We start from the raw sequence: 72,089 nt of genomic DNA on the forward strand, positions 1-72,089 counted from the left end.
CAGTTTTACCTTCGGGTTCACAGTCTCAGACTAAACTCATGTTTGAGCTGTTTTAACTGAAAGCAACTCGCACTCAGTGCCGTCGCTAGTGGGGTGACCCCGCTGCCCAGGGGACCCACAAAATCCAGCAGTTACTATATAGGCCCCTGTTGTATGAATAATTCAAATATTTATATTAGTTGTATGCCTGAGATTTAAATCAAAACAACAAAAACATGCAATTTGGTTAAAAATTATTCAGTCAGTGACAAACATCAGATGGACCCAATAAAATTGTGAGTCCCACCCCAGCTCGTGAACAGGACCGATCAGAGTTGAGGCGGCAGTGCCTGAAGTTAACGATGAACATGCACAGCCTGCCGGGGACTGTCACTTTTCATTATCGGTGCGCACCACAATCGACCGAATTATTACGTGCTCAAAATTCCTGTGTTTTTACACTTTTGTAAAGAGTTAAAAAATGTACACGAGTCACGACGCATTGCAATATGCACCGGACCTACCGGCTGATGATGTATTCTATTACATCAAGAAAACACAAATACAACACACTGCACTTGGATGTATACATTTATTAGCTTTATTTAATAATATATTACCAGTTCCAGATTGGTTTTATTTTTTAAATTTGACTGCATTCTTGTCAATGTCTAAATGTTTTACTTTTTGATTTATGAATTATAACAGACTGATGGGGAGGGGGGGGGGGCATTATTTTTTGCTGTTACTTTTTTAAATTGGTTTTATTATTATTTAACAATTTCTTGCTTTTTGTTAGTTTTTATTAGTTGTAATTTCTATATAAATATCTAACTTTTAAAATAAAGGTTTTACAACAACATCACCATCTTCTGTTATATGTGGGCCTCCATGCTCATCTACTGTACAGTATATGATATTGGTGGGGGGAGGGGGGGCACATCAATATTTTTTCAGGACGCCCCGAATCCTCTAACTACGGCCCTTCTTGCACTGATATATCTTAAAATATGTCATTGTTTTGTCTCACGATGCACAGCAGTAATGTTTGTTTTTTCTAAGGCACGTTTGTAAAAGCTCCTTAAATTGTACTAATCTAAACCCTGTCTGTGAAACCTGGCCATAGTGTGTTAGCAATCAAGAAAAACTGTAATACCACAAACTTAAAACCAGCAAAATATCAACATCTACATCTTATTTAGTTTTTCTCAATGGATTTGACACTGTCACATAACGTGAGTGCAAGGAGCGTGCGACGAATGAGTGTTAAACGAAACAGACTTTAATTAGAAATCCACAGGGAAACGTATGAGATAATCAGAGAATACTTAAACAGCTTACACACACGTTAACCATAGATGAGATCGGACAAGTAAACTGAAAGAAACTGAGTAAACTTGAAGAACTGAGGGAACTGGGTTATGAGATAACTAATCAAACACATTGGGAAGCTGGGTCAAACAAGAAACACAAAGAAACATGTCCAGAACAGAACATAATTCAGACAGACACAGGCACTGCTCTCAAAACAATAAACAGTGATCTGAACACTTTTGTTCTAAACAGATTATCCATTTTCATTCATTTCATACGAAATAGGCTACAAATCATATGCAAAATTCTCATGTGTTCACATCAGTTCATACATCCAACCAAAATTGTAATATATTACAGAAATGACAAACATTTATGTACCATTTTTCCAAAAACAACCAACAAAACTGTAATTTATCATATTCTCAATTGCACATGGAATGATTTAGTTTGGCCCCAAACTGGAATCTGCTGGGTTAATAATACAAACATCACCAGAAAGGCAATTTTCCTAATTATTTACACTATCACAATTGCATTAACTATAAAATAAAACAAAATAAAAAAACGTCTCGGTTACATATGTAACCCTCGTTCCCTGAAGGAGGGAACGGAGACTGACTGAAAGGGAACTATTTTCAAAAGTAACAAACATATACAAATGAAAAAAACAAAGAATGAGAATAAGCACGAGAGGGTGGAAAGAAAGAGGTGTAAGAGTGGAAGGTGGTGGAGAGAGTTGAGGAACGAGTGAAATGAGAGGAGGAGAGGAGGATAGATTAAGAAAAGGAGAGGGCATATGAAGAGTAGAATGGGGAAAAGGAGAGGGAGAAGAGGGTAAAATGGAGGCATTGGTGTAGTGGAAACAACAAGAGGAGAAATTGTAAGAAGACATGAACAGAAAGGATAAAAGAGGAGTGAAGAGATGTAGAAGGTACAGACTTTCAAATGTAATGGGAATCATCCTAATTGGTCATGTAATAAATCATGGCTTCTTCCTGGGAGAAGCTGAAACAGTGTTATATGGCATGACTTCACGTCTATATTTCGAGTATGGTTCTATGATTGTGGTAGTGTAAATGTCCAAACATTTTTTCAGAATTGAAGTTCAAGTACACTGAGGTGGATGATCAAGTTTGATTTCAATGGAATAAGAGTCACTGTTAAACAATACCATCAACCTGAGATGTTGAGGCACAACCAGATTTAAAGCTCCAATATGTAGGAATTTTGTAATAAAATTTCCGAAAATAACTTGCACAGTGTGATATATTTCCTCCAGTTGTGTACTTACAATATCTCAAAAGTCTCCAAAGATTTTTTATTTCAGAGAAATTCCTATTTTAAATAACTGGCCGTCCCGGAAAAGAAATGTCGCGCCTCAGTGACGCAATGTCCGCTCTATCCCTTTTTCCGGTGTGAACCATGTGATCGGATATTCCACCACACCGGATTTTTTTTATTTATTTATTTTTTTTTTTTTTTACAACAACTTTATTGAGGTTTTTTTTCTTATCACAATAAACAATAAAGACGTCTGACAAAGAATAAAAAAAGAATAAAATAAAAAATATGACCCACCACACCGGAATATCGCATGGTCAAATGCGGAAGTGGTGGTTATAGCGTTATATAGCCATAGACTGTATGGTTATAGCTGTTATGGATCACGAACTCTTTGGCGAGTATTGAAGTGCCAACAAAACGAAAGCGTCCATATTCGGATACACGCGGAGTCGCGGACTGTGTGACAAACGGAGGAATAAAACCCGGATAAATATCGGCCAGGCGTTTTCGAGATGGAGAGAGCTGCGCGACTATCTTGGACTTGACAGAGACTCTCTCGCGAGTGTATTGAGACAGACATGCAACTGTCAATAATAGCACGTATAAACAAAGTTATATTGCTCTTTGTACTTTGGTAAGGCTTTTTATCACGTGTGGTGACCGAGATTATGGCAGTACAATTAAATACAATCGGATATGATGTTAAAAAAATATATTTATAGTCATTACTTGCAAATGTTCGTTGAAATTTACTTTTAGATATTGGTTTGAACACGTTAAACAACACGGCATTAACCATAAAAACGTAAAACTGCACAACATTAAACAAAACAAATCATTTGACAAATAGCTGTAAGTTGTAACGGGATAATATAGCATAACATTTCACGTTCCTTGCAGTTCATTAATTATGATGACATAAAATAATACGATCAGACATACAGGTAATACAAAAACGAATAAATTACCTCATCCGTGATCATGATTCATTAATTCCATGTAGATATATCGCGATTCGCTAGATGGTGAAAACGCATTAAAAACGACATCTCCCATCGTCACCTCCTTCATAGCGTCATCAAGCTTCGCCTTTGTTATTGTTGGAAACTGCGCCCTCTTGTGGTCAAATACCAAAGTCGCATACTGGAGCTTTAACATTCACAACGATTTTTTATTTTACCACCATAATGCATGATAAGAATATATTTTGTTATGTAGGCCTAGATGAAATTCTCTGGCCATATGTAAATTCGAGGCGTGATCAGTAAAGTTCAGTGATTTCAGTACTAAAACAGTGAACATTTGCTGCATGTTTGAGGTAGTAGACACGGGAAGTTGAGTAAGCGTTACTGGTAGAAATGGGAAAAGACTCAGTGGTAAGTAAATATTTATGATGCGCTTTTATTCTTGCTAATGCTTTTAAACCATTCAAGCCATATCTTAGGCTACTTATTTTATACTTTAAAAGCGGAAAGCGCATCACTCATTCCTGGCAATACATTTGACATCGCAGCCTGACCTTGACGGAAATAAATATCCTACGCCAAAAGTACCAGAGAAAAAGTCTCAGCTGTGCTCAGATTTGTAAACCGTAACCGTACAATAGCTTTGGTTTTTCAATCCATACCCGTTTCGCCCCGTGGCTCAAAAGGGACACAACAAAAATAGGGACACACGAGAAAGCCAAAATAGAATGCAAAATTTATTAACAAAATAGAACTAGAACAAAAACTACGTAGCCTACAGCGGTAACAGTGAACAAATTCATAATCTGTGCATGCTTTCGCTAGCCTGGGAAAACCCAGACAACTTCCGGCAAATTCAGATTTGCTCGAGAAGTAGTCTGGCAAAGAGCTCATTCAAGCCCATTTCCATGGCCTAGAAATCACCGCACCAATCAGAAACGTTGAGGCGGGCTTTACACAATGACAATGATCATTGATGATCGTTCTGATTGGTTTTAGGTCTATCCAATTGCGCCCAGAGGCATTTGAGCGACGTCCGTTCAACTTTTAAATGCATTATTATATTCAAATTGCAAACACATGAGGACAGTCTCCATGAAAGACCCACTGGCAGATGAACGTGCTACTACATTTCTCTCCGAAACGGTAGGAAATTAAATTAGATTTAATAGAGGATTTTAACTGTGACAAGATGATTGACAGGGCAGTTTAAGTGACAGGATGCACGTGACAGATCCGTCCGATAAAGATGACGAAGTAGTATGTCCCAAAGCTTGCCTACTTTTTTGCTACACATTCAATAGTAAATACCTTTTCTTCACAAAAAGAGTACATACTTTTATGGCGTAGTGTAACTTAGGCGAATTGGGACACAGCATATGGCTTTACATGATGCCGATCGCTCTGATTGGTTTTAGGTCTATCCAATTGCGCCCAGAGGCATTTGAGCGACGTCCGTTGGTGACGCCCCTTTGGAAATGAGTTATTAATGGAGCTTTGCCAGACCATAACTCAGTTACTACTGAGAATGGTCTGGTTTTAACCAGGCTACGCTTTCGCAAACGTTGTTTTGTAAATAGTTCTTTCGCAATATAGTTGTTTGTAATATTCAGTTCCTGTGAAAAATTGTGAAATAGACTTTTCCAATAGGTGAAGTTACACAACAATATGCTGATTTATTACATAACAATATTTGGATGTAATATTCAGTTCCAGTGAAAATCTGTTCCAGACATGGAGTAGGCTATAGGCTATACACAGGAGATGCGTAATATTCAGTACCAGTAAACTCCACCCGCTGGAACAGTTTCTTACAGTAACTGAATATTCACAACATCACCTGTTCAGTTTTGAAAACTGTAGCCTACTCACAGATTTGTGGATTATACCTTATTTTAGAAATCTGTTTTTCTGTATATTGATTTGTTGTGTATTGTTAGATTATACAACTGTCTTAACTGAATTTTTCTATGATTTGGCGATGGGGTGTGTAATGTACAGATGACATGAAACCGCATGTGGTTGAACTGAAACCCCCCCAGGTCTCCCGTATTTTGGTACCCAAATGTTGACAGGTATGCAATAACTCTGCTAAATACCTTTAAGTATTGTGGTATTCCGCCATGTTGTTCACTGACACATTGTCCACAACTCGTAAAGATCGGGGCTTAAAGAAAATCCAGAGCTTCCCACTCATATTTACAACATTGTGGTGGCGTGAATGTGTGTTCAACTCCTAAATACGATCTTTCCGACCTGACTTGAACGCATAGGCCTTCTGTAGCCCCGCCCTTCTGTAGCCACGCCCCCTCTGTGCCCCGCCCCTTTTCAGCACTGCGCTCCTTGTGTTGTGTCTTCCGGTTTGTCTTTCCACATCATGAAGGTAAGTTCTCACGGATTTATGAATGAACCGCTTATTTTAAAATCTTGCCATTTTCTGACATTTGTTATGACATCCGCTTCAAACATTACAATGCTCATGATAACTTTCGTTAACTTTACAATACGTAAATCTTCACCAGCTAATTACTCTTCGACAGTGATGACAGAATTGTAAAGATGGCTGCGCTTGTTTCTCTGACGCATAAGGTCAATACAACTGCAATGCCTGATGACCTTAATGGCCTACAATACACTATACAATACACATAACAGACGCTAGGTTTATAATTATGGAACGCCGTTGGGGACAATACCTATTATATGCAACGCGTGAAATTTGGACGCATTAACACGCACAGTTTGTACGCGTCTTTTTGGTCCGTCTAAACGCGAAGTTTTTTGTCATGTTATTTAAAGACACGATCGTTTGTATCGCCTTAACGCAACATTTATGGCCGTGTATTTTTTTGTTACGTGTTTCTAGACGAACGTTTTCGTCGTGTAAACATGACATTTTTGAACGTGTAATATTTCTGAGTCTTATTTGATGTGCGACATGGGTGGGAGATGCCTGAAAAAAGTTTTTATTTTTTACTTCAAATATTAGGCATAAAAAATATTGAGTTGTGTTGTACTGACTCTTGCATTTCCCACAATATATGTGGTCTTTTAGATTTTGTATTTGAAATTGGATTTATTCACCAATTTGTTGCATTCGTGCCTAAAATTGTCATATGGTGTGACATAAACGTTATTCTATATAAAATGAAAATGGGATATACTCTCCCTAAGTAACTAACTTCAACATACATTTTTTTCATTACTATCTTAAGATTTAACATTTCTTTTGTGCAGATTAATTAGATTTTGTATTGTTTTTCTAAATCATCATGCAAAGTAAGTAATCTCTCCTCAGCCTTTCCAGATATTTTAGATTAATTATGTTAAACCCGGTTATAAATCTATGAAAATGCTTGTGAATCTTGCTGATACTATTTCTCTTGTGTTCCGTTGACTTTTTTATGATTTATGATTAAGAAAGTATTTTTACTGGCACAATTCTGAATGTCACACCAAATTATATAGTGTCACACTATATGATGAACTGCAACACTCCACGATTTGTCAATGTAAAAAACCTGTTTTTTATGTGCATTCATCATTCAATTAATTCAATTCAGTTAACATTAATCAAAAAAACATACTAACATTGTTTTAAAACTTTTAAAATTATAATAAACTCATAAAAATGAGTAAATCAAACACCATCTCACTTCAAGAACATTAAATTAAGTATAAAATTTAAAAGAAATACATTAATTGTATAGGTAATTTAATGTTCACTATTAAACATTCACTATTATTATTGAATATGTTTTGAATAGTTATTTATTTATCATTAAAAAAGGTGTATGTAATATTGTGTGACAAATATATCATATGGTGTGACTTAGAAAAACACTCACCGTATGATACAGTGTCACACCATCTGACGTTTTGTTCAGTTAAGCTAATCTCTTGGTTAACTAAAAACAGCTAGCTTATACTTAGCATGTAATTTGCCACATGGCAGGAATGATTTTTAAGAATTAATAAGTTAAATTTGTATAAAAGTGTTTAATTTTTATGTAAATAATGTCACACCATAAGACACAAAACATTGACCACTAGTGAGCATATCAGATACAGAGCTTTTTAATTAAAAATTAAAAAGCCAGAACTCAACTCTTGACCTTGCAAACCACCCCAGAGATGGCACTGCAACTTCCTGGTTGAGTGTGGACCTCTTCATCATAATGATGTCCAAATTATTGCCCGTTAAAAATATAGATTGCAGTGTCACACCATTTGACGCCTATTTTACGGACAAAATGTATTTGTCCAGAACTTGCTTTAAAATCATACACAGACATCAACACTTTCTGTGTCTGTTGAAATGGCCTAATTCTGTTACTTAAACTGTAAATCTATCAATTATTTATACTTTGCTGATATATATTGTCATATTAGTAAGGTCACACATATCTCGGACAGTCACACCACATGACAATTTTGATGTTTAGATAAAATTTTGAAGTAGAGGTCTTTATACACCTACTACAGCTATGGTATGCTGTAATAATATCTTGTCAGAGGAACAACATGAAGATATATATTTTTAACAAATACCCATTTTTAATAGGTTATGACATCATGGACGGGTAGAATTGCATGTCATGTCTCCCACCCACATACAATTTTTTCTGTTTTAGTTAAACTGGTGATAATTTAGAGTCAATGATTAAATACATTCAATGACTGCATGAATTAACATTATATTATTTTGTAACGTTAAAGGAATTTGTCCTGTAGGTAAAGTAAACGACCATATTTCCCCTCTGGTTAATACATTCGAGGTGTCTATTTGGACCACTGCAAATAGCCTACTTGTTGGCAGAACTAATTACACTAGGCCAGTCTACCCTATATGTGGAAAAAGTCACCTCTTTAGTCAGCGGTTGTGGCGTAACGTGTAAAGGGAGACCGGGGTTCTATTCCCACTGACAGTGCTTTTTTTATATATAACTTTACAGTTATTAAACGCATTTGTTTTCAATAAAAATGATTTGAATTAAAATTCATTTTAATTCATAAAAGTTACATTTAGGGTAAGGTTCGGGGTAGCTCTAGGTCTTTAATATCTCAATAAGTTGCCATGATTTTAATATTGTTTTATAAATCTAATGATCTACTGTCAGTTATATTGCAGGATGTTTAATGCACAACAATACTGATGAGCAAATAGTAACGTTATCTGTCACTATTTATAAGTAAATAGCATCTTAAATGTCTACTGAATCCACAACTGTTGCTATTTACACTTGGACTTGGACTGGCTGCCCCACAGTTTACGTGGTCCGCCTGCTGTAGTGATTCTGTAATGTTTATGTGTCATATGATTGTGTCTGTGTTTAAATGTTGAATAAAGATTTGTAAATTGTCATAGGCTACTGGTGCTTTGTTTTCTGCTTTTGTATTTGCCTTATTGTTATAATATAATTGTTAAATTTGTGATTGTTACAATATATTGTTGTTATTAGATTTTTATCTGACATATACAGTATACATACAGTATATGTGTATTAATTATTTCCAGTCAAACTGACATCCCGACTTCAAGGAGCATTCCAGAGTCTCTCATACCAGATTGATGCTGGCCCACTCGGAGATTACTCCAGTCATTTTGAAAAAACAATAGCCACAGTATTTAGTATTAGCCTTTGCTAACTTTATTATTCATTGTATTTATTAAAGTTGAATGATTTATGGCATTTATTGGCTCTATTATGTATAATTATTGACACCCCACCGTGGACCTCACTAATTATTAAACCCTGGCTATGGCCGTATCCAGTGTTGTATGTTGTATATGTTAACATATGTTATATAGCCTGTTATAAGAGGATGCCAACTGAACGCAGTCTGTAAAAGTTCTTTGACAGTTTAATAAAAAAATTCTAAGAGCCATCAAGTCAAGTCAAGTATTTTTATATAGCGCTTTTCACAATACAGATTGCATCAAAGCAGCTTCACAGCATAAACCAAAATAACACAACAAGGTTTGTTTCTAGTGTAAATTTATTGATTGATAAAATTAAATTAAATATTCCCAAAATATCCCCAACTGAGCAAGCCAAAGGCAACAGTGGCAAGGAACCGAAAACTCCATCAGCAATCCACTTTTCCACGTTACCGGAGACAAAAAACCTGCATGAGTACAAACGGGATGAGATGCCACAGCATGACACAGCACTGACATCACAACCAACGTATAAATGCATCATTGACTCTAAAGTTTTACGCTTGCCTATGTACATGCCAACGTAAAATTACGATCTCATTCACGAACAAATGTTACGTGTGACGTTTGCATAGGTATTTGCTTACCTAACAGCACATCATCCCTCACGGAAAGAAATGTCGTCTGATGTTTATATATGTACACAGCAACGTGCCATCGCATCACAAATGCAAATGAAATCCTAAATAGAGCAACGCTATTGGCTGTTGTGCGGTCTGACGCGACACCCGAACATATACTTCGTATTTACGCGTACAAACTGTGCGTGTTCATGCGTCCAAATTTCACGCGTTGCATATAATAAGTATTGTCCCCAACGGCGTTCCATATATAGTCGACGCGTCCGCACGAGCGCGAAGGTGCGCGCAGCAAAAATGACGTCATTGCGGTGTGGGCGGTCGTGCGCGTTGGGTGCGCAAGACCCCATTTCGCTTGGCAGTGTGCACGGCTCTTTTTGTAACAGCGCGCGCGGCTCCGCATCCGAAGATGCACGACTTCGAGCCGAATCTGGCCGAGCTCGAACTTCTCACCACACCGGCACCCAGTTTGCACGTCTAAATAGTTGCTTACATTTAAAAATTGGCCATACAATAGCATAAAAAGTATTTTTAATGAACATAAAGGTCCATGTTTAATAAAAATGTTCACGAAACTTTATGCAATGTTTAGTGAAATTAGAAAATATGTAAGAGATCGTTAATTTAGTTATATTGTATCACATTCTCATATCCATATATTTTGTTTTATCGTCACTAGTAATAATCTCAGGGTTTACTGGGTTTTACACGATTCTTTTTGTTGATGGTGGTGTACTAAAATAAACATTGTCACGTGTGTATAGCTTTCTTCTTCTCACCGCTGATTCCTCATGGTTTAGACAGAGGACAATTACTCGAGTCGCCCCCTATCGTTTCAAAGAATAGTAGGACAACGGCGAGCGCGTCAAGTATAGGGACATCCCGCGTGACGTCACGCCATTTGGATCAGCCATTTTGACGGAATAGAAAAAGCTAAACCGCCGGTGATACTCATAGACAGTATAAACAGAGACGGGCTCTGGTATAAACTACATTGATACTGCAGCTCGTCGCGATATTCTATCATGCCCGAGCGATGCTGTGCAGTTGGATGCGATCAGATACGTGATCATACAAAAGGAATAGGCCTATCTTTATACCGTATCCCGAAAGAAACAAAACGGAGAAATAAGTGGTTGGGGGCAATATACAGGCAAAACGCTGATGGTGGTGCTTGGCTTCCAACTGTTTGTGATATAAGGTACAAGAAGAAAAATGTAAACAAATAATAAAAGTGCATGTAAAATATACAATAAAGTTGAGATGAAATTATACAAGGTTACTTGACTTTTTACGTCTATTCAGTTTTTGTAACATGTCCATGACAACCGATAGCCTGCTTTTGTATGCTTTTAATGAAGCTCTGGAGTAGCGTGATGGGAAGTGAATAAGGTAACGTCAGCTGTAAATGTCACCGAACTCAATGTCAGGAAGTTTTTCTACACATTAAATGCCTGTAAAAAGAACTTGCGGTGCTTCATATGGATCTATGATTCCTATCTTCCTCTTGTATACTTGATATATATTTTTGTGATGCTAATAAGTGCGATGACATGACGTGAAGAGTTAGCTGAAGCTAATAATAGTGGTGGGGGAAAACTCGATTCTGTTCAGTATCGAGATATTTTGCGCACGCAATTATATCAATACTGTAGCGCAAAGTATTGCAATATTTAGGCTAATTATAAAACAATTATACTAATAATTATATTATTAGTATAATAATATACTCCCTAATATATTACCCACCCCTAATAATAGATCTATTGCCATTAGACAGTCCATAGACAGTATAGCCAATGTGAGTAGCTGACGGATGTATACCGTCAAAATGGCTGACACACGGCTAGGGGTCACGTGACTGGGAGATCCCTATAAACGCCTCGTCCGTTTGGGGAGGTGCGCGCGCAGGCTGCGGAGCCAGGCGAAAGCAGAGCCCGTCTACAGAGAGCCTGCCCACTCCCTATTAAGTCCTATTGTACCGAATTTTGGTTGTAGTTCCACCAGAGTTCCACTGGGGGCGATCGCCCATGAGTGCAGAATGAATGGAAGTCTATGGATTTAGACGGCTAAATTTGTCTTTTTCACCCGATTGCCGTTGAGAAATCTCAGATTTGATTGTAGCTTTCGATTTCTTACAGGTTGAGTTGTTGTTGCCCATAACACGCTAGCATTCTGCTAATGAACGCTGATTGGTCAGTGAAGGACTGATTACGACCAGAGATACCGCTTGAAGGCATCGTGGCATCCGTAGCGGGACCAGAAACAAACAAAACAAAACCTCTTCTAGCACGTGTATTTCCCTGTGTCGGCTGTGTTGTCGATGCCTCGAGAGAAAAGAAAGTGCAGAGCGCGAAAGCACCAAAGTGACTGAAGGATTGCCGTAAAGCAGTATCTCTGGTCGTACGATGTGTATGACGTCATTGACATTTTAAAAGACTTTTTAAAGCAAATAAGTGACTCTAAAAAATCTAACACCCAGCAGTGTGTAATTTCTTTGCATCTCCTTTCGAATACAACATTCAAATTACTAGACAAAAAATTATATCCTGAGAAAAGTGGATTTTGAGGGGTATAGCGCCATAGACCTCCATTCATTCTGCACTCGTCCTGTGAGCGCCCTCATGTGGAGCCAGAGTGGAACTGCAACCAGTTCAGAAGCCGGAAGTTTACTGAGAGTGAAACTTCTCCCCTTATTAGAAATTCTCTGGCGAAAGTATAAACAAGGCTTAACCCCATCCATGACTTTCAGGGGAAAGTCTCCCCGTTCAGGACTCTACCCTATTTTCTAGAGAAGTTTCTACTCAATTGCTTTTTAATAAAAGATAAGGGGCTTATAATTTCTACACTTTGTCCTGCTTTAATGTCTCATATTTTGGGGTTAAAAAGAGCGGTCTGTCAAACACATCAGTGCATTGGTGTGTAGGGAAGTGAAACAGCCTCTAGATGGCGCCTGAGATCTTTCATGCCAAACTCAAACATCCTTATATTGAAGTATGTGAGATCAAGAGAGCTTGTTATCTTGTTATCTAACTCCAACAATCACCTTCATATAAACGAAGAACAGCTGATACTTCCATGCTTTTGTTTTAAAGCATACTGAACTTGGCTGGACGTTACAGAATGGTTTCACGTCCCAGTTCAGCAATGAAGTGATGTAAGCATTGGGCCTGGAGGTGTTGTCCTTCTGAGGGGTCCCGACATGTGATCAGAGGTGCAAGAACTCGCAACACCACAATACTGCAGTTTTACCTCTTAAAACTAGTAAATAGATCCATAGTGAAGTCTTGTGCATTTTCTGCAGCAGTAAATAACCTTGTGGGAGTTTCCGTCGACAGACAAAGTGAGTTCTGATTAGATTAAAGATTAGGAAAAATAGCTGGGACAGGAAGAGATCACCGCAAACTTCTGTGTGTCGTATCAAGGCTTTGAGGCAATCTGTGCTGATTGTGTGGTCAAGTGGATCGGGAAAACCTGAACATAGTTTTACAACATTCAAAATGATTCATGGCATATTGATGAGAATTACAGAGTCATGCATGAATACAGCAAATATTCTGAGTTTTCGTGTCAGAATTAATGACAAATAATGTCTGAGATGATGAAGATATATTAAAAATAAAGATTAAAAGTTGATTTTTTTTTTATATATCTAGAAAACAAATATCTAAGATTTAATGTAAGGAGGTGGAATCATAAAGTCAAAAATTATATCTTGAATACATGATAACATCCTAATCAATATTTTCAAAAGCGTTTTTGTTTCTTTTTATGATTTTTGAATGGATACTTGTTTTCCTGACAATGTTATAGGAATGCATGTAGGAAAACATGATATTTGTTCAGATAATTGAACAATGAACAACTGTATTTTTATTAACTAACATTAACAAAGATTAATAAATACAGCAATAAATGTATTGATCATTGTTAGTTGTTAGTTAATACACTAACTAATGTTAACTAATGACCCTTATTGTAAAGTGTTACCCTTAATTTAGACACTTTAAGCGCCACGATAAATACTGTAAGTGAATTTCAATTCAGAAAATGAAAAATTGTTCATAGAAAAGGATTTGTACATGTTTGGACACAGCAATAGATCTGGGTGAAGCTGAATGAAGGTGCTCTTCTTCTCTTGCTCTCTTCCTACTGGGAAACTTCTCAGTGACGTGATGATGATGGCATTTCAACGAGGGAAAGCTCGAAGGGCACAGATGGAAAATTATGAATTTCAAAAAGAAAATCCCGCGACATTTACATAATTAAAAACGGGTATGAAACCCTACCTCTGTGTAAGGTGAAGTCAGACTAACATTATATCATAAAATCATAAAGGTCCCCTTTAACACATTCTGTTGACTATAAGTAATGTTTCACCTACATCGACTAACTCTCATTAGAAAATGATTGTGATTTTAACAGTAAAAGACCGTAAAAATGCTTCAGTGAAAAACCGTTAATTGGTCAACAGAAAGTTTCCTTACTATATACGGTAAATAACTGTGATTACAGTTATTAACTGTAATCTATCAAATTCTAACTCTCATTAGAAAATGATCGTGATTTTAACAGTAAAAGACCGTAAAAATGCTTCAGTGAAAATTGTTAATTGGTCAACAGAAAGTTTCCTTACTATATACGGTAAATAACTGTGATAGATCTAATGGTACATTTAATGCAATTTTACTGTAAAATACCGTTAAATTTACAGTTTTTGGAAGTGAAAACGAACAAGTCATTGTATAATTTACAGTGAAAAACCGTAAATTGACATTCCCACAATTCCCTGCGTGACACTTCACATTTGATGTATTTTTGTTGAAATAACTATGTTTCGTCATAGTTTTCTTAGTTTTTCCTAATCAGTTATGTAAATTAGGGTTTTATGTTACATTTAATGTTGTTAAATTAATGTTTATTGTATTTTTAAAATTTCATGTGTCACCATGATGGTGTTTAATGTTTGTGTGAATCACACTGTGCAGCTTCTCTATATTCTGTCATGAATTATTTGTGATGAGCTTTGATTGGTCATGTGACTCTCATTACTGCTGTGATTGGTGGTGATCAGAGTATTACGATGGTTCATACAGATATTAATACAGTAGGTTGGTGAATTAACATTATATCAGATAATGAAATACGGTTTATTACTGTAATCTTCAAGTCTGTAAAACCTAAAATGTTGCTACTGTATTTTTTACGGGAAATTTCTGGTAACCACAGCTGCCAGTTTTTTCCCGTAATTTAATGTGTATTAGACTGTTAGGGTTAGTACAATAAGTTGTCATGTAGTTGCAAAGTTACTTATAGTCAGTATAATGTCTGTTAGTGAGCATCAAAATAAAGTGTTAGCAAAAATGTAATAGATATTAATAAATCAAAATATAGATTAGAAGATTTCAACATCAAAAATCTGACCGTTATTTAGTCATTCATGTTTAAAAGGCCCCAGTTGTAATCAGTGTTGGTCAAGTTACTTGGAAAAAGTAATTAGTTACTGATTACTGATTACTTCTCCAAGAAAGTAATCCAGTTACTTTACTGATTACTTATTTTCAAAAGTAATTAGTTACTTTACTAGTTACTTTACTAGTTACTTTTCAAAAACATGATGCACGAAATGAATACGCTATAAAGCAATAGACCTTTCTGCTTCTATTCTTTCTGCATATTCCATCATCTAAAATTGAATCAAATGAAACATTCTTTTTTAAAATTTGTTTTATTAGTTTCGGTATTTTAACTTTATGCACATTGCATCAATGATTCACTCATTAAGATGGTCGCCTGCCGCCTCCTACTGGCGGTTTATAAATATTTCTATGCATAAATAATATTTCTTATTTGTATATTCAAAAAATATTTTAAATAATCTCATTACATTATTAAATGCTTTGATTGGTAACAGCCCTTTAGCATCTTATTATTCTATTGTAATTTATTGATCAAATTTAAGAATTTTAAATGAAAGATGAGGCAAACGATTAGGGAAAAATGCCCTTTATAAAGGTTAAAATATCATAAATATATACATTTATATATGTTAAAGCTGACTGAACTGATGAGAATACTGATTCAGAATAAATTATATTTACAACACACATAAAAAAAAATCACATTTTTTTCCTGTTCTAACAAATGTTTTTACTCGGACAAGTGAATGACCGACCGAAGGACAAATGAAAAGGCTTAAATGTTGAGCCCTGGTATATATTTTTTATTATTATTCATTTATTTACCCATAAACCTGTCTTTAGGAAGCCATAAGTTACAGTGGCAAGAATAACTTTGTGAAACCTTTGGGGGTGGTGGACAGAGAGGAGTATGCCTTAATCTAGTTGATCATGCATTTCTTTTCTTTTATTCCACAGCTGATGTGTGCAGTTTTTTATTGCTTGCATTAAAATAATTTTCTCTTGTTTTGTTTTTTTAATTGCAGTCTTTTTCTTCTGCCATTCATGCTTATCAGCTCCATGCAATCTTAAACTTTTCTTGGTTCAGCTGCACACAGTCTGAAAAGGTTTTTTGGCAGTTTGCTAAAATAAAAGACCCATTCTAAGAGCTGTTGACTTTTCTACCTTGGGAAAGAACGTTAAACGAATAACTTTAAAAGGCATGACAAATCATGACATAAGACTGACATCACTCACAACGTACCAATGCATTATTATCCCTCATGAACAAATATAACGTCTGATGTTTGCACGTGCATACAGTTTACCATTACGACATCGTTCATGAATAAACATGACGTCTGAACACGGACAAACGGTGCGTGTTGACGCCTCAAAATTAACGCGTTTCGTTTAAAGACTTTTGAACGCGATCGCTTGCCATAGTGTTTACCACTGACTTCGCGGCGCTCATGTCATTGTCACTCACGAGTCACACGGCTCACGTCGCGAGACAGTCTCGCAGTATAACGCAGTAACGCAGCCTGCTTACGGGGAAGTAACAGTAATCTAATTACTGTTTTTGCAATTGTAATCCCTTACTTTACTCGTTACTTGAAAAAAGTAATATTATTACAGTAACGCGTTACTTTGTAACGCGTTACACCCAACACTGGTTGTAATGGTATTTTCTACAGTAATTTCTCGAAAGTAACGTCATATATGGTGTGTCCATGCAAATGAATGGAAGTAAACTAATGCAATAACTGTTATTCTTCAGTTTCCTGTGGAGGGATTTCTGTATATTTCTCATTGGGTCACAGCATGTGCACTTTACACATTTAGTTCCCTTTAAAGTCGGCATGAACCAGAATCCATGACCGACTTGTCTTCCCTATTGTGTGTGAAACAGCTTCTCGGATGAGGAAAACCATCAGGAATTGATCGGATCGCTGTCGTTTGCTGCAATTGTTTCATGTGAGTGAGAGGTTGTTTAAAAATAATCATTTACACGGATTAATCATTTATAATAAATACTGCAATATTCTATGAAATAATAAGACTTCATGAATCAGATTTCATAACTTTACTAAAGCCGGGGTTTGAGGCACTGCAGGGTGTCAGGTCTTTAAAAATGTATGTATTTAATATGAATTATTATGTTCTTTTATTTATGGCTGAAATCTCTTATATCATAGTTGATTTAAGAAATATAAATCTACAGTATCTCTGTCAAACAGTGGCACAATGAATTCAGGGCATGTCAAAGGACTAGTTTAGCATAATGTAAAGATGTTTGTTCGCGTTATTAATCAAAGGTGTTACCAAGAAATGTTGAATGTATTGAATATGCAGAATGAATGACCCTGGCAAGAAATGAAATGTCAGTCACTCTTTATTGCCCTATTTATGATGGGAACTTCTGATCAAGTTCTCTTGAATAACATGCTCTCTAAACTTTACACCCACATCATTATCATCATGCACTATATGAATCTTTATGATTCGCCTATAGCATTCTATTTACATTTTTACCGTGGTACAGGTAATCTACTAATAAACAAACTCTTCAAGAGCAAGTTCAAGTTTGTTAGGGGACTCAATATTAACCCTCATACCAAGATTTTAGAGTAAACTATTGAAATGTGAATATTTGTATAATAGCAGCATTAAATTCTCTTTCTAGGAGCATCTTCAGTTTCACAGCCGTGCGCTTTGTAATATTGAATTAAACTGTCAATCTTCCCAGCTGACAAAAATATGCTCTAAAAACGTTTCACTTACGTTTCCATTAAGTTATGAAAACATTACTGCTGAATGTTCTATGAATTTGCAAAACGAGCAATTTTTTCTTGGTTATGCAAACGTTAAGGAAAATTCTATTTTATCATTCTTCAAACATCATTGGAATGTTTCTTTAGAATGTTCTCTGAAACAAGTAGCAACATTTAAAAAGGGAACGTTCTAAAACATTGAAGAAAAAAATGGTAACACTTTACAATAAGGTTCATTAGTTAACATTAGTCAATTATATGAATTAACATGAACTAACAATGACCAATACATTAACAAATTAATCTTTGTTAATGTTAGTTAATAAAAATCCAGCTGTTCATTGTGTGTTCATGTTAGTTCACAGTGCATTAACTAATGTTAACAAATACAACCTTTGATTTTAATAACGTATTAGTAAATGTTGAAATTAATGTTAACTAAAATGAATAAATGCTGAAGTATTGTTCATTCTTAGTTCATGTTAACTAATTAACCTTATTGTAAAGTGTTACCAAAAAAATAACGTTTTGAGAATATTATTAAAGATCAGAACTTTGAACAAACATTCTAGTAACGTTACTTGACCATAACTTTGAGAGAACATTATTTCTGAAAACGTTCCCTGTTATCTTGTTACTGTCAACCCTGTTCCCTTTCTGAAGTCATGACATAATGTGGATGGCACAATGTCATGACTGAACACAACCATTATAACTGTCTGTTCTTTATAATTGTTATAATCTTTATTTTGCGGTGTCCTTGCTACATATGTTACATAATAACAGTAAATTATGCATAATTACATGCAACTAACCCTCAACCAAATTCTAATTCTAATAATAAAAAGTACATGTAGTTGCTTAATATTACTCAGTACTTAAATATATAATTACACTGTAACAATGACACCTTAAAATAAAGTGTAACCCTTGTATGATTTAATAAGCCTACTTTAAGTCGCATTCAAATGAAAAATTAACGCAGAATGACAAATAATGTGTTACCCCATAAAGAGTCATGACTAAAAGTTCCTTTCTTGTAATGCACATTCTTTACATAAAATGGAACTAGAACATGCACGCGTATAAAATGTACAGGCTGTGACTTCCAGTGTTGTTATGTTTCCATATCTCACATAATAACCACTATGGGTGTGGCGAATCAAACGTCGAGCTTTGCGTCATCGACTCGAACGTAACGTAAGCGTTCAGCAGCGTCACTCACTCGCGCACTGACTCCCCCTGGCGGAGAAGACGAGGAGAAAACGCTTATAATGGCTTGTGAAAGTGGAAAGTACCTTATGGAAATCCCCTACTGGCTTTTATGTACTGGTATCATTCGGGCTGTCTAACTAGAAGCGTAGACTTTGCCGTGTTTTGGACGCGTCTCAAGCGAGCAGTGAAATCCAGTGGATCTCTTAAAGCGCCATGGACGATTAAAGTGGACTGAGTGAAGTAGCAGCAGAGCCAGAGCATCTTATGGGCTTTGTTGGTGGATACCGACATATTGAACAGGTAAGAGTTGTCCGATTCATCGCTGCCCGTTCCCTCGCCTCTCTAATGTCGCGTTTAGACTCTTTCCTAAAGCAAGCGAGCTTGATTTCTCCCATATTGTCTCAAGCTCAAACGCCAGGCTGTTCTTGTACGGACGGATACAGTCTTGTGAACGCCACGGATTTTGACAGCCATTGTTTGCGAAGACGTCACTTATCAGCGATTAAGAACGTTTAACGGAGAAAACGTTCTATTGTTGCCATGGGGACATACAGCTTCCGTTCGAGTGTTACAGTGTTCCATTGTCTAACGGCTTCTTCTGTCAAGGCAATTACGTAATTCGAGCGTCAGCAACTGATGTTAAAGCCTAATATTTTCGCGTCGGTCTCTATTGTCCCCGTTGTGCTTTGTGTTTAATAAAACTGTGGAGGATGTCGCGTTCCTCGCGAATATTTAAGGGAACACTGTCTGAATAAGTTGTCCCTAAAGAACCCCGGCAGCCGAGACAAATAAATGGTGTCCTTGCAGTCAATGGCATTTTTGTCTGAACCCATCTATTAGCGCCTGTTCTGGGAGTTTTGGAAAATTGATTGTGGGGGTGGACTTATAAATATCTTCGCCTTTCACTCATCTGACCTCAAGAGCCCTTTACCATGAGACTGGAATACACCATTAGCTTTCAGGGGCCACCATCAGTCTTTCAGTTCTTCACCTTTAGGGTGGAGGGAAATGAGGGGAAATTCTTGTCTGCTGCACATGGTCGTGGGTTGAGCGCTCCTGACAATGGTGTTGTTGTTTCATGTCTTCTTTCGCAGTGATAGCTTGGTTCTCCACTCCAGATATCACCATGTCTCAGGGCCAGAACTTCCTGCCCAAGTTCCTGTTTGTGAGTAACCTCCTGAAGGCCGTGAAAATCAGAGAGCGGGTTCCCAATGACGTGGTCAAGCCTTCGTCCAGCAGCGGCCTGATCCATCACCTGCGCAGCATGCATCGCTACACCCTGGAGATGATCCGCATGAGCCAGTTCCCGCAGGCCTTCCGCGAGGTCATCCAGGCGGCCATCTTGGACAGGGCCATGCAAAGCTCGCTGGAACAGGAGAAGAGGTTGAACTGGTGCCGCGAGGTCAAGAAGCTGGTGCCGCTGAGAACCAACGGTAACTATGCTGTGATTTTATCAGCCTGAGCTCGAGAAACTAAAGTTTCTTTTAAACCATTAGTATTGGTTAATAATACATCAATGGTCTTTATATAAATGCTCTATCATTCACCTTGGGAAGTGCTCAGTGTTGGGTATGTTACTCTAAAAAAACAGCTACTAATTACAATCTTTACTCACTGTACTAAAAAGTAGTGCGTTACTTAATAATAATCACTTTCTAAATCCCAAATCAACCTATCAACAATACGAGGATAGGCATGAGACTGCTTTAATTCTTTCAAATAAATAATATAAAATTGCACAAATTACTCTTGAACTGACCAAAGGGACAAGGTTTCATTAAAAACATATAAATCCAATTCCTTAGTAATTCCTTACTTTACTTTTTCAAGAGAAACGAAGTTAAATTACAGTAATTAATTACTTAGTAATGCATTACACCCAACACATGAAACGCTTCATAATATGTATGTTATAAGTAGTTAATATGCTGATATATATCAGCCAGGCCAAATAATTAATCACTATTTCCCATTTTTTTTGGCTGATAATCATGTCTTCTTGGTCAATTAACAAAAGAGGGGTAACACTTTATTTTGCAGTGTCATTGATACGTTACATGTAGTTATTGTAGAAATAACTATGAATTATGCTTAATTACATGCAACCAAACCCTAGTCCTAACCCTATAGTAAGTACATGTAGTTAATTAATATTACTCAGTACTGAAATGTATAATTACAGTGTAACAAAGACACCTTAAAATAAAGTGTAACCCAAAAGTGATATTTCTCTTATGGTGTAACAACTATTAAATTCATAATCACAGTGATTTTATATGCATCTCGAGTGCTGTTGTTATCAGAATTATAACATCTAAAGATATCGCATCTGCCATTAAGAAAAAGCTATATCGTTAGACCGCTTAAAAAAAAGCCAGTGCTTAATGGCAGACGGGAAAATCCTGCACTGTCTGTCACACGGATGTTTTTCCCCCTCAGTGTGCTTTGAGGGGCCGTGCCGTGATGCTGGGCTCCCGCGAGTGTGTGTGTGCGTGTGTGTGTGACTCTGGTGTTTCTCTTGCTAGCTCAGGGTCAGGTTGCTCTGCTCTTCTCTTATGAGTAATGCTGTGAGGGAAACTTCTCTGTACTTGCCATTGTTGCTCCATTGTACAGTCACTATTTACAGTAACTGAAATTAGGTAAACAGAGACTTCACGCATCTCATTTACTCATTACCTTCATTACCATTTATCTGAAGTAGTCAACAACCTAGTGCTGTTTGTTTGTTAGTTTCATTATTTTTATGCATTTGTGATAGAAGATGTCTTTTGGCCACGTCTAGTTCCTGATAGCTTCTCGTTTATGTATTCTGGTAAATTTCTTGCATTAAAAAAAAAAAAAAAAAAAAAAAATTCTGGAAAGCACATTTTTCCCTCATAATGAAAACAGGAATTTCCTATTTTAAATCACACGGGATTATGAAAGCGCTAGACTGGAACATGTTGTTGAAAACGGATTGCGCTGATAAAACCCTTAATAGATTATAGAGGGGAACTGGAATAAATGTAACGCTCAAATGTAACACCGCTAATAACGTAACACACAATGCAGCCAAAATGGCCATTTGAGGTGCTTCCTTCTAAACTTGTATCTGTGTTTGTCTTAATTTTCTGACCTTATTTGTTAGGAATATAAAAAAAAAAAGCCCTTCCGCATTAGTTTAACAACTTCCTAGTTCTCTGTTTGCATGAACGGTAGATTTTAGACGGCTGTTGTATTTTACTGATTTATAAAGTGCGTCTTTAGGATTTCAAGTTTAGTCAAATAGTTTGATCTGGTGCTCTTAAAGCAGAGGATATGTCTAAAGTTTGAAATGTACATTTACATTTATGCATTTATCAAAAGCAACTTACATTGCAATATTATCATTATTATTAGTTTTTGCATTCCTTGGGAATTGAATCATGACCTTGGCACCATTGATGTGCTGTTTGAGCTACAGGAATAAATTGTGTTGATTACCATTAGTGTGTACAACAATAATATTTAGTGTATGTATATATATATATATATATATATAATACCGGTATAGTATTTATTTATTTACTATTAAACCCCATTGCAGTTAGGTCCTATACAACATGAGTAACGAATGGACTAATTGATATTGATAATGAATGACTGCTGACAGGCAAAACTACAAAGCTTTATGTTAAATAGTTCATGTGCACATCAATTACTCTGCTTCAGCTTGTGCATCTGATCGTATGACAGTAAACTCGGGGAACTGTACAATGTTATTATCATATTTACACAATGCTTCAGTCATTTTCTTGAGGCTGCACTTTTCTCCTGTGACCATGACAGTAAAATCCCAGTAAGCAATAGTCGTCATTTCACCATCTAGGTTCACTTTAGACCAGATATAGTCCGGCTATGAGTAACACACGTATAGCCAAAATAACCTTGAATTTAGTTACACGTCATTTTTGCCAAACTAACTTGAGAGATTTATGATATTCCATTATGTAAGCAAAGTAAACCATAATTACAAGGTGTTTGGTTTCATTTCGTCACTCATTTAATTTCCTTATCTAATTGATGACTAGTCTATTCTTGGTCTATGATTTAGACGTCTATTAAATTTGAACTGACAGCCCAAGTTTTGACTTGTTTTGGCCTAGACGTCAAGGCTGTTTGGACGGCTATTAGACTTAGTCTTTTAAACGCAAAATTGCTTGCTGGGATCGGAGAACTGGACAATGTTATCATATTTACACAATGCTTCAATCGTTTTCTTGAGGCCACGCTTTTCTCCTGTGACCATTATTGCTGAGCGTGTTGAAAAGGATGTGGTTGTATAGCAGATGTTGTTTGTATCCAGGATTTGTGTGTTCATTTTCTGTTCTTCTTTGTGGGGTTTTGCTGTTTTGAAACTGTAACTTCCCAAGTGACAAGTTTCACATAATTTACAGTAATGTGTTTAAATACAGTCAAGCTGAAAAAGATGGGAAGCTACACTTGCAAACTATTAACAAAAAGTTTGCTAACTATGAAAGTATTTGATGAGGGAATATCTTTATACACATGTAACTCAAATTAATCAAACTTGAACAGAACACAGTTTAACCAGAACATTACATTTAATAAGAAAAAAAGTTAATGGTTTGTTTGAGACCAAATGTGTAAGGACAGATTGGTAAATCTTCTATGATAGAAAGTCCAAGTTAATTGCTTCACTTAAATTAATCTACTTCAAAGAGGACATTGAGCTCGATCTACTATAAATCTGCATTCTCAAGCAATGTGACATAAAACCACAACTTGTTAAAGTCCGTCTGTAGTCAATCATTTTATCCTTTAAAATCTTTGATCACAATAATGACATATTTAAATGTTTTTTGCGTGGAAAAAATTTCGTCATATCTTAAAATATCTTTAAATGTAACTCGACACCCTTGCTATATTTAGTATATGCGGTTCTATGAATATGCAAATGAGCCCCGCCTCCACTCACTCACTCAGCTCAGAGATCCACTGGTTGACGATCACACGTTGATCTGATTGGTTACAAGGTAGTTTGTGACGTCAGAAACACCAGCGATTTCAAAGCGTGTTTTTGAGACTGTCTTTGGTTCACTGCAGTTTTAAGGAGGAAATACTCAGCAATGGTGTCGACTTATGAACTTACACATGGTTTGTCTTAAAGCAGATTAAAAACACCACATAGACACATAAACAACATTAAAAGCTGGATTTTCACCACAGGGGGACTTATTTTGAAAAGCGCTTCTGGAAAATGTGGTTAAGTTGGTTGTTGTTATAAGTTAGCAGGACTACTTTTAGATAGTTGGAGTTTATTTGTAATGTTATCAATTCAGATCCGTTTCTTAATGTTAATGAGAGTATGATTTAGAGGTGATGTAGAATTAGTCGTTTTCTTTACAGTTATAAAGAAGATTGATAGCTCTATCAATATAAGATACAATTGTCTTCATAACCCAGAGTTGAAAGTCATACAGAAACTTACTCTTGTGTAACAAAAAGAAAACACAGTATATTATGCACTGTACAAATAGTTTCCATTTATAAACCATAGACCGGGTAAAACCTCCCTCTACTTTTGTGTTGATAACAGGTACAGACACAAGCCATGGCTTTGAACAATAGCACAAGTTTAAAGAACAGGAACTAGATCATATGTTCAGACTTCCCTTATCGGCCCTAGAGATGGCATGGGCACGGCACAGGCATTCCTGTGCAACATCGGCCCTCCTCTCTGGAAAGTCCAGATGCTTTATATCATGGCTCTGGTGTCAAGAGGAGTCAAGGGAAAGAAAAAGTTGAAGTGAAGCCCTTACGGCGCTTAATCAGAGAATCACATACTAGGGAAATTCCTCACAGTCGTTTCACACAAGCTCGCGCGCACATGCAAATGCGTACGAATGCGACTGAGCACACATGTTGCACAACATCAGAAAGAACACATAATCTAGGCCATGTACAAAGTTCTGCAGAGCATGCTTGTTTTTTTTTAGTGTTCAAGTTACTGAATGGTTAGGTTACAGAAAAGTTATTGATTTACAAAAGTATATAAAAAGAGTTTTGAGAGACTTTAAAAAAAAAAAAAAAAAATTCCCTATAGGTTGGCCCGACATGTTCAAACTCCTGTTGGGTTGTTGTTGCAGAGATATGGTGGTCACATGCTCTGTTTTTTAAATGCACACAGTTTGGATGAAACTGATATCTTTAAACTGCTTTAACAACTCTTGTGGAAATCCCCTGAATTGCTTTTATCTCATCCTTAATCTTGCGTCTTGACAAATACAGCTGAACTAACCTTTAGGTGTAAAAGATATTGCTGTCAGTGAATGCAACAACAAAGCAAAGATTATATATGTAGTTTTCAAATATTTTGTAGCTATGTAATGCATGCCAACCGGTTGCTAAGGCTGTGTGTGTTATGACAGTCTTGATGATTGAGAAAGTCCAAACAGGAACTGCAAGTTTCATAGCCTTTTTTGTGAATGCATGAATACGTCCTTTATGAACTTTTATGACCTGAGGTTTTTTTCTCCCAAAGTAAAGCCTGTTCGCAAACGTGATTATGTGTGTGGAAGGTGACGCTATCCTTCAGGACATCCAATGTACAGTCAAACCAAAATCTATTCAGACACCTTTAACATTTCTCACATTATCACAGTTTATTCGCTATAGTTTAGAAAATGTTAATAAAATTTGACAAGAACTCAGTTGATGTTTGACTGGTTTTGTCCATCCTTCTGTTAGACTGTCTCACACATGAATTATGTTGAATATCTGTCAGCTGTTAAATTTAACTACACAATTAGATAATACCAGTTTAGCTCAACCAATCACCAAGCAATGCTTCATTTAGTTCAGTCTGTGTGTAAAAAGAGCATTAGCAATTAAAGAAAAAACACTTCAGCAAAACATGCTCAGCTCAAAGTGTCTGGATAATATTTGGTCCCAAATGTCACTTGTAGTCGCTGTATGAAGATTTTTTGGGTATAATATGTCACAGTTTACTTTATTTTGCTCTCCTCGCTTACATAAATGAACTATATTGTCCTGCACACACTAGTAAAAAAAATATCACAAATGATATCTGGTGTCTGAATAATGTTTGGTTAGACTGTGTAATGGCAGATCTGCATGCTTCCATGTTTGCAGAAACTGAGTGGCGATTTGGGATTAATTCCTCTGGAGCCTCAGGATAGTAATGTCCTGATGGCACCACACGAACATGCATCGTCCCAAGCCCTTCCCAGCAAACAATAGCCGTTATTTCACTGTCTCAGTTAACTATAAACCCAATATAGTCCGACTATGAGGAACCCACTTCTAGCCAAAATGACCCTGAATTTGAAAACATGTAGTTTTTGCCAAAATAATTTGCGAGATGTATGATATTCCATCATGTAAGCAAAGTAAACAGTGTTCGGTTTCATTTCGTCACTCATTTTATTTCCTTGTTATCTAATTGATGACTAGTCCATTCTTGGGTTATGGTTTAGACAGAATGTTTTGGCCTGGACGTCAGGGCTGTGTTTGGACGGCTATTAGACGTCTTTTAAATGCAAAATTGTTTGCTGTGTTGTGACTGTCCAGAGATATAATCTGTGTTTGTGTGTTCTGGTTTAGGTGATGGGAACTGCCTGCTTCACGCAGCCTCTCAGTATCTTCTAGGGGTTCAGGACACGGACCTGGTGCTCAGAAAGGCTCTTTACGCAGTACTGAAGGAAACAGACACTAGTAACTTTAGGACACGCTTTCAAACAGAGCTTCTGCACTCGCAGGAGTTCACCCAGACCGGCCTGAGATATAGCACTTTGGTAAGCACTTGCACCTTCACGACGAACATGCAAAACTGCCAGGCAAAAATTCATAACTTTGTCTTTTGGATATGACAAGGGTATAACTCATGGATATTTGCAATTTGTTTTGTTTCTCAGAACTGGGAGGAGGAATGGGTTAAGATTGTAGAAATGGCTTCTCCAGTGTCCAGCAGTAACGGCCTACAGTTTGACTCTTTAGAGGATATTCACATATTTGTGCTTTCAAATATTCTACGGAGGCCAATTATTGTTATTGCGGGTACGTATCCGTAATACAGGAGCATTTCAATAGAATTGTACAAACACAAGTGCATTAACATGACCATAATATATAACTGATTCATTTATTTATTTTCTCAACAGACCAAGTACTTAGAAGTATGAAGTCGGGTTCCTCCTTTTCTCCCCTCAATGTGGGGGGCATATACCTGCCTTTGCACTGGCCTCCAGGAGAATGCTACAAATATCCCATAGTGCTTGGATATGACTCCCAGCACTTTGCACCCCTGATCACAATCAAAGATAGTGGCCCAGGTACGTCACTAGACATTGCACTACTCTTGTTGACCGAAAAAGTTTATTTATTTTACTTCATCGAAATGGTACGAAACTTGGAGAAGGTTTTTGCACTTGCTATGTGAACACACACACACACACACAAAAAAATCATGGACATGATTCGAAAAGCTTAAATGGTCCGGTAAAAAATAGTCACACTTGTGCTCCTCACGGTTTAAAATTAGTGCTTTGGAAATGAATGGGAGACGAATTTCATCTAGTGAAAACTTTTGGTACCGCAGCCAAACACAATCTCACTGAAAGCTCATTTTCTGAGATATTAAGCTCACATTTGGATTTAGAAAATATATATTTCATATAAAAATTGAAAATAGTATTTTTGTGCAATACACGTAAAATTCTGTTCCTTTTTTTAAGTTAACTTTTTTCACTTCAGCAATAATCTGAAGCCAAGTGTCGTCTTTGAAAAGAGATCAAACTTAAGTCTGTGATTTAATGCATTCATGATTTACGTTGGAAATTAAATTTTCAGGTCTATGCTCAAAACGTGAATAAATGGATTATAAATACAGCGTGAGCATAATTTAGTATAAAAAATCCCCTATCAAAATAAAATATAGGACATTCATTTCATTGACAAAAAAATGTTTTGACCGACACGTGAAGAGCACCAGAGGGTTGCTCTTAGTCGGCCCAGTGTATTTGAATATGTGATGTTTGTGACCCGTTCAGAGATCCGTGCGGTGCCGTTGATAAACCCGGGACGAGGAGGGTTTGAGGAGCTTCGATTGCACTTCCTGACAGAAAAGGAGCAGCAACAGAAGGAGAAGTTGCTAAAAGACTACCTAATGCTTATAGAAATCCCTGTCATTGGCCTGGGCTACGATCCCACACAGATTATCACTGCGGCCAGGTATGAGCTAAAGACACTCTTTGTTGAAGTCTTGCTGGTTGTTCCTCAGTGTAACCCTATAAAGTCATGGCGCTTTGTCGTGTACCTTTTTGTAGCACGCTTTTCTCCAGAGCGGCAATGAATGAACTAAATGAATACCTTTTTTACAACAACAATAAGTGAACTTGCATAAGATGGACTATGACACTATTTTCTTCTAGAAACAAACTTTGTTGCATTATTTTCACTGTAAAGCTGCTTTGAAACAATCTGTATTGTAAAAAGCGCTATATAAATAAAGGTGACTTGATTTCAAAATCTTGAATCCTTCCTCCATCAGACTTGATGAAGGCAACCTACCTGAGGATATGAACCTGATGGAGGACTACCTACAGCTGGTAAACCATGAATATAAGCGCTGGCAAGAGGATAAGGAGTCATCATGGGCCCCCCAATCCCAGCGTCCCCCTCCCTTCTCGGTCTCCCAGCTCTCTCTCATCGAGATCCGCTGCGCCACACCCCGATGCACCTTCTACGTCTCGGTGGACACTCAACCCCACTGTCACGAGTGCTTCGAGAAGCGGCAGGCGGGTCGGAAACCAGAGGCCATTTCCAGCTCGAATCAATCGTCGTCCTCGGACCCGGAGAGCCGAGGGAGACTGGAGCGCTCAGTCCTTCCTAGCCCTCGTTCTGCTCCCCCTACGGCCCCAAGTCTAAGCCTTTACAGTGAGACTCATGCCATGAAGTGCAAGACACCCGGATGCTTGTTCACACTCAGTGTGGAGCACGACGGGTTGTGTGAACGCTGCTTTACGGCGAGGCAAGCCCGGTCCGCTGCCAACAGGCCGTCTCACGGATGGTGCCACGGTCAGTGGGTGCAAGGCGGCCGGGAACGAGAGAAGGAAACGGAGAGGGAGAGAGAACGAGAACGAGAAAGGGACACAGAGAGATGCGTTATGTGTCGACAGGAGGTTTTTAGGATATTCAATGGCCTTTGCCCGCCCTGCATGCAGAGGACTGCTGTTTCCGAGAGGGGAGACGCCCAGCAAGAGGAGCCTTCAACTGAAGCCTCGGTGTGGGCAATGCATCGGGAGACCGAACGCACGGGCACCACCGGACACACCTGGCAAACGCCCGCCGCCCGGCCGTGTAAACGCTCCGGATGCCAGTTCTTCGGGACGGCAGAGAAGCTGGGATTCTGCACTATATGTTATCTAGACTACCAGACCAATCACCGTAAGTGCAACTATTCTGCATTCACACAAAACTCTTGAAAAATTCACAAAATATCATCTCTCAACTATAATCAGGGTTTGAAATGAACTTTTTCACTCACCGGCTAATTTGGTTGCTACATTTTTAAGTGACCACATTTTTCTAAATGTCATAATCATTTGTTAACATACAAGTATTGATTACTTCAATGAGCTCATCGTTTCTGCCTTAAATTATTACATTGTTTACATTTTTAGCTAACTGTGATTTTTATATTTTCTGAAATACATAACTTATCTCTGATAAACAGATCACTCTAAACTGTAATGTGGACTCATGCTGCTTTGAAACAATGTGTATTGTGAAAAGCGCTATACAAATAAATGTGAATCGAATTGAAATGTGAATTACCGGCCATTCTACTAGAACAAATATTCTTAAGCTATATATATATATTCTGCGCAATATGCTGTATTTAATATATCATGATTCGAGTATTTGCGCTAAATCTGCACAAATTTGGCTTACATGAACTTTTGTAAACATAATAAGTAACATGCTAAATTGGCTAGTGATTTGACAGCGTTACCCGCCACAGTTGATTTTTACCCGCGGGTTGGCGGGTGTGAATTTTAAACCCTGGTTATAAAGTCTCCACTTCCTTTTGGGTTCAGGAAGCAGTTCATAGACATTGTGACGTCGACCACAGGATCAAACGTGTGATTTTTGTCTGCACAGAGGCCACCCCTGCTATTGTCCAGCCCAGGCACACGTCCGAGGCGGGCTTCCAGAACTGTCCGCGGTGCCGAGGTCAGGGATGCGGTGCCGAGGGAAAGGCCATGCTGGAGGGTTACTGCAACAAGTGCTTCGTGAAGGAGCAAAGCGCTAGACTCAACCAAGCTGCTAGCAGGGGCTCTAACTCCCCACCTCTTGTCACGGTAAGTGTCCTTATTTGCTGTTGTGGGGGAAGTTTGGCTCTGCTTGAGTGTTGAAGAACCGATTAAGCAACAAGCTCTGTTGTTTCTGTCCAGCGGGCCTCGAAACCACGTCCACCGCCAGTGCTCAACCAGGCTCAGTGTCGGCGTAGCGGCTGTAAGAACCTGTCCCCTGGCTGCACGGACCTGTGCCCGGACTGCATCAGCCGAGGCCAGCGAGAGGGTCGGCGTGCCCAGGCGCCCAAAGAGAAAAGCAAACAGCGCTGCAAGACGCAGGGCTGCGATCACTACGCCAATCAAGAGAAACAAGGCTACTGTAACGAATGTGACCACTTCAAGCAGATTTACCGAGGCTGACTGAACAGTTCAATGTCAAAAAGGGCCTAGTTCATCGTGCATTCTTGTGCATGCTGGCGAACACTCTTACACAAGGAACTTTGTGCCCAAAATCCTCCACCTGTCTTGGGCAGGGCCTAAAAAGCCCGGTGGTGCTGTAGAATTGGTGATTACCTCTCAAATGAAGTTTTTGGTCATTTGTATCATGTGTGTGTGTATAGGACTTACGTGAGATGCTAGCATACAGAAACTTATGATACACAGTGACGTCTAGTCACACACCTGTGGCGTCTGCTGTTTATATTGAACAGGGTAATTAACTGCAAACTTTCTCGAAAAATTGACGTGAGCATGTATAAGAATTGATCAGTGTAGAAACAAATTTGACCAAAGTTAATTTACTGAAAGTGTCTAAGCCAATGTGCATCGCCACTGTGGACTGCAGAAAGCCAACAGGCCTTTTTTGGAAGTACAGGAATGAGACGTACAACAGGGTATGCAGAGACCACCGAAGGACAGCATTTGATAGTTTATTCATAAAATGTAGGTTAAGTGCCAATGAGAGCTCGCTAAGCTGAGCTCGAATTTCATTTCCTGCTGCACCATTTGATGTCTGCAAGCAGTACGAATCTGTTGCCTTTGAGAATGTTTTTGTTTACCATTGATCACTTTTTCGCAAGTCCTTCTTGCTCTTGAAACTATTTTTCACTTTTGCTTGCCTTGCTAAACTTCATATGACTTGGTCTGTTCTATTGAATGGATATGTTCATTTCTCTGTGGCTGAAAAACTCCTTAAGTGCAATGAAAACCAGATACTTGACACCTCCCCGATGAATAGAGCCGATGAAATTACATTAAGCTGAAGGGAATTGCCGTGGCAAAAAAAAAAGGACGTAAAAAAAATTTGACGAGAAATGTCTGAAATCCCCGTCGGGATAAACAGCTAGGCGAAAACGAATCAGTCCAAACATAAACGAACCCAGGTAGGAAACGCCCCGCTCCTAGATCTGTGAACTCCCTGTTTCTCGCTGTTCTTGCCCAGCCACATTCTTTTGGTTGCACTACTCTCCTTTAAACACACAATGCCTCAGCCTATTCTTTGCATATGATTAGTATGCACAAACTGACATTCTCTATTTGAATATTTTCCGAAAAATCTGCAAAGACGTAAAGAGGAAAGATAGAGTTAGCTTCTGTGGCATCATTTATAAAGAAATAACTGTCTGTGTTAAACATTCCCATCTTTAAAGTCCAATATTGTGCAACCACATTTAGCTTTGTCTACTTGAGAATTAGTTTAATGTGGGCCTATACAGAAATGTGCTTTGGATAAATGATACACAGAAAAAATTTGCAGTCGAATCATAAATTTAAGAGTGTCTGCTCTTCAACTACTGGATCTGTTCAGTCAGTTCAGATCATCACAAACTTGCACAATACTTAATAAGCTGCTCTGGAATTAGGAACGGTACTCCTGACTTACTAGTGACATTCCAGTTATAGACCTAGAGGAATATAGATGACAAGATAGAAATTTTGTGCAACCTTTCATATAGAGTATTGTATGAAAAGCCTTGTTTTTTGGTTTGTTTTGGTATTTATTCACAGCAAATATTATCTGTAATGTGTTTCAAGAATTATTTATATGTGGTCCTGGAATAAATTATTTTTAATAGAAAAACAAAAGTCAGTTTCCTGTGTCTGTTTACCTTAATCTGCTTCTTTTTTTTTTTTTTTTTTTTGCATGTTAAAACAAGAAGCACTAGAAAGTGCTTATTAAGCAGTGCATCAGTTTGTGACACACAACTGTATTGTGTATTAATAAAGTAACATTGTTTTTGGTATTGTTAGCAAAACAACGTTACCATGCCAATGTCTGCCACTAAACAACTAGTTAGGTTACTGTGGTTGGGTGATTTCCTGATGACCGCTTCAGGCCGCACTATGAACAAGTGGATGATCGCAGTGCCAGACGAACAGGTTGAAAGAATATACTAACAAAGTCACATAATGACATGGGCTGAGCTGTGAGGATTACTGGCCAAAGAAAACAAACTTTGGCAGCTATCCGGAAATCATAGAACCATGTTACATAACTAGTGTCCTCTTTCATTCCTCCACAAACACCTGAAAAAGTAGTCAAGGCTGCTCTGGAAAAACTGCAGAACTGACCTTGTGAAAGCAGCCAAAGAGAATCCCAGGTGGAAGCAGTGCAGATGTCAGCCAAGAAAACACTTAGAATGCAAAAAATTGTCTAATGGAGTGACAATTGTGAGATCTCTACATAAGGGCTGCTGTCAACATCCAAAATATCAAAGTATAGGAAGGGAAAGATTTCTAACATGAGATATAGGGTGCTTCTCAATACTATAATTGATGCTTCCTCGTTTCCTCACTCCTCCATCCTATGACCCGGAAACCGAACGAATTCAGCCATCTTTGAGGACATCTCAATTCTCTAATTGCACCGCAAGGAACAAGGAAGCTTCCTATAGGGAAGCCTTTCTTGTCGAGAAACCTGACTCAGTATAAATTATCCTCCCCCTTCACATCTGTCACGATAATTTTAATTTATGCTTTACCTTTGCAGTTTAAATAAACTATATATCACAACAGTCCATCTTGCTTTATCTTTATTATTTATTAATTTCTTTTATAGCCAAACTCTAACAACATAAGGGCAGATCCTTTGAGCGCAGCTGATGACGCTTTGAACTGACGCTCGAGTGATCAAGAATATTCCAATATACAATGAAGTTTTCCTTCCATTCCTCCGTCCTCATTTTCTTTCCTTGCAGCCTTCCCTTGCATCCTACAGGAGGTGGAGCTGAGAAGCGAGGAAAGGAAACAAGGATGCACAAAGGATAACAAATGAGAAGCACCCATAGCTCTGGCCCTGGTAATGGTGTGACCAACTGCAAGGTACTGCAACTGCAAGTGTTGAATCCGTGGTCCAAACCCAAAGCTGGTGCCAAACACAACCACCCGAGTCTGAAACACAAGGTTATCCCTGAGGGAAAGCTGCCAGGGGTTTCAGGAGTAGAGAGAACTGTGGCTTTCCTGGCGGATCATTTGAGGTTCCTCAAGGAGCACCTTCTTGCACATGAAGGTTCTATGTAACATCAAAGACTATAGAATAACACAAGACACGTCACTCGTATTGTTTTGAATGGGGAAAAGTGCAACGTTCAATATGGCGGAATAAGTCCCGCCTTCTAAATAAGTCATCGTGTCACTGCATCCGTTAGAAGCTCCAGTTCCTATAGAAACAGTCAGAAGCGCGCTTCCACAGCGCATTAGCTTGATCCAGCCTAAAAAAAAATCTTTTCTCTCATGATTCGAGCGTTTATAAACAAAATTTATGAGACATTTGTTGTCAGATTTCATTGGTGATTTCAAATATGAAATTTAATCATAAGCTTGGCAAACAGTTTTGGAGAATTTGATGTTTCCCAATTCAAAGAGACAGGAGCTGCACTTGCATGCCATAGAGGCGCTTCAAAGATGGTCGCCGAGTGAAATGACTTGTCTTAAAGGGACTTTGTTAACTTTCCCACAATGGAGGCATCCACGCAAATAACCACCACCTGATTGTATGAACCCATAGGTACCATTCTCAACCAGTCATGCATGGTAGACACCAGATAAGAATCCTTCTTAGGTAAGAATCCTAAGGTTCTTTCTGCCAACTTTATGGTTCAGGTGGAAAACTGTCAAGGTGTGTCAGAACTTGCTCATGGAAGTCTGTTAGGACTTGCCTGAAAAGTCTTGTTTGTAGTCCTGCCATTATTTCCGTGACTTAGTTATGTCACCATGTTCCACATGTAACTGGTCCTACTCGACCCGCTCCGAGCAGGATTCAAACCGGGGTCTCTGAAGTGGGAAGCGAGTGCTAACAAGGACGCTTAATACTACAGCAGCTAGCGTCAGATGCTAGCACGCCTCTTGAGACCAGGGGAGTGAGGTTTACACGCACAGCTCTGACCTTTGTCCATTACACTCACACCCCTAAACCTCACCCCCATCCGGGTCACGGCACCAAATGTAACCAGTCTTACTTGACCCGCTCCAAATGGGATTCAAACTGGGCAAAGGCGGGTGCGCTAACAATGCTAGCACGCCTCTTGAGACCAGGGGAGTGAGGTTTACACGCACAGCTCTGACCTTTGTCCATTACACTCACACCCCTTAACCTCACGCCCATCCAGGTCACGGCACCAAATGTAACCAGTCCTGCTTGACCCGCTCCAAATGGGATTCGAACTGGGCGAAGGTGGGTGCGCTAACAATGCTAGCATGCCTCTTGAGGCCAGGGGTGTGAGGTTTACACTGGCCTTCGTCCATTACACTCACACCCCTAAACCTCACCCCCATCCGGGTCACGGCACCAAATGTAACCAGTCTTACTTGACCTGCTCCAAATGGGATTCGAACTGGGTGAAGGTGGGTGCGCTAACAATGCTAGCACGCCTCTTGAGACCAGGGGAGTGAGGTTTACACGCACAGCTCTGACCTTTGTCCATTACACTCACACCCCTAAACCTCACCCCCATCCGGGTCACGGCACCAAATGTAACCAGTCTTACTTGACCCGCTCCAAATGGGATTCGAACTGGGCGAAGGCGGGTGCGCTAACAATGCTAGCATGCCTCTTGAGGCCAGGGGTGTGAGGTTTACACTGGCCTTCGTCCGTTACTCTCACACCCCTAAACCTCACCCCCATCCGGGTCACGACACCAAATGTACAGTCCTACTCGACCCGCTCCAAACAGGATTCGAACCGGGCGAAGGCGGGCATGGTTACAATGCTAGCGGGCCTCTTGAGGCCAGAGGAGTGAGTTTTACACGCACAGCTCTTACTGGCCTACATCCGTTACAAACATTTGCATAAAGACCATCTACTGGCTGCTTTGGCCCGCCCTCAAAGTACAGTTCAGTAAGTGATTTGGCTATGTCGAGGAGATACTGTTCTTTTGCTGCTGGACTTCGAATACCGACACCATAGTTGCCACGCCCTTGGGAGCTGAAAGATGATTATTGTAAGGAACGCTACACCTCTGACACACACTCTAAGTGGTTTGGTTGACCAATAAGACTGGTACAGCTGACCAATCAGAGCAGACTGTGTTTTTCGGAAAGGTTGGCTTTAAAGAGACATGAACTAAAACAGAGGGTGAAAAGAGATGATGCAGTATGTACAGTATAAGAAAAATAATGTTTCCTGAACTATATAGCATGTACATGTATTCTAGCAGACCCCAAAAGTAATATTATGAACTTGTATATGAGCTTGGGTATGTTAAGTATAGCAGTGCCTGGTGGATAAATTTCCCTCTCTACTTCCAGTGAAGTCATGTATAGATGTTCCCTTATTCCCTATGCCTTTTGCACTGAACATGTATGATTCCTTTGGATTGGAATCTCACTTCAGATGGTGAAATACCCTGTGAAGTCCACTAGAACCACAATATAACAGGCCTCAGCTATCATAAAAGTAAAAAAAATTCCACTAGTCTGTAGCTCTGCGTCTTACCATCAAGAGGAACGAAACAGAAACATATGCTTATTTCCAAACTATTCTGATGCCAAGTGAGAATGATTTTTAAAAAAGCATGGCTGAAACGTTGTTTGATAAAATAATTTTCAGTCTCCATTTTGTACTTCAACGATCAGTGTTAAAAAATTCATATATTTTAAAACCTATATATTTGCATTGGTATCATTTTTGCCTGACTCTATAAATAGAGGCTGGTAAAACCTTGCATAAACCCAGGGTGAATTTTGTGCCATTTAACCCTGCTACTCCGTCACAGGAAGTTTTGTGGTTGTGAGTTACAACATCGCTATCTTAGTCTTTTCTGACTGCTTAAAACTTTATGGCTCTTTCTAATAATGTGATTCTGAAAGTCAACTCGCAGTCGTTTCAGTGGCCAACACTCAAATAGCTCTTGAAGTAGGCAACCCCCAAACCCCCTCACGAACTCTAGTGACTCACAGCTGGAAGGAAAGAGTGCATGAGAGAGGGAGGGGATATTTGGTGCGGGGAAGAGGTGACATTTCAGTGATGCGGGGGAAGAGACCGCTTCAGTGTGGGCGGAAAGTTAACGCACAACCTGAGTGCGGCTCTCTGAAAATAGCATGCATGCAAATTGTCACGCTCGCAATAAAATGTGCAGCCTACACACGCTGATTCTGTCACAACTTGAGCATTTTTGTTACAGTGCAGTTCCAGGGCACTAAATGTTTCGGTCAGAACATAAAATAGGCCTATTGTGATGCATTCGACAACAAAAGTCAGTAGTTCTTGTCCTAAAACGAGTTGTTATTGTTAGCTAAAACAAAAAACGAAAGTCATTTAAAACCTTCGTTGCTTAAAATAAAATGTAAAAAAACAAAACAAAAAAACTCACAAATTTGTAAACATTTTTATTAACAGATTATAGCCTATGTTAGAGCTGCACGATTAGGCTAATCGTTAAAACATGGCGATCAAGATTCAAACACCCACGTGATCTCATTAAACTTTTGATTATGATCACAACGAACTATTTTGGCTCTGCCGCTGGTCCAGAGAGAGCAATTGTCATGTCTAGGTATGATAAGACACACTATTGCTAGTTCTGTGTTACAAATCTTCATATTATCACATAAGTACCGGGAGTTACACTTTATTTGGTTACACTATTTTCTTTAAGGCGTCATTGTTACAGTGTAATTAAGCACTGAGTAATATTAAGCAACTACATGTACTTAGGTTAGGGTAGGATTAGGATTTGGTTGAGGGTTTGTTGCATGTAATTATGCATAATTTACTGTTATTACTTACTATGGTAAGTATATGAAGAGTTCAGATGCAAAAGCCTCTAAGTGCCATCTGAAATTTTCTTCTTGAAAGATCATTTTTATCAAGGTCGTATATAAGTTCAGTCATTTTACTTAAATGACAATTAATAGGTAATTTTCATTGCCATTTAAGTGAAATTACTGCACTTAAATATACGATCTTGATAAAAATGATCATTCTACAAGAAAATTTCAGATGGCACTTCATATGCATCTGAACTCTTCATATGTACCATGTAACAAGGATACTTTAAAATAAAGTATTACCCTTTATTTTAAGGTGTCTTTGTTACAGTGTAATTATACATTTAAGTACTGAGTAATAATAATTAACTACTTACTATAGGGTTTGGAATAGGGTTAGTTGCATGTATACTAGCCTACATGTTACTATAGTAACTACATGTAACATGTAACAAGGACACTGTAAAATAAAGTGTTACCAAAGTTTATAGTTCAGATATAAACACTGATGTGAGGTTTTGTAAGCATATTGTGGAGTCGGTTGTTTTTATCTGTGATAAAAACGCAATGAAACATGCCAAATTGTGCATAATATATGCCACCTTCCATAATATAATATAGATATAATATTTGGCCAGACTGTCAAAAACAAGAGAGAACCAACAAAATATTAATAACTGATTATGCTTTAGTCAATGTATGCTTTTTCCTTTGAGATTTTTTTTTTTTCCTAAAAAAATTTGCATAGTAAAATAAAAGCTGTGGATAGTTTTCCTTTTTTGCCAAATAATTTTGTCAGATAAATTCATTAACCAAACTTAGTGTTTTGTTCTTCTCTCATAATGAAAATATTTCAAAAATATAACATATTTTCACCATATTTTGATGGTTTAATCAAACTTGTAGGGTCATTAAAAACAAATATCCCCTTCAGACATCACTTTTGGCCACTACTGTTCAACTGACATATACGATACTAATCATTCCCAGAACTGTTGAATTATGAATCTTAAGTGTGTTTGAGTGAGTGATATAGAAACTGAACACAGAAAATCACCACGCCAGGAAAGATAAAAAAGGGAAAATAAAACAAAAACCAGGATTCTAGTGGATCCTACAGTATATTCTCTCAAGTACTCATGTAACTGGCAGTTTCTGCTGTTGTCTGGCAGGAATGGAGAGGGAATTCCACGTCTGTTCATTTATAATGCTGCGTTTGACTCGATCCCATGAGTCATTTTTGTAGAACAGGAAAAGTTCCAAGATGATCTGTCACCTCGGGTGCATTCCAGAAAAGTTTCCCGAAGGCCGAAGCTCAAGAAAACCTACAACTCTTTTATGTTATTGTTGTTACAAACTTTTTCAACGTGTTATTTTATTATATATATACAGTATATATACACTACCGTTCAAAAGTTTGGGGTCAGTGAGATTTTTAATGTTTTTAAAAGAAGTCTCTTCTGCTCACCAAGGCTGCATTTATTTGATTAAAAATACAAACAAAAACAGTAATATTGTGAAATATTATTACAATGTATAACAGCTGTTCTCTATGTGAATATACAGTAAAGTGTCATTTATTCCTGTGATCAAAGCTGAATTTTCAGCATCATTACTCCAGTCTTCAGTGTCACACGATCCTTCAGAAATCACTCTAATATGAGGATTTGATGCTCAAGAAACATTTATGATTATTATTAATGTTGAAAACAGTTTTTTACATTTTTATTTCATGATGCTATGATGAATAGAAAGTTCAAAAGAACAGCATTTATCTGAAATCTAAAGCTTTTGTAACATTAAACACCACCGTTCAAAGGTTTGGGGTCAGTAAGAGTTTTAATTTTATTTTTGGGGGAAAGAAATAAAATAAATCAATACTTTTTATTCATCAAGGATGAATTAAACTGATCGAAAGTTACAGTAAAGACATTTATAATGTTAGAAAATATTCTATTTTAAATAAATGCTGTTCTTTTGAACTTTCTATTCATCAAAGAATTTTGAAAAAAATTGTACACAACTGTTTTCAACATCGATAATAATCATAAATGTTTCTTGAGCATCAAATCATTGATTTCTGAAGGATCATGTGACACTGAAGACTGGAGTAATGATGCTGAAAATTCAGCTTTGATCACAGGAATAAATTACAGTTTAAAAAATATTAAAATAGAAAAAAGTCAATTTAAATTGTCATAATATTTCACAATATTACTGTTTTTTTTTTTTTTTTTATTGTTTTTTATCAAATAAATGCAGCCTTGGTGAGCAGAAGAGACTTCTTTTAAAAACATAAAAAAATCTTACTGACCCCAAACTTTTGAACGGAAGTGTATATATATGTGTGTATGTGTGTTATTATATATATATATATATATATATATATATATATATATATATATATATATATGAAGAGTTCAGATGCAAAAGCCTCTAAGTGCCATCTGAAATTTTCTTCTAGAATGATCATTTTTATCAAGCTTGTTTATTTAAGTTCAATAATTTCACTTAAATGGCAATGCAAATTACCTATTAATTGTCATTTAAGTAAAATTACTGAACTTAAATATACAAGCTTTATAAAAATGATCATTCTAGAAGAAAATTTCAGATGGCACTTTGAGGCTTTTGGATCTGAACTCTTCATATATATATATAATTCATTGGTCTCTTGTGTCTAGTGATGTCAAATTCAGCGAACAAAACCGAAAGTTTCTCACGTTTAGTGGCCAAGAGCCTGATACTGGGAATAGGTGTGATTTGCATGATCACGTCATGCTGTGAGCCCTTTAGTGCCCTCAGCTCATGCGCTGACTCATTCTCTACCAGCAATCTATAGGATAGATCCCGTAAATTTCATCATCGTTGAGTAGTGATTTCAGCAGCCCCACAGGGGTTGCCCCCAAAAACTACAGGCTTGAGTTGGAGACAAGTCAGTTAAAGCATCGAGCTGAAGTGGGGGTGTGGACTCAAAGAAGCTATAGGAAACATTCAAGGGGAAATCACTTCTCAGGTGTTTTTTCTTTTCTTTTCTTTTTCTTTTGTAACTTTTCAGTAAGTTACTGTTTTGACTCATGATTCAAAAACCCACTCACCCATCACGCTAAAAAAGCTAGACAATGTTCAAAAGGCAACCATGGTAAAAAAAATGCTTTGATTTCATAACACAGACGTGGATGGAATTACCTGGATGACAAAATTCTAAACATTCTGAGCACGGTTTCAGTGCATGGAATTGATGCATGTTGTGGAACGTGGCTCGCTAGAACCTTTCAATCTGCTGTCGCTCACAATACAAACTAGTTTACTGGAATGGCTGAACAATGATCATGTTCTGTTTGAGATAGGAGATCTCGAGACCCTTCAGCAGCTCAGAAGATCACACACGTCATTCATCAGTCATGGGGTTTGATTAGGTCAGAGGAACATGTTACAACAGTTTTAAAGCAATAAAACTGGTATTTTTAACACATACAGAAATGGGGTTAAAATAAAATCAGCTATGAATGACATATCTCAAGCTCATTTAATTCATTTAGCCCATGTAAAATCTTTTAAAAACTCTGTTTCTCGAAGTCTTGTCGCTGTGGAGAGACAGGATGTGATACTACGAGTTTATCGCAGTGTGAAGAAGAGCTGAGAGTGTGATCTCACACTCATCTGATCTGTGTGCGCAAAAGTCCTTTAATTCCTTTTCCATTGAAATTCATATCATCTTAATGTACTTTAGACTATATGCCAGTTTGATATCACGACCAGCTATTTAAAGGTGGTGATAAAGCACCTTTGTGACTGGCTGAGCTCACGGCTGTGTGCGTAAGGAAAGGGGAAATAAAAGAGGAGTGATGTTTGCTAGTCTAGGTAGATGAAGAGGTGAGGTGACATCATCCATGGCCAATAATCCAGACACAAAGAAAGATCTCTGCGGGTGTTTGGATATCATCTGCTGCCATCTAGTGGTGTTATGAGACTAGTTGTGTGCATAATACAGCTCGGTAAACTTTTAAAGTCTTAAGTGTCCAACTCTAAAGAATCTAAAACTTCCATCATTTTGTCTTTTATTCTTAGAAATAGGAATACGCCTCATGCATGACTGTTCATACATTTTTTAGACATGATCCCAGGAGGTCGTAGCATTAAACGGAGAGAGAGACTGAATGTGTTGGAGCCAATGACGACATTGGAGTTGTTGACATTTCGTAGTGCATTTCCACCCTTTTTTTCCTTTTTCTTTTTTTCCCTTTTCTTCACATGTGGGTATTTTGAAGTCACGTACTCTTTCTGCAAGTGACATCATTACTCCAGCAGGTGACGTCGAGTGTTGTTATAAAGTCAGAATCATTTTCAGAATAAAAGTGCGAATAAACGTTTTTTTGTTTTTTTACTTTAATGTTCTCCTGAAGGTGTTTGTATATTTGCATGTTTCTTGAACAAAAAAAAAAATTAAATTAAAAAAAAAAAATCCTGAAATGTCCGTGACACCGTTAATCTGGGTGACAGGAGGTTATTCTCTCTAATAAAATAAGTTTTTTTTTTTATTGTAACACCCTCACCCGACCCGACCCTCTCTCCAAAAAGATATTGTTATTAACACCTGCTATAAATATTTTAGTTGCACCATGCGAGTAGATCTATGCAATACAAAATCTATACAATATAATAAAGGGCATAGGCCTACATTTCATTAAATAATTATATCTTTGTAAAACAGCTCACTAGCTCAAAGCACATTACAGTATTCAGTATCTAAGATGGCCCCTTTGGATAATTTTACATTTTGTTCTATAACAATTAAATGTACAAATATTGCAATTTATTTCCTTTAATAACACATTGGCTGATCGATCATAATAAACCTGCGTAATAAACCTATATCCAAAAACAATTTAAAAGTAAATACACATTGTTGTTAAGGGGGGCATCTTCCCCCATGTTACCCTATACAATATATATATATATGTGTGTGTGTGTGTGTGTGTGTGTGTGTGTGTGTGTGTGTGTGTGTGGTCTTCTAGAGTCTTCTTGGGGTCTCAAGATGTCTTAAAAAAATATTAAAAATAAGATTAAGACTAAAAAAGAGCTTTAAAAAATCATGTTTTAATTCACCTCCAGGAACTTCTGAATTGTACAATATGATTATCTTCATTTTAATTAGGTATAATCATTAGTAGACCTAATAATGTATATCTATCCAAAAGAATAGATATTAAATTGACATCGAAATCAAATCGCAAGCTTGTGAATCGAGTCATGAAGTGTGTGTCAATACCAACAATGAGCTGAACTAAAAGTTGGCAGCCAGAATGTGAGCAGTGTGTGTGAGGAATGTGAACAGGAGACATGCATGGTGTGTTTGTTCCCTTCCTTTTGTTGTTTTGTCCTCAGTCGACCCGTTTACAGACAGTTTCCGTCAGTACTCTGTGTACCAGATGTTGCCGCTGTTTATACAGCAGTGACAGAGAGAAGTGAATAGAACAGGTGTGTCTCTCTCTGACTCATCTTCAGCAGAAAACACACCCCCTGTTGTGTGCCTGCTCACTTTTCACTTATTTACACTGTACTTTTGGTGTACCGCAAAGAACATTTCAAACTGATCGGAAATTAAGGTTATTGCTGCAAGCAACAGGGATTCATTTACTGTCAGGGTTGTGTCACTTCTGTGTAGTTTATATCTTGGTTTGGTGACAGAGCTCTGACACTCCCGGTCTGTCATGTGCTTGTGTTATAGTCCTGTCTGGTGTGAGCACAGGGCTTGTCATGTGTTTCCTTGTGCCATGTGCTCTCCTGTCCATTGTCTAGACTAGCCCTACCCATCTTGTTCTCTGATTATTGATTAATTTGCCCCACCCATCCTCCCTCCTTACCCTCTTTTATTTGCTTCCCTATTAATTGTCCCTGTGTTTGCAGTCCTGTGCTGGATCTTCATCTGTTCCCTCGTGTTCCTGTCTCCTGCCATAGTTCTGTTGTATCTTGATGCCTGTCCTGTTTTCCCCCATGGGGAGTTTTTGTTTGTATTTTGTTAAATTTTTATTATTAATTAAAGACCCTTCATTCTTGCACTTGAATCCTCGCTTCACTGTTACTTCCACCCGTGACATTTACACTAAAGGTGAAACGATAACCAGATTTGTCTGCTCATAGTATCCGAGTGGCAGGATTGGTAACCCATCCCAAATAATCCTCAAAACATGCCACTCCTGTACCTAAAAAAAAAAAGTGCATATATACTGTATATATATATATCTGAAGAGTTCAGTTCATATATATATATATATATATATATATATATATATATGTGTGTGTATATATATGTGTATATATATGTGCCTATATATGTGCCTATATATATGTGTGTGTGTGTATATACACTCACCTAAAGGATTATTAGGAACACCATACTAATACTGTGTTTGACCCCCTTTCGCCTTCAGAACTGCCTTAATTCTACGTGGCATTGATTCAACAAGGTGCTGAAAGCATTCTTTAGAAATGTTGGCCCATATTGATAGGATAGCATCTTGCAGTTGATGGAGATTTGTGGGATGCACATCCAGGGCACGAAGCTCCCGTTCCACCACATCCCAAAGATGCTCTATTGGGTTGAGATCTGGTGACTGTGGGGGCCATTTTAGTACAGTGAACTCATTGTCATGTTCAAGAAACCAATTTGAAATGATTCGAGCTTTGTGACATGGTGCATTATCCTGCTGGAAGTAGCCATCAGAGGATGGGTACATGGTGGTCATAAAGGGATGGACATGGTCAGAAACAATGCTCAGGTAGGCCGTGGCGTTTAAACGATGCCCAATTGGCACTAAGGGGCCTAAAGTGTGCCAAGAAAACATCCCCCACACCATTACACCACCACCACCAGCCTGCACAGTGGTAACAAGGCATGATGGATCCATGTTCTCCTTCTGTTTACGCCAAATTCTGACTCTACCATCTGAATGTCTCAACAGAAATCGAGACTCATCAGACCAGGCAACATTTTTCCAGTCTTCAACTGTCCAATTTTGGTGAGCTCGTGCAAATTGTAGCCTCTTTTTCCTATTTGTAGTGGAGATGAGTGGTACCCGGTGGGGTCTTCTGCTGTTGTAGCCCATCCGTCTCAAGGTTTTGCGTGTTGTGGCTTAACAAATGCTTTGCTGCATACCTCGGTTGTAACGAGTGGTTATTTCAGTCAAAGTTGCTCTTCTATCAGTGTGTATATCACATGTGAAATACTCAGACCGGCCCGTCTGGCACCAACAACCATGCCACGCTCAAAATTGCTTAAATCACCTTTCTTTCCCATTCTGACATTCAGTTTGGAGTTCAGGAGATTGTCTTGACCAGGACCACACCCCTAAATGCATTGAAGCATCTGCCATGTGATTGGTTAATTAGATATCTATATATATATATATATATATATATATATATATGTATATATATATACAATTATTTTTTTATTTTAGTTTTTTACTGGTATGCATTAAAATTTCAACTTTAAAATCACACATTTTTCATGTCAGAGCTGCTTTTTAAAGCTGAGAATTGTTCCTAGTACGCTCACTGTGACGTGTGCAAATCAGGAAACGCCGTCGAAAACGCCCCTCTGTTTCTGATTTCTTACCCACTGATCTGATGCCTCCTCTTACGGTCCTGCAGAGACCAACACTTGCAGTAGCCTGGAACTGAATGGTATCATCAGCCAATGATGTCATTTCCCCACGGATACAAAGTGATTTGTTGCTTATTTAGTTTTGGATTACTGGTTCAAAACTACTTGGCAGCAGATCTGATTCATGGCAAGATAAATAAACTCATTGATTTCTAGACTGAGCTTCTGTTAGCATGGGTGTCAATAGCAGTTGTTTGGCTGGTGAAGAACCGGACGAAGGCGACCTGTATAGATCTGTCTATACACCTCCTTGAGTTTATTGGCCAATTAAACATACTATGAGTTAGTCATACTGAATATTGCACGATACTGAAACAAGTTCTCTTCCGCGTCTTTTTGCACTTGAACGTCCGTTCAATACACACAGAGATATGTCAAAATATCATTGTAAACAGTCATTTATGTCTTAAGTGAATGTAAACAGTTGAGAAAGAAAACGCATGTGTAACAGTATATTGGATCTGTGCAGCTCTTAAAGGGATAGTTCACCCAAAAATGAAAATTAGCCCATGATTTACTCACCCTCAAGTCATCCGAGGTGTATATATCAGAGTTATGTTAAAAAATATCCTGGCTCTTCCAAGCTTTATAATGCCAGTGAATGGCCGTTTCTATTTTAAAGTCCATAAAAGTGAATCTACCCATCATAAAAGTGCATCTATCCATGATAAACGTGCATCTATCCATGATAAAAGTGCATCTGTCCATCATAAAAGTGCATCTATCCATGATAAAAGTGCATCTATTCATCATAAAAGTGCATCTATCCATCATAAAAGTGCATCTGTGCATCTATCCATCATAAAAGTGCATCTACCCATCATAAATGTGCATCTATCCATGATAAAAGTGCATCTATCCATGATAAAAGTGCATCTATCCATCATAAAAGTGCATCTATCCATCATAAATGTGCATCTATCCATGATAAAAGTGCATCTATCCATGATAAAAGTGCATCTATCATCATAAAAGTGCATCTATCCATCATAAAAGTGCATCTGTCCATGATAAAAGTGCATCTGTCCATCATAAAAGTGCATCTATCCATCATAAATGTGCATCTATCCATGATAAAAGTGCATCTATCCATCATAAAAGTGCATCTATCCATCATAAAAGTGCATCTATTTTTTAAATATAACTCTGATTGTATTCGTCTGAAAGAAGAATGTCATATACAGCTAGGATGAGTTGAGGAAGAGTAAATCATGGGCTAATTTGATCCCCTTATCCCTAACTATCCCTTTAAAGTGACAGCAGCCTAATATTCCTGCTGCCATCTCTATAATAACTTTAATCAAACAACAAAAGACAACAAGAAAATTCACTCGCTGTTCTTGTCTAAGTGTTTGAACTATATTTGTAATGTATATTTTGTTTATAAAGTGCAGTGTTATTTTACATTTGATGAGATTCTGTCCCTGAAAATCTTAAAACACAGTTTATTTAAATCGTATCTTTGTTCAGTTGTATCTATTTGTACAATTGCTAATTTGCTTGTTCTTTTTATTTACTGAATGTTTCCTTGCCTGTAATAATGCTTAAAATGTATAGTTATTTTTGCTATGGTATTTCAAATCCTTGTGTACGTGTTCTTTAGCCTGTTTATTTGTGTTCAAGGTATTCAGCTGCAATTAAATATTTTGCAAAAAAGACTTAGAATAAATGTGAATGATATATAAAAATATTTTCCCTTATTTGAAACGAAGCTCAAACGATACTCAAACCTGGGTGCAAAAACACCTTTATGCCAACTTTAATTTCTTAAAAAAAAAAAAAAAAAAATTGTGATTGACTTAATAGTATTACTCACTTTTATTGAAGATTCGTTTACAATTCATATCACAAAGAACCACAAATGACAAAGTGAAAAATCTGAATCTATTAAAACGCTTAAAAAAAACCCTACAATGTTGCAGTTTACCAGCAAAGTATATATTTTTATTTATTCATTTCCTTTTCTGCATACACACCAAGCTGACTCAATTGAATTGAACAAGGCATAAATGCATCAAAATCTACAAATATGCAAAGCAAAGCAAAGAAAAGCATCAAATTACTGCCAAATGCATGCAGTTCCGCTTTTTTATCCGCTTGCTCACCCCTTTTTTGCTGTAAAAATATCTATGTGAAACTCTCCACACACACTTAGACCAGCCAAACACAAAACACACATTCTTAGCAGACAGTAAGAGCACTTTAGGGAATGACACATTAATATACAAGTACAGTTACATCGTAAAAATGTTTACTTAATGTTGATATGTCGAGATGTTCAAGAAATATACAAATATCAAAACTCAGCCACACTTTACATTACAATATTCATGTTACAGTGTAAAACTCATAAGAAAGCAACCTACTTTCAATTATCTTCTAAGCTGTATTAATGTGATTACGTCTAGAATTAATTATGTTTACATATAATACGTGATGGACAATGTAACTCTCTAAAATGTGTAGAGAAAAGGTGGAGTTTTCATGAGCAATCTGTGCCGAGTGACATTAAAAACAACCCAATCGGTTTGTGAATGAATAAGGTAATTGCATTAACCTGGAAGGAGAAACGGCCACAGTTTGGCTGTGCATCACAGCCCTTATCAAAGTCAGTACTGTCCTACGGTTGCTTTGGGGAAATGACAATGCTTTCAGAGATCTGTGAGCATTGACCTTTAGTCTTGGGTGACTTAACATTGTCCTTTATGAGAGGTTTGGGGCTTTTCAGGCAGAGCTGTAGATGTATTTAACCTTCCCCATCCCGGAAATCTCATCTTCGTAGCGAGGAAGGCAGCAGAAGAGGATCCCGCACCCCAGCATCAGGATTGTGGCGCCCCAGCCAAAACCGTACGCCCACGTGTAGTTATAATAACCTTCATAGATCAGCTCGTTGAACTTGACGGGGTAGATGATCAGAGCGATTATCTGCACGATTACTGCAATGAGAGAAAGCACTGTCACTCAATGGCAGATTACAGATAAGATAACAGACAAGTTCAGTCACAGTGACCAAAAAGGTATTTGAACACTTAAGTCATACCATTTCATTTTTTTTAAATGTTATTATTCTTAGGGATGCACCGATATGAACATTTTGGCCGATACCGATAACCGATAATAACCAATATATTGGCTGATAAATCTAAATCCAAATTTGAATATAATTTCTGAGAGCCTGATTACAAAAACAAAGTCTCACCACGTCCCAAACACACATAATGGTCTCATTATCATTATATGTAGCCGATATGACAGACTTGCACTGCACATGTTGCAATTAACTGTATTTTCCTTTTTTTTTAAAGTGATTCCAGTTTCATATTTCAAGAAATTCAAAACCATCATGTTGAACCGTGCGCATCTGAAGCGTCTCGGCTGAAGGAAATAATCCATCATTTATCAGCTTTAATTTATCGGCCACATTTTCTTATCGGGCCGATAACGATAACATTAAAAATGAACATATATCGGCCGATACCGATATGGTGGCCGATATATATATCGTGGTGCATCCCTAATTTTTTTACAAAATACTAAATCAGGAGGCATTTATTTGAAAGACAGACAGTACAAGCATACTTTATGCTTCAAATGATAAAACAATAGGTGCCCTATTCAAAATGAACAGTTCATTAACTCAGACATCATGTCCATGCATAAGGCACACAAAATGGGAAACACTTTGGGAGTTTCGAGCTCCTGCCATTAGTCTGAAGGTCTGGCTATGTGAGACTAAACATTAACAGAAGACTACTGTTCATTTGATGAACTACACCTGTGGTTCCTCTGCTAGGACACCCGTGTGAGCTCGAGGGAAACTGTTACGACCCCAGATGTAAAATCAAAGTGTATATTATTGATTGAATGGATTGATCCGTTGGTTAGATTGATCTGGTGTGGTGGTGTGTGTGTGTGTGTAATTTATCTACCGGTAAGAACCTCGTCTGATTTACAGGCGTGTAATTCAGAATTCAAGCATAGACCAGTTTGAGGAATGCAGGAAAGATGAGTTGAGCGCCAGGGGCCGTTTTCAACTAAAAGCGGAAAGCTTTATGTGTTTTGGCCGTTCATTTAAAAGACAATGTTTTGGGGGACTAAAATGGTTACAAAGTGCACATTTTTGAAAACAATATCATTATCCTCTCTGTGTAAACCAAAAAAAAAATGGGAATTTGTGAAAACTAAGACATCATGCGCATGCGTGTTCAGTCTATAGATGCGTAGCGCTTCTTTACAAAGTGACATCGCCATCTACTGTCCTGGCAGCAGAATACAGCGGTTTTAGTCGTTTTGGCGGATCCATGTGAACGAGGATCGTTTTGACAATATAGTCGTCTGTACGTACAAAAACACAATGGAAAAACAAAGGAAAAACTGGGGGGAAAAATGGCTAAACGGCTTTGGATGTATAAAAGGAAGCGATAAAGACATGGTTGTTGATCTTATCCTGCACTGCAAAAAATGCTTTTCTTCCAGTCCAAATATCAAAACAATTCTTAATTCAAGATGCATTTACTAAAGTAGATATTATGTCTTGTTTTCTGGGGAAATAAATCAAAATTAAGTGTGTTTTTGCTTAAAACAAGCAAAATGATCTGTCCATGGGGTAAGAAAAATAATCTTGTTTCTGTTTGAATTAACATTAGTTTTCTTACCCCATGGACAGATCATTCTGCTTGTTTTAAGCAAACTTAATTTTGATTAATTCCCCCGGAAAACAAGACATAATATCTTATCTAATTGTACTCATCTAGTAAATGCATCTTGATTTAAGAATTTTTAGACATTTGGACTGGAAACCAGACAAAACTACTAAGTAAGGCATTTTTTGCAGTTTGTTTCTTGATAAACCGCACCTCATATAAACGCGGCCATAATCTGTTTCTGCCCATAAACATGTTTAATCAGTAGCTTAAAGCCCAGCTCAATAAACCCATCATCTACGGGAGGGACGGGCGTCACTGGGTGTTGCAGAGACATGCGAGTGAAGCCAAGCCCTGTTTGGGTGTGTGGAAACTTTCACACAGGGCCGTGTCTGACGCGTCAAGCCACAAAGCCCGTAATCTAATCTAAACCTGAGGAATGAACTATTGCTCACACAGAGAGTGCTGAGGTTTCATTGTTTCACTGAGTATGTGCCACCGCACTATGGTAAACTTTTAGTATCATTGAGATATGTTTTTATTTCCATTTTAACTGTAATTTAAAGTTTTGATCATTTTGTTGTGTGTTTTTGTAATTTGTATTAGTTTTATTTTAGTACGTCATCAACATACATTTCTTGAAAATGAGAAATGTTGCCTTGGCTTAGCTGAAATAAAATAAGTTATTAAATATGAAGTTGACATTTATTTTATTTCAAGTTACAGGGTTTTTTATGGTTTTAGCTTTAGCTAACTATTATAATCCTGTTTTAAATATAACATTTATGATGATGAACATTCTGTTCTTCCAAGTCAACAATAGGCACCTCATTGTAAGACGTCAGATCACAAAACATTAATAAGAAAAGGTTGTGATTCAGTCTGGTGAGGAATAAGAGGCGGAGAGCAAACCTGCCCAACCTCGACAGCCGCTCTTAACCCTCACCTGAACACAAGTGAACAAGTGGATGGGGGATGGGGAGGGCGAGAGCGTGGTTTGTGATCGCAACACACTGACACTCGATCCCGTAGCAACAGCAAAACAAAAGTCACGTAGTAGAGGGCGGAAAGACCAACGGTTTATATCTTTAAACTCTCCAGCCCTAAAAGAGGAGTTCTTACTTGTCTTAGCTTATTCGGGATGATTTCTGCTCTGTATTGTTTTAAAGTCTGACCTAAAGTACACTCAGCACAGCAGAACCTCTACTGGGTTCGATAGTCCACTTAGACACTGTACTAACATTTCAGATAACTCTCATTAGAGTATTAGTAGACAGGTAGGGTTAGTATAAGTTGACATGTAGTTGCAAAGGTACTTATAGTCAGTAGAGAGTCTGTTGTTGAGCATCAGATATTAAGCAGAGAGTCTACTAATACTCTAATGACTGCTAGTTCACATGTAGCTGCAAAGTTACTTGTAGAATGTCTAAAGTGGACTATCGAAATAAAGTGTTACAGACATTTCTGTGATCCAGGTTATAATAGCTATCAAATAAAATGCAAACAAAAATGTTAAATTAAGGCAACTTTTCTCATTTTCATTTAGTTTAACTTGACACACTAAAATAACTAAAAATAAGACGTAAATAAAAAGAAATAAAAAACTACATGGATCTATATATATATTAAAAAAATGGCAAAAACAGAAATGGCAACAAAATTTTAAATGAAAATGGAAGTATTTAAATATTAATAAAAAACTTGAATGGTATCTCAATGATACTAAAATAACAACGCTGTGTTCAGGTTTATACCATCATACCGCCCAGCCCTACATCCACGTATTATCTAGAAACCATTCAATTCATCACAGACAAAGTGAAGGAAATGATCCTCATGTGGAATTTCCTGGGAAAGAGTTTAACTCAAAACCCACACGGACTGGAGGCGTGGAAAAAACAACTCATATTTTGTAGAGTTTTGGCTGACATGAAGGTGTCCTCGGCTCACCCCTTATTAACATAACAGACTAAAAAGCAAAGAAAGTCTCTTACCAGCCAAAATAAGCAATCCTCCAATGAAAGGCAGCATCGGGATGCTGAGGGTGCAGCAGAGCGCCACGACCGAGACGATGAAGGCGACGATGAGGATGATGAGGCCGATGATCATCAGGGCAGCGACCGCCTGAGCCCATGCTGGAGGGACGGCAGGAACAACACTTTATCACAAGTCAAAACTGCTTTATGGGCATGACTGTAAATAATACAATACTGCCAAAGCTTGGAATACATAGAATAATAATCATAGAAGAAGAAAATATTTGAATAAATTTAAATAAACAGTGTAAACATGTGTGAATGTGTTTTGGTTTCATTACGGTCACACTATTCGAAAACTGTAAAAATGAAACAGCACAAAACCTGTTAGCAGGCTAGGAGCTGGTTTTAACATTTTTAAAAACAAATTATACCAAGGCATCATGTATTACACGAGGCACTTCATCTAAACAAACTTTCACTCAATTAATCAACATGAGGACGTTTAGAGAGAACACACGAGGCGATGTTCAGTGCGAGCTTGTGATGTGGACTGGTTACACATTAACAACAGACATGCAGAAATGCTTAACTAGTTTCACTCTGAAATCAGTTTCAGGACTTGTAGAGACAGCGCTTGGCTTCTTCACGCTCAGTAGAGGAATGTGTCTGAGGACAGTCACACCCAGGAGGACGGGTGTGGTCGAGTTAGACAAATAATGTGATTGATGCGACTCCATATCTAGTCAACTCATCACAAGTCGTTAGGAACAAAACTGCTTATGTTATGATCAGCTTTGTTTTTAAGATTATAATTCTATTTTTCATGACACTTGCTTGACGCATGACACAAGAGCTTAAAGAAATATGAAGTGCTAACCTATGAACTGGACTAGTGCATCACAGCATATAATATTCTCCATCTATGAATTATTTAGACGCATTGTTGTTCATAAAGAGGGCTGTGGCATTATATTCCTGCATCAAAATGCTCATTAAACAGTAATGGAGAGATCTTTATTGTCAGGCCATGTTCTATTGGTAAAATAATGAAAATAACAGCTGGTAACAGGTAAATGACAACACACACGCACACACACACACACACACACACAATGGCAGTTTTGCCAGGAGGTTTAACCTGTCAACTTTCTCTTCTCATTTATTTAACTGGTTCAACTGGTTAAATGTGGCTCTATTTGCAAACTTTTGTGAATGTTACATTAATTATTTCCATTTGCATAGAGAATAACAATTATATAAATGTTATTCTTTTATGGGCTTTTATTTCTGATCAACTTAACTTATAAGAACGTTACAGCCCATCTAATAAATATAAATGTTCTAACAACGCTGTGCGAAAGATTCCCATCAAGATACACTCTAAAAAATGCTGGGTTGTTTTAACCCAATTTTGGGCCAAACGTTGGGTTAAAAATGCAATTTAAAAATGTAACCCAACATTTGTCCATTTTTAAATTGCATTTTTAACCCAACGTTGGGTTAGTCCATATTTGACCCACAATTGGGTTAAAACAACCCAGCATTTTCTAGTTGGGCATTTTCTAGTGAATGATGACAGAATTTTTGTTTTTGGGCGAACTATCCTTGTAATGTTCGCATAAACAAGAAAAAAGTTTTTAAAACGTTTCACTGGATGTTTTGAATGTTCATTGAACATTCAGAAATAACGTTTTCATATCGTTTTCATTCACTCACGCTCTAGTTGTCCCAAACCTGTATGAATTTCTTTCTTCTGCTGAACACAAAATAAGATATTTTGAAAAATAAGGGAAACAAAACTTTTGATGGGCCCCATTGACTTCCACAGTATGGATGGAAAAATTATATAAACCCATGTCTTGTTAGTGACATTCTTTCAAAATATCTTCCTTTGTGTTCAGCGGAGGAAAGAAACTAAACGAACTAGAGCGTGAGTAAATGATGACAGATTTTACATTTTTTTGGGTGAACTGCCTCTTTAAGGGAACATTCCATTGTATCACTCCGCAAACATTACGGAACGTTACTTTCGATTGTTCTCTGAACGTTCTAAAACTAGTGAAATTTAAAAATTGACAGATGAACGTCCAACTAGAACGTTTAAGAAGAAAAAAACGTTCCACGAACGACATATGAATAATGTATTAGTGCTAACATTTTTAAAGGCCAGATAACTTTAAACAAATTCTATTGGGAGAACATTTGTTCATAACTTTGAGAGAAAAGCTTTTGCGCCTGTCTAATTTCTTTTTTGGTGAACGCTTTTATTTGAACTGCACGTAAATGTCTAAAACTTGATTAAACATTGATTCAAAGGACTTGAACTCAATACTTACAGAACTCCATGAGAGATTTACAATCCCACTGGTCGTTGCGGCCTCGACACTGCGTCCACATGCTGGCGTAATGTGTTTTTGCGTTCTCGTCCTCGACCCATCCAGACTGCGCCGCGATGGCGATAATGTCGAAAATGATCGCGAACAGAATAAGGATAGGCAGGATCCACCTGCATCTTGGATACGCGATTCCGCAACGAAACATTTTGGATAGCTGTGCTGTTTTGTGTCTCCTGGCCGAGTGTGAAGAAGCTCTCTGGGGGTTTTCTTGCCACTCTTTATCTGAAACTTTCCCTGAGCTCCACCCCAATGAAACCTGATCTGGAGAGGCTCGACCTGTTTCAATGGATCCTTTCAGGGTTGGGCCTCAACCCACTGAAATGACACACACACACACACACACTTCATCAGTCATGTTCTCTTTTTTAACATTGTAGTTCACTTTTAATTGACTGTAAAGTTTTACAATTCCTTAAAAGTTATGCAGTTATGAAATGGCATCTCCATACAGTGGAGTTTTTGTGAATGAGCTCAGCTGTATAGATGAAATAGATAAAAGATTATTCTGAATTCACTCAACCGGTAATTCACCTTTATCTTGTCTTTTAACTACTTATAACATTAACAAATAATTAGAGATAAAATCAATTCTAAATAACATCTATTTACACCTGACACTTCCCTGCATTTTACCATATTGGCCAGTTTATTGCCACAATGTAACAATTGTTTTATTTGTATTTTTACAGTAATGTGTTCAGATGACCTAACCTGCTTATATGTTTTTAAGAAAGCAATGCTATACAGACCTTAATTACTCTTGCATGCAGATTCTTAAGATATTAAGTTTCTTCCCATGCTTTCTGGGATGATTTTCCATAGGTTTTGTTTCTCTCTCTCACATACTTCCCAACAGCTCAAACTCAGGTCTAACTTATAAGTTTAATGTCACTTCACATGTCTTCTATTGAAAATGCTTTTCATTTCATCTTGATTTATGCAATCTTTTTGGATACTATCAAAAAGCCAGGTTTTTCCTAATATCAATCATCATTTTAACAGAACACATTTTACACATAATGAGAAAACAAGCTTGATCCTTAAATCATGAAGGTCCAGATTTTAAAGCTATTGACATTGTACTTGCACTTTTAAATATGTTGTTCTTGAAACTGTATGTTATTACAATAATATGTGATACAATCTTGTAATGCTGCATGAATAAAGTTTAAAAAGAGTTTAAAAAGCCTTAATTTATGTGGGTGCATGTCAGTGTCAGTTTTAGATGATTGACTTTCTTCATAGCGTTGTATGCTGGTAAAATTCTACAGAATTAAAAAATGGGTTGCACATATATTTCATTAGCAAATCTTACCACAACTTTGTTGCATGCTGGTGATTCACGCACCACTCATGCAAAGTTAAACCAGTTTCTTTCAAAAACATAATGTTGAAGTTATTCCCAGCTTTTGAACCGTACTGTACACCAGGCCCTGCTGTATACAATATATAATGTTTGTTTAAATGTAAACTACGTGGTCGGTCTAGCCGTCCCTGGTGGCAGTGAGAAGCCCATGTTGTGGAAAACAATCTCATGACGTTGTTGCTGGGTCTTGAGAGCAAGTCATAAATTGTGAATGTACACACTGTCTGTATACTTGAGCAATAAGCCCCTTGAAGCCGTGTTTTACAGTGGATTTAGAACAGCTAAGGGGCGTTGTTAGCTAACGTTACGACTCGGAGCGGAGTGCCTAAAACACCCTCAGCTGTTCTAACTCCACTGTTAAACACGGCTTCAAGGGGCTTATTGCTTTTATAAAACTGTTACTCCATAAAATTATTCATTTTAATATTTATTTTATTCATAAAATAAACACCGTTAAAAAATATAACGTTATAACGCATTTATTCATCCGCCAAGCAATATAGTTCCAAAGAGGTTACTAAGCAACGTATGCAGCAACAAAGAATCACAAACGGCAGTTGCGCAGTAATATTAATGTAATGCGGTCACAGATGTTGTTGAGTTCAACGGCTTCAAATGCGGCTCATCCAATCACAATCAAGGACTGGAACTATCCGTTTTATAATAGTTTTTTACATTTTTTTATTTTTTTTAAATTAAAACAAACTTTCTGACACAGTAAGGGTCCTCCAAAACTGTTTTGTTCTTTTAAAATTTGGATTTAATATAAAACTATTCTGGACTTTTATTCATTTGAGACTAATGCTAATTGCATTCAAATGTTTAATTAAAACGATAGACATTTAATACTATAGATTTGTATAGCTATACATGTTAAAGCATAAACACATCAGAACTCCAAAGGAAATTATGAGATCAGAAAACTTAATTGAAGGAAATGTCATTAAATGGGTTAGAGTGGTTAATTAATCTCTCATTAAGGATGTGCTACCCCTGCCATTCCTCCCTTGAGTCTGTGGATTTTCACACCTATTACATTATTCATCAGTTTATGTCTGTAGTTTGATTCTAAAATAAAGATGTTTAATATTAACGTTTTAAAAGACGATGTAATCTTACATTTCACTTACTATCAGAAAAAGACAATATGTTCTTTCATTTTCAAAAGATTCAGTCTGCAAATAAATCATCAATATTCAGTCAACCTCTATATTATAATCTATCATGTATATTCAAATTCTGTACTGATATTTGACCATTTGTAACTTAATAACTTTTAAAAAATAAAGGTTATTTCTTATTGGCATTGCTGGTTCCATGAAGAACCTTTAACATCCATAGAACCTTCTCAAACAAAGGTTATTTAGATTATTAAAATGTAATAATAATTAAAAAAAAAAAAAGGTTAGAAGAACTGGTGGTTTCACATTATTTTGATGGTCCCTTTAACACAGTCTGTTGACTGTAACGTTACACCTACATGACTAACTCTCATTAGAGTGTTAGTAGAGTATCAGTAGACTGTCAGGGTTAGTATACCGTATTTGCAAATTTACTTATAGTCAGTAGAATATCTGTTGTTGAGCATCAAAATAAAGTAGCAGATATTAAACAGAGAGTCTACTAATACTCTAATGAGAGTTAGTTCAAAAGGTACCAGCAAAATAAAGTGTTACCAAACTGGTGAAATGGCATTGGTATGAAAAACCATAAAATAAAGTCAAATAAAATAAAATAAAATAAAAAAGACTGCAGGTCTTTCTAAAGGCCTATTCACACCAAGAACTATTACTATAACGATAATAATAGCGTCCACACCAGCAAATGATATTGATCTGTTTATAAAGCTGCAGTTCTGCCTCTTTAAATGCTCAAACTCTTTAAAGCAGGATTGATTCTGTCAATGTTTTTATCATTCATCAGCTGGAAAAAATCGTTCTGAAAGAGATTCAACGATTTCTCTGCGCCGTCATCGTTATACAGGGGTCCCACGGGTCCTGGAAATATACTTGAAAGTTTGTGAATCTGAAAAAAAAAATGTCAAGGTCCTGGAAAGTTCTCGAAAATAAACACACATAGATACGGGTCCTTGAAAGTGCTTGAATTTATTTTGTGCAAGAAGTTTTCTGGAAAAAAATCCATATTATTCCCTCCGGTCCGCTAATGTGTTATTTCGCCAACACCTCGTGGCCTATGCGCACTAGCTTGCTTGATTACGTGCATTTAAGCGTTAAGTGTTTCCCGCGTGAGGTAGGCTACTTTATGTTGTACGTTGCCATGACGTTCACGCACGCAAAACTGAAACAATGTATCTTACAAGGTAACACGATGTAACCTTGCTCTCACTTTAAATGTGTCCCCACATTAAGTCCTTGATTTTGAAGGTATTGGACCTGGAAAGTCCTTGAAAGGTCCTTGAATTTGAAGTTAACAAAGGTGTGGGACCCCTGGTTATAGTTGTGGTGTGTGAACTGTTATTCTTTTATATTTAGAAAATTTTTTACTATCTTCATGGTTATAGTTATCGTGCTTGGTGTGAACGGGCCTTTGATCCAGCTCTCCCTAAAATATACAGTCAACACTGTGTGAATGAACAAACGTGACTGGCTTGTAAAACCTTCTAACTTTACAATCTTGCACGTGCTTTCTTTTCTGAGACATGCACTATTGTCTAATAGGCCTAATTTAGTGATTTTTTGTAGTCTTTGCATGAATCAAAGGGTGTGATCATTAAGTCCTGTAATCAGAATAATTCGAGGGAAATCATAGGTCCGCCCTTTTCCTCCGCCCATGAAGAAAAGACAGTGCTGTCTGATTTCCGTGAATCAGAAGTGACGAGTTTACGGGGTGCATTGGAGGGTGTGGTTTTTCTCACTTCCAGCTGTGTCCCACGGCTCTACACTGTATTGCTTAACTTATTTTGATGAGTTAAAGGGATAGTTCGGCCAAAAATGATATTTACTCACCCTCAAGCCGTTCGAGATGCATATGTCAATCTTTTTTCAGACGAACACATTTTCAGTTATTTTAGAAAATGTCTTAGATCTTTCAGTGGTTATAATGTGAAGCTATGGGGTCCACCTCCTTCAAGTCCCAAAATGTGCATGCATCCTTCACAAAAGTAACGTAGGACGTCCTGCGTATGACGTAGGACGTAGCGTAGGAAGCGTCGTGACGTAGAACGAACGTAGAGTTTTGTTTTGCTCTGCTCTCTGGCTGCACTGTCACGTTCGTTCTATGTCACGACGCTTCCTACGCTACGTCCTACGTCATACGTCAGCATCCATCTCCGTGAACGCGCGTCGACCGCTACCGGAAGCCAGTTATTTTCGTTTATAAAGTTTTAAATATGTATATTTTTACGACAAAACCGCACAGATTACCCTCAGAAGGCCTTCGTTTATCCCCCTGGAGCCGGATGGATTACGTTTGTGAAGGTTGCATGCACATTTTGGGACTTGAAGGAGGTGGACCCCATAGCTTCACATTATAACCACTGAAAGATCTAAGACATTTTCTAAAATAACTGAAAATGTGTTAGTCTGAAAAATGATTGACATATGCATCTCGAACGGCTTGAGGGTGAGTAAATCATGGGTTAAATATCATTTTTGGCCGAACTATCCCTTTAAAGCAATGTAAAACCATATGTTGTCATACCTTATTGATCATATAATGTTTTACAGTGTAGAGACATCAGCTAATTTACAGTTTGAATGTTCGAATGACTCAGGAGGCACTGCCACTTCACAAGCACACTCCCTGGACAGACCGGTTCTGAAGGAGCACAGGAGCCTGCGGGCAGGGCCGACCCGAGCGCGAGGCGGGGCCCGGTGTGTGTGAGAGAGAAGCCCTGCAGGTGTCCATCACACCCAGCGCTGATCTTCTCTGTGCAAATGATGATATACGGTTGTTTTCATCAGTACTTACAATGCAGGTTTCATTATAATAGTGTACATGCCGTCTTAGTAGGAATTGTATAGTTCACGAGTCACTAATGACATATAGCCTCTTACAACAAAGACGTGTTCTGCGTGCTGATCTATTCAATTATAATTTGGAATGGCATCTTCCTTTGATTATAAATGCTCCTGCTTGTGTCTTTGTTTGTTGTTTTAAATGAATGTGTCTGTTAAGTGTCAGTTTCTCTGAGACATTCTCTTGGCATGATACCACAACATGAAGCCCTAAAGGGATGGTGATGAAAAAAATATAAAATTAAAAAAATATACTGAACCAATCACAAAACACACGGGACACGGTACTGGAAAAAAATCTGAGATGGGAGGGAAAATGATGTCAATGCTTTTGTGTTTTCCCCCGAGAAACTTTGCGTTAGCTTACAAAGAACTTGCAAAAGTTTTGCGAGTGAACGTACAATTTCTCTGAGGAACGCAAAACATTTGGGAGAAAACACAAAAGCAATGACATAATTTTCCCTCCCATCTCATATATTTTTCCATTACTGTGTCCCGTGTGTTTTGTGATTGGTTCAGTATTTTTCCCCTCAGAAATGTTGAGAAATCTTGTTTGATCTTTTCATTTATGTCAGCCTATAGGCTAATTCACGAGTTCACATACATATAATTTGAAGGGGAAAAGTTTAATGTGTATTTGGCGTGCTGTCCGGAGGGAGGGCTCCGAGCTCGGAGTTCGGCCCGAACCCAGAGTAGGCTACTCCCCCCGTATGTAGGCTAAGTGTTTAGGACTAGAAACGTGGAGAAGGGGTGGTGGAGGGATGCTGCAAAACTGTCAATGGAATGAGGTGAGACTGCTGAGTATATATACACCTCTTACCATTGATTGCTGAGTGCTCTCCACTTGTGTTAATTATCTGCTCCTCCCGAACCTTGTTAATAAAACATCATTAAATAAATGGGCAAGTTAAAGTCGTTACATTTGAGATCTTTTCACTCTGGATAATATAAATAAAGATTTTATGATTATTTGGATTACTGGATTAATTACTTTGGATTAAAGATTGTAATGCTACATTTTTAATTCTGTCATCATTTACTCACCGTCAACCCGTAAGACTTTCGTTCATCTTCGGAACACTAAGATCTTTTTTAATGAAATGAGATTTCTGTCCCTCCATTGACAGATGCTACTAACACTTTGACGCAACAAAAAGTTAATAAAGAGATCATAAAACTAATCCATATGAATTGAGCGGTTTAGTCTAAATTTTCCCTAAGAGACTCGGTCGCTTTATATGATGAACAGATTTAATTTAGGCTTTTATTCACATATAAACATTCATGTTTAGATTTAGATGTTTCGAGAACCAATGAGGTTCATTCTCGTGTTACGCTGCGCGTTTGAGCTTCAGCAAGAACCGATGACTTTTTTCTCGCACGTCAAAACTATTTGGTTGATCTTCTGTGTTATGTTTGCTGATCAATGTTCATGTGAATAAAATATTAAATTAAATCTGTTCATCATATAAAGCGATCGAGTCTCTTAGGGAAAATTTGGACTAAACCGCTCAATTCATATGGATTCGTTTTACGATCTCTTTATAAACTTTTTGACGCATCAAAGTAGTTGCGTAGCTGTCAATGAAGGGACAGAAATCTAAATCTTTTATCAAAAAGATCTTCATTTGTGTTCTGAAGATGAATGAAAGCCTCACGGGTTTGGATCGACATGAGGGTGAGTAAATGACGACAGAACATTAATTTTTTGGGTGAACGATCCCTTTAAATCAAGTTATTATTACACTTAAACACGTTGAACAGAACAGGCTGGAGTGACTGAAGTAAACTAATTTACTTAACCGATAAAACATTATCCAACCAAACAAATGAACATGAATAATTACAGATACATCCATTTATTAAAATGTAGAAATATAGATTTATTTCTGCACCTAAACCCTTTCAAAAAGTACACCTTTGTATAGCTATTAGCTAAAAAAGGTAGCTATTATACCAGCCCTGTGACAGCTTCTGTAGCCTACCTTTCTTTTTGAGAGTGAAAAAGATAACAATATATGTAGGTACAATTTTTATATTTCGTTGTAATATTTGCTTTTTTATTTAAGAAGCAAAACATCTCAAATGCAACATAATCTGCTTCTTTGTGCAGGTTTACAATGTAGGCTAGCCTATTTAACGTTAGGCTACTCTTGTTTATTTAGCCTATAGCTATAAGTTATGCTTTTCCTTCACTGGGAATTCTCTAAATATACTGATGTAAGCCCTATTAGTTACAAAAGTCACAACAAATGTTTTAATTATTTACTTTATGAATATTGATAGCAGATAGGTGTGTCTTTTGTTAGTTAATAATAATTACCCTGTTCACACCAACCAGTCCAGTTACTATAGTTATTTTAAAGAAATAAAGAAAATCATCTATAAAACTATGGTGTAGCCACTAGATACCTGTACTCTTTCATTCATTCATTCATTCATTCATTCCAATAGGATTTTTTGACAAGGGTCCCTTTGAACTTGAGCGCAATGAAAGACACTGGGAACTTGTTTTACGTATCAATAGGTTATAAACAACTGACTAAACAATTATAATGAAAACATTTGACATATGCTTCAAATTACACAGCAGAACCTGTGAATAATCGGCAGACGGCGCTATAAGCTAGCTAGTATGTGACTACCAACAGGAAACCAGGACCTGTCAACTTCCGGTGGCCATATTGCGGTGATACAGCGAGTTTTTGTGAGGGAGCTTCATCATGATTTCTTCTCAAGCTTATGGTGATAATGGAAAGATGAAGGATTATCACTACTCTGGTCCAGTGGAGCATAAATTCTCTCCTTATGCTTTCAACGGAGGGTAAGAAGGATGTTCTGCCTTATCTTCATCTTCATCTTCCATACGCGGCGATCATGACAGTTCACTTCACTGCACAACTCCGTCTTACACACTCTTCATAAAGTCTATTTAGTGATTCTTTATTCAGTTATTTTATTCATATATTAAGCTTGGCATTCTATAGTTAAATTCAGTCGTAATGATAAATAATAAGTTGGTATGAAGCGTGTGCTTTTTTTACTTTCACTATCAAAACTGAAGCATTTGACGGACAATAAAAGCAACTGATTTAACGTTACACTTTCTCAAAGTCAAAAATATTAGTTAAAACTGCTGATATCTAACTTACACTAATAATATGATATGTATATTTCATTGTGAAGTGATGTTGCTGCCTGATTTCTGCAGATTCATTTCATTGGCGAAAGAAGAATTATTATTATGGGATATATATTCATATACTCACTCACACATACATAGAGTGTTGGATACGTTTCTCTAAAAACCTAATTAATCAACTTAATTACTAGCTACTAATCAACAGTGAAAGTAGATTATTGTTCTGATTACTCTTTCTGAAATGTAGCTATTGCATTACCTAACATCCCATATCAACCTCGGCCAGTTGAACAATACAAGGATAGACATGAAACTGCAGCACTTTTAATTCTTTCAGATAAATAATATAAAATTGTATACATTATTCTTGAACTGACCAAAAGTATTTAAAGGGATAGTTCATCCAAAAATTAATATTCTGTCATATTTTACTCTACCTCACGTCGATCGAAACCCATAAGTCTTTCATTCATCTTTGAAACACAAATGAAGATATTTTTAATGAAATCTGAGAGATTTCTGTCCCTCCATTGACACTCGACGCAACTACTGCTTTGACGCTTCAGAAAGATGAAATTTAAATTTTTTGGTGAACTAACCCTTTAAAGAGAGAAAGTTACATTAAAACACACATTTTAACATGATCAGATGTGAAAGTTTGATGTTAATTCCCCTATTGCTTTATATAAAATGGCTCTATAGTCTATTTAGTGCAATTACATTTAAAGGGATAGTTCAACCAAAAAAGAAAATTAGCCCATGATAATGATTTACTCACCCTGAAGTCATCCTAGTGTATATGACTTTCTTCTTTCAGACGAATACAATCAGAGTTATATAAAAAATGTCCTGGCTCTTCCAAGCTTTATAATGGCAGTGAATGGGCGTCTGTCTTTGGATGTCCATCAAAGCGCACCGATCTGTGATAAAAGTGCTCGACACGGCTCTCCAGGGGTTAATAAAGGCCTTCTGAAGCGAAGCGATGCGTTCGTGTAAGAAAAATATCCATATTTAAAACTTTATCGACTAAAATAACGGCAGACGGCGTACGCAAGTTCACTTATGACAAATGATAAAGTTTTAAATATGGATATTTTTCTGTACCTGTACTATAAATGTAAGGTCTATAAACCCTGTGTGTTTCGCTGAATCTCTCCTCAGGACCGTGCTGGCGGTGGCTGGCGAAGACTTCGCTCTCGTGGCGTCGGACACGCGTTTGAGTGAGGGGTACAGCATCCACAGCAGAGACTCCCCCAAATGCTACAAACTGTGAGTTGGCACACGAATCTCTCACACAGAATACAATCTCTGTTAGCTTTCTGATCATATTTAATGTCACTTTCTATATAGCCTATACATCAGTATTTTTAACCAAACTTTATTGCACAGTAAAATAAAATACAGCCATTTAATTAAAGATAATCAAGGAATGACATGTGGATACATCTGTGAACATCAGAGTTTTGAATCTATTCTTCCAAATGGAGTTAACCAAGCAAACAAAGCTTCAGACTCTACTGAAGTTATCTGAGATGTTTTAATAAAGCTTCAAAATACAAATCAACGTAGTGTTTAACTAGTGACACTGATTTGATTACACTCCCTTTAGGAAGCAAATATATATAGTGAATATTCCTTTATCGTCGCTGTCGTGCGGAAAACTCGTATCTCCAAAAATGCTACTTTTCAGGAAATACAGTATATTTTGTATATTTGTTGATATGTATGTTGTTTGTTTGTTTTTTGGTTTGTATATGTTTGGGACTACGGATGGAAATTAGCATTGTGCTAAATCCGGCGTATTTACATTCAACTTCGATTGTACGTTCATGAATATGCACTGTCCCATCTAAATAAATAAATAAATTCAAATTCAAATGGGAAAACACAGTATTTATACAGTAATTAAATACTGCATTGTCAAAGTTGATATTGTGGCTTTATATGTGGTCAGACACTTGCATGTGGCATTATATTATCAAAATTAAAGTTTTTGACCAGCACATTTCTGAGAATTTCACACAGCACTTCATTCAGGATAGAGGTGGGCGGAGCTATGAGGTTTGACTGACAGTTCGAGGATCCAATGGAGTTACGAGGTTTAGTCACAAGCTCTTTTTAATTCTTTTCATTGGTTAAATATTTGCAAAACCCACAGACATAAAGGATGACCATTAGTAATGATTTATGGGGAAAAAAAACACTAAATATGGAGATATAAGGTTTCCGCCCGACAGCGACAACATGTGACTTCCAGTGCTTTGATTGAACTGTAACTGTATGGAGAGTTTCCAGATAAAGATCAGATGGCTGAACCCGATCTCTCGTTCATTCCCTCACAGGACAGACACTACAGTGATTGGCTGCAGTGGTTTCCATGGCGACTGCTTGACGCTAACCAAAATCATTGAGGCGAGACTGAAGGTGCGTCTGACAAACACAACCTAGAAAGGAAAATGGAAAATGTCATAGATCATGTTCAGTCAGCACTAACAGTATGGCACAGAAATGAGTGTTTTTATGTTTCTTTCCCATATAGATGTACAAGCACTCCAATAATAAGGGCATGACCAGTGGAGCCATCGCAGCCATGCTGTCCACCATTCTGTACGGCCGGCGTTTCTTCCCTTACTACGTGTACAACATCATCGGGGGTCTGGATGAGGAGGGTGAGTGTGTGTCAGCGGGTCGAAGCTTGTCTTTCTCAGGCTCCGAAATGTGTAGTTGAGTTTATTATACACTGTTTTATTGGTAACACTTGACAATAAGGTTCATTAGTTAACATTAGTAAATACTAGGGCTGTCACTTTTGTGAAAAAATCCTGTTCGATTTTTGGGACATAAGTGTTCATTGAATCGATTGTAAAATCGTTTTTCCATGTCTAAACACGTTTCCATTTTAAACGCCAAATATAGGCAAATCCACGGACAACTAACAGGCATTAGGACAAACGTAAAGAGGGCGCTTGAGACGCGCACAAGTCAGCAATATTCCTGATGATTTATCGAGAAAAGACGTTAAAATCGATTCCCTATTTTCGTTTTCGAAACTTGTGTTGGTTGGTCCGATCGATTGTGCAATCGATTTTCGAACGTAAAGTGACAGCCATAGTAAATACCTTAGTTAACACGAACTAAGAATGAACAATACTTCTACAGCATTTATTAATCTTAGTTAATATTAATTTCAACATTTACTAATACGTTATTAAAATCAAAGGTTGTATTTGTTAGCATTAGTTAATGCACTGTGAACTAACATGAACAGCTAGATTTTTATTAGCTAACATTAACAAAGATTAATAAATACAGTAACAAATGTATTGCTCATTGTTAGTTTATACATTAACTAATGAACCTTATTGTAAAGTGTTACCGTATTTTCTAGGCAAGACACCTCAGGTAAATAGGGTAAAAAATGTACTTATAAATATCACCATAATATCTTGTTTGATTGATTGCATTAAGTATTGCTTACATTATTTTGTATTACAAGTTTCTGCTATGTTATGTTTGAATATACAAATGAGGCATTAAATAATTAAATATGCGCTAGCTTGCATAGATTCCCTAAACCCAAATCTGCGATTGGATAAAGCCAGGATCAATTTGATTTTGTTCCAGTTAAAGGTTTTTACAGAGCGGATTTTGGACCTCCACTTATTTTTCAGAAAGTACTGTCAACAGCCAGAAAACAAATGCATTTCCACTATGTTTTTAGGAGTAAAATGTTCTATAAATCAGGGGAATGATATATGAATGAACCTCCAGAATACAGATAGGAATAAAACTGTAAAGTCTGGTGTGTGTAAGTGCCGCTAAAGTGGAGATTTCTGACTCAAACATTGAAATTTTACAGATGCAAATAGATAAAAATATTTTTTATTGCACTAAAAGTGTATTTTGGTTGTTTTACTTCCACTAGTCTGAAACAACATGTTATGAAAAGCCAAATTAGGCCAAAATCACAAAATGGGCCAGTGCATGAAAACCAATGCTTTTGCCTTAATAAACGGGATTGTCTTTCAATAGCCAGTCTGTTTGTTTTCATTCCAGGTCGAGGTGCCGTTTATAGTTTTGATCCAGTCGGTTCGTACCAGAGAGACTGTTATAAAGCAGGAGGATCAGCGAGTGCAATGCTGCAGCCTCTTCTGGACAACCAGGTAAGAGCGTTCAGGGACGGCTGGTCGAGTTTCTGTCCACCTGGGCCCGTATCCCTAAAGATTCTGAGAATCCTCTCAGAGAGCTCCTAACTTAACCTAAAAATTCCTTGCCAGGAGTTTTAGCTTAGAAGTGATTCCAGAACATTTTCAGTGAACTCTGAGCAAGGAATGGATGGAAAATCCTATCTTAGTGAGGAGGTGTGGTTGACCCCGTTGCTAGGTATGAGTCATCATTTCAAAAGCCGTGATTGGTTGATCCTACAAGTTTGATGAAAATGAACTTTTGGTGATAATGAGCAAAGGATGTACCCTCAAATCAATAAACATAATTATACACTCTAATCTTATGCAGACTGTAATTGTAAATAATATTTCACATTCAAGAAAATATCTGGAAAATGAATAGTAAGCTGTAGGGGTTATAGCCTAACATTAGAATCTAAAATATGTGAAAACTTAAGCTCATTACACCCTGTTCAAATAATGATTTGTGTCTTATTTGCTCATATTAATATCCTAGCTGGCATATTTTGTACTTTCACTCCCATATGGACCCCATTGAAAACAAGATGGCCTATCTCAAGGGGCTGTCCTTAATGAAGTAGAAATTGCAACGTTACAACTCAGTGTGGTCTTAACGAGGGTTTTGTGCCCCATTTTGTGCAGCTGCTTAGGGGAACTCCTAAGCCACTAAAAGTCCTCTTCCCTGCTCTTAGCAGATCTCGCCTTAGGAGCCCTTTTAAGCGCTAGGAATCTTGAGGAATAGCTTTTATATTAACTGGGATTTTCGTGTCACTTTTAGGGGAAATTCTAAGAAAACGTCATGACTCAGAGAATTTTCTTAGAATTTGGCCGCTAGGAGCCACTTTTTGCACAAAAATTCTTTAGGGATACAGTGGTGCGGACATGTAAACGAAGCAAGTCTTCCGGTGTCATTCGTTTGACCGTTCGCAAAGACCCGCCCCCTTTAGTTACTGTTGCTATGTCCGACAAGCCACGCCGCTCTCACACACACACCATGTTCTCACACAGTGAAAAATACATCGCGGAGGAGAGAGGACACTGACAACACACTGAGACAGGACAGACCAGCTTACTTTAGATATGAAACAGTCTCAACTTTCAAATTTGGTCATTTTTAAAAGAAATTTAAACAATAAAAACCGTTTTGTGGCTCTTTAATGTGTCAAAGCTGCTGGTGAACCGATCTTCTCTTCCTTCTAGTTCATTTATTGCATCAAATAAACATGAATGAACATCAGAAGGAATGTTGTTTTAACCGCGGAAAGACGTCAATACACTCCGTTTTTCAAGTTCAAACCCTCCAATGTTAATCTACTAACTCTCCTGACTGATTTGTTGGACAAAAATGGCAGATGGCGGATTATGATAGGTCAGATCGTCTGTCAATCAAACTCCCTGCGAAGGGTCAATTCCAGTTATTTTAGCTGCACATAACAGTACATAAATATTCTGCTTGATATTGCAATGCAAACTGCTATTTCTTATATGTTAATGGTTTGTAACACAAAACACATTGGTTTGTAGTGCAAATAGTTTTACCGTTTACTGCACTTTGTTATTCTTATAGCTCACGACCTGTGGCTGCTATTCAAGTGTGAATAATAAATAATCATACAAACACCTAAATAGGTCATATCAATTTTCCTCCCTCCAGTAAATAATTGTATCCCTTAACTCATTTTTGATCATCAATTTCCTTATAGCTTAACTCCAACTACACCCATGAATATGCAAATTATCCCCGCCTCCACTCAATCACAGCAGTTGAATGACCTGATCCATTCGCTCAACTGTAGGAAACACTACAGAAGTGGAAATATCCCTTCAGAAGAAGTGGAAGAGTGAGTCGTACAGGCTCGTCTACAAGTCTATGTATCAGAATGCTAATGTGTGTTTTGTATCGCTCTCTGCAACGTCAGACATATGATGGTAATTAATATGATTAGCTTTTGGCTTGACTACATTATCAAACAGCTAATAACTAGGGATGGCCCGATACCGATACTGGCATCGGGGATCGGGCCGATACTGTCCTCATATAATCATACTCGTACTCATAAAAATTCGCCGATACCACGTACATTTTGCGAGCACATCCCTTAAACAGACATCAGTGGAAATTTTGTTCAGTTGAATGTCAATGGCAAAGAAAATAAAACGAGGCATGTAGATTATTATTAACGTTAACTGACGAGAGAGAGAGAGAGAGAGTATTTATTTTTTTTGTCCTTTTTGTAATTCGATTGTTTGTTCTTATTTAGTTACTGACTGGTTACTTGTTTTAAATTCACATTAATTAGGCTGGTAGTTTTTGTTGTAGTATCAAAATTGGATTAAATAATTGGGATCGGTTACGGTATCGGTATCGGCGAGTATCAAAAATGAAAGTATCGGTATCGGACTCGTTCTGCAAAAAGTGGTATCGGGACATCCCTACTAATAACGTGTTGCTAATGTTACACCATGTTCCCGTTCGCATCTCAGAGTCAGACAGCTGCCTTTAAAACTCAGCGTCCACAGAAACGCTTTTAAACCCATAGAGAGTCAGTGGAGATAAGCCCCGCCCACACGTTGATGGGATTGGTTACATGTTTGTGATGCATGTAACCGGGGGCGATTTCAAACCGTGTTTTTGAAACTCTCTATGGTTAACTGCAGTTTTAAGGAGAAAATACTCAGCAATGCTGTCGACTTATGAATTTGCAATTTTTTGAATTTGAAAGCACATTAAAAACACCACATAGACACATAAACAACATTAAAAACTTTATTTTCACCACGCTGATTTGTCTGACTCTGAGATGCGAACGGGAACATGGTTTGTGTAACATTAGCAACACATTATTAGCTGTTTGATAATGTAGTCAAGCCAAAGGCTAATCATATTAATTACCGTCATGTGTCCGACTTTGCAGAGCGCGCTACATAAAAAGCATTCTGATACATGGACTTGTAGACGAGCCTTTATAATTCACTCTTCCTCTTCTGAATCAGTTTCTGCTTCAAACATGTGTGGATGAATGGATCAGGTAGTTGGATGTGCCGAGAGTGGAGGTGGGGCTAATTTGCATATTCATAAAAGGGTGTAGAGTTGCATTCAAGCTATTTTGAGGCATGACTTATTTAAAATAAAATGATCGGTTTCAGGACAATTCAGCATTTTTGCATTTTTATATATTTATTTTTAAATAATGAGCTGTGTAATATTGAATTTGCATTTGTTTATATATCATGTCAGTATTTGTAAAATGTACTCATTCGTCATGAAAACGTTACCGTTCCTTCTTGAAGGCTTTAACTATTTCCTCTTGTGCTCAGATCGGCTTCAAGAACATGGAGAACGTGGAGCATCTTCCTCTGAGCCAGGAGAAGGCCGTTCAGCTGGTGAAGGACGTCTTCATCTCGGCCGCCGAGAGGGACGTCTACACAGGAGATGCTCTCAAGATCTGCATCATCACCAAGGAAGGCATTCGAGAAGAGATCGTGCCACTCAGGAAAGACTGAGACGCCAAAATTAGCCTGTTTTTCTTTTTCTCCAGTTGCATCCTTCAAATCCGCTGTTCTTTTTATATTCCTTCTCAAGAATAAATGCGTTACCAATATCACTATTGTCTTTCTTTTCTTTAATTCAGTGTTTTGTCTGTTTGAAAAAAATAATTTTGTTAAATTCATGTTTGCATATATAGATAGTGCAAGGTCTTGAGCTGACCCACAGGCATGAACAACTGATTTCCATTTGATTTATTGTTAGAAAGAGACGTTTTAGCAATTTTTTTACAGAAAATAATTGATAATTAAATGCATAATTGAAAAACAGAATAATTAAGTGCAGGTTAAGGCACATGACTGATTTACTTCATTTGAAATCATAACATTTCATTTAAAAATCTCAAAGACACTTTAAAGTCTTAAAGTGAATAACATTTCTTTTAACCATTAATTGCCATCCAATATTTATTGTTTGCTGTGGGACATATAAGACATTTTATGAATATGCTGGGGTTTTTCTCAAACAAATGAAAAACCATAAAATACATTGAACATATTGTATATTTTAGCACCTATCTAAACATACCAAAAGTACATTTTTGTAAATGTTACTTACGAATACTTAAGTTTGAGACCAGGCTTGTTTTTATATAAAAACAAATTTAGATTTTTTTTTATTCTACAGTTAATTAATGTACTTAATTGCCATTATTATGTTGACATACAGAATTGCCTAAACATTGTTACACCAAACAAATAATGGCAAATAAAAGAAATCTACAATATAAAAACACCAAAAATTAAGAATTCTGTGTTGGCAATTGCATATTGGGCTAGATAAATCTGGTCAGTTTTGGGGTTTCTGGGTAAAGACTGGTGTTGATATGCTTTACTTAGGCTGTGAATTGGTACCAATATTAAAAGTTCCCAATTCAGGGCCAGATTATGGGTTATTAATTGATGATTAATGAGTTTCAGCACTTAGCATTGATTAATTACATTTGGTTTCTGCACATAATATTTCGGTAACAATTTACAATGAACTCCCAAGTGAACATAAATCGCATAACTAATATTAACTAACAGTGAGCAATACGTTTCTTACAGTGTTTAATCGTTGTTTATATGTCTGTGGTGTTTGTAATATGCTTTAAGACAAACCATGTGTAAATTCATAAATCAACACCATTGCTGAGTATTTTCTCCTTAAAACGAAAGTTATGTCCATAACTATGGATCTATGAGACCGAACGATGACCGTCACCACGGTCTTCCCTTGAATGACGCCATTATTCCGCCTATCCTCGAGACCTAATATCAACAATGTGACTGAGCTTAGGGGTTGGCTATATAACATCCAGGTGAGCCGACCCCTTTCTCTTGCCTGGTACGCCCCAGTTCGTCCCGAGTGACATGAGATGGTGACGGTCATCGTTCGGTCTCATAGATCCATAGTTATGGATGTAACTTACGATCTATTTCAACCTCACTCACGCACCACGGTC

The 72,089-nt window shown here is 37.4% G+C and overlaps 3 protein-coding genes across 3 annotated transcripts; 2 read left to right on the forward strand and 1 right to left on the reverse strand.

The window, feature by feature from the left end:
• The first annotated feature begins 19,254 nt into the window (after positions 1–19,254).
• tnfaip3 (tumor necrosis factor, alpha-induced protein 3) lies at positions 19,255–31,793 on the forward strand. The gene is made up of 9 exons (XM_079855375.1): positions 19,255–19,533; positions 20,328–20,666; positions 26,839–27,029; positions 27,150–27,291; positions 27,396–27,566; positions 28,284–28,464; positions 28,784–29,679; positions 30,397–30,596; positions 30,690–31,793. The coding sequence occupies exons 2-9, from the start codon at positions 20,360–20,362 to the stop codon at positions 30,948–30,950; spliced, it is 2,349 nt and encodes a 782-aa protein (XP_079711501.1). The 5' UTR covers positions 19,255–19,533; positions 20,328–20,359; the 3' UTR covers positions 30,951–31,793.
• A 16,212-nt stretch (positions 31,794–48,005) lies between these two features.
• On the reverse strand, positions 48,006–54,738 carry perp (p53 apoptosis effector related to pmp22). The gene is made up of 3 exons (XM_079855117.1): positions 54,364–54,738; positions 52,043–52,183; positions 48,006–48,341 (listed from the first exon to the last, which is right to left on the reverse strand). Exons 1-3 carry the CDS (start codon positions 54,566–54,568, stop codon positions 48,130–48,132), a joined length of 558 nt encoding a protein of 185 aa, XP_079711243.1. The 5' UTR covers positions 54,569–54,738; the 3' UTR covers positions 48,006–48,129.
• Positions 54,739–62,399: 7,661 nt separating this feature from the next.
• psmb1 (proteasome 20S subunit beta 1) lies at positions 62,400–70,703 on the forward strand. Its single transcript, XM_079854870.1, has 6 exons — positions 62,400–62,590; positions 64,070–64,177; positions 65,251–65,332; positions 65,448–65,577; positions 66,965–67,071; positions 70,414–70,703. The coding sequence occupies exons 1-6, from the start codon at positions 62,490–62,492 to the stop codon at positions 70,597–70,599; spliced, it is 714 nt and encodes a 237-aa protein (XP_079710996.1). The 5' UTR covers positions 62,400–62,489; the 3' UTR covers positions 70,600–70,703.
• The last annotated feature ends 1,386 nt before the right edge of the window (positions 70,704–72,089 follow it).

Source organism: Squalius cephalus (genome assembly GCF_949319135.1).
Source record: "Squalius cephalus genome assembly, chromosome: 21".
NCBI lineage: Eukaryota > Metazoa > Chordata > Actinopteri > Cypriniformes > Leuciscidae > Squalius > Squalius cephalus.

Excerpts from the sequence above, each read along its gene's own strand:
- tnfaip3 (XM_079855375.1), top strand. The coding sequence starts at position 20,360 with ATGTCTCAGGGCCAGAACTTCCTGCCCAAGTTCCTGTTTGTGAGTAAC. Across the intron at positions 27,292-27,395 it reads GCCAATTATTGTTATTGCGG|ACCAAGTACTTAGAAGTATG; the intron begins GTACGTATCCGT and ends TTTTCTCAACAG. Across the intron at positions 27,567-28,283 it reads AATCAAAGATAGTGGCCCAG|AGATCCGTGCGGTGCCGTTG; the intron begins GTACGTCACTAG and ends TGACCCGTTCAG.
- perp (XM_079855117.1), bottom strand. The coding sequence starts at position 54,568 with ATGTTTCGTTGCGGAATCGCGTATCCAAGATGCAGGTGGATCCTGCCT. Across the intron at positions 52,184-54,363 it reads TAAATCTCTCATGGAGTTCT|CATGGGCTCAGGCGGTCGCT; the intron begins GTAAGTATTGAG and ends CCGTCCCTCCAG. Across the intron at positions 48,342-52,042 it reads AGGATTGCTTATTTTGGCTG|TAATCGTGCAGATAATCGCT; the intron begins GTAAGAGACTTT and ends CTCTCATTGCAG.
- psmb1 (XM_079854870.1), top strand. The coding sequence starts at position 62,490 with ATGATTTCTTCTCAAGCTTATGGTGATAATGGAAAGATGAAGGATTAT. Across the intron at positions 65,578-66,964 it reads CGGGGGTCTGGATGAGGAGG|GTCGAGGTGCCGTTTATAGT; the intron begins GTGAGTGTGTGT and ends TTTTCATTCCAG. Across the intron at positions 67,072-70,413 it reads AGCCTCTTCTGGACAACCAG|ATCGGCTTCAAGAACATGGA; the intron begins GTAAGAGCGTTC and ends TCTTGTGCTCAG.